Genomic DNA, 71,775 nt, shown 5'->3' with positions numbered 1-71,775 from the left:
GGGGGCGGGAGCCCTCTCCACTGTGCAAGCAGTGGGCTGCTGATTAACGCAGGGAATAAATAACAGCAAGCTAATTATCTCCTGATTGCAGTTTGCCTCACTAACAAGGCCAGGCTGGAGCGGTGATGCAGAGGTTGATACTATTCCAAGCATGCTTCTGGGTTCAGGGAAATTTCCATGCCTTTCCAGTCTGGAGACACTTTCCCTTCCCAGACGCTCTGGAGTTCTAAGTGGAGATGTTCCCACTCCTGCTTCACCTTGCAATTGAGCGACTCACCCCAGACAGATTGTGACAGACCCTGGTGGGTGATGGGAGCTGGCATCTCATAGAAGCAGGGAAAGGCTTTCAGGGAGGCTTGGGGGTTGGCCAAGGTCATGGAGAGATGTGTCCTCAGAGACCACACTCTCGAGCACTTAGTATCCTAATTAAATCTGCTTCTCCAACTGCTTGAACTGAGTGGTTCCCATCAGACCTGCAAACATAGTAGAAAAGTGCTAAGAGCACTGTTCTGGGGTCTAGTCCTAGCCCTGACTACCTCTGTGACCTTGGATATGCTCAGGTCCTCAATTTCCTCTCTATGAAATGACAGTCAGGCATTTCTCTATGAAATGAAGGCTAGGCAAACCTTGGGGCTTTGCCCAACTCTAGAAATATGACTGTGACTTTACTCAGAAATTTAGACCGAGATATTGAGAAAGCTCCCAAGGCTTCTCATGTCCACATCTCCAGCCTGAGGTTTCCTTTCCCCCATATTATTGCATTGTTCCCCACTTTCCCCACCTTCTTGATCTGATTTCTCTAACTCTCTTGGTCTTAAAAAATTGTCTTGCCTGGAGGGAGGAAGGTGAGGAACGTCCTCTTCAGGAAGATGTAAGTTTCTAAAAGCCTGGACTGCGCTGACAAGCTGAACAGCTATTCATAGCTGTCAGCCTATGAATAGCCAGGATGTAGAGGTGACCAGGAACTGCTGCTGGCCTCCTGTATCAGGGGAAGAAATCAACTTGTCCCCAAGCCTTTCGGACCATCCCCAGACTTCGGGCCTTGTCACCACTGCCACACCAACCAGAGTCCACTTGTGGGAAATTGAAGGGCTGTCCCCTTTCACCGGGGAGACTCACCTCTACAGGGTGGGCAAGTCTCCTGCCAGAGGCCAGGTGTTAGGCAAACCAGGTGTTTTCATCTGATGAAGATGCATCCATGAAACAGCAAATGTGGGCCACAGTCCCCTTGGGAAAGGGGAAGGGATGAAATGTTGGTCTAGAGTCATGCTTGCGCTAAAGAGGAAAATGTTATTTAACTTGGTCTGATCTGATGGGAAGAACCCTCAGGTAGGGATCAGAAGGTCGTATTCAACATGATGCTTCATCACTTCTAAAGGGTAAACTTTGGCAATTAATTTACTTTCTGTATTAGTTAGAGTGAGCTAACTGACGTGACTAATAACCTCCAAGTCTCAGTTTCTTATCACAATACAAGTCAACATCACATTCACATAAGAGTTTAATGCAGATGTTCAGCTGATGGCCTTGCACAGGGTGATACAGGGACCTAGAACTGTCCATCTGTGGCTCAGCCAACTGCTACAGGCTTTGGAATCCTCTAATGGATCCTCTGTATTCAGTCAGCAGATGGGGAAGAGACTTGGAGCCTGTTGTGTGGAAGGTGTTATGGGTGTAGAAGTGGCATTCATCACTTCTGCCCACATTCCACTGGCCAGAACTCTCATATGACCACACCTGATTGCAGGGGAGGCTGGGAAATGTAGTCAAGCTTGCACCCAGGAGGTAAAAACAAATGGTTTGGTAAACAGCTAGTCTGACATAACTTCTTTGAAATTTTTTTCCTGAATTTATCAGTAGGGCAAAGGATCTCTACTTTGTCATCTTTACAAAGTTAGAATGAATATAAAATAAGAAAACAGATTATGAGAGAGCTTTAAAAATGCAGAATGGGGACTTCCCTCGTGGCTCAGTGGTTAAGAATCCGCCTGCCAATGCAGGGGACACAGGTTTGATCCCTGGTCTGGGAAGATCCCACATGCCGTGGAGCAACTAAACCTGTGCGCCACAACTACTGAGCCTGCGCTCTAGAGCCCACGAGCCATAACTACTGAGCCCGCGTGCCTAGAGCCCGTGCTCCACAACAAAAGAAGCCCGTGCACCACAACGAAGAGCAGTTCCTGCTCACTGCAACTAGAGAAAGCCTGCACGCAGCAACGAAGACCCAATGCAGCCAATAAGTAAGTAAGTAAATAGAAAGTAACTTTTTAAAAAATGCAGAATGAAGAACACACATGTTATAATCTGTTTTTCAGATTAATCTAGAAATAACTTCATAAATACTGGCTATATTACTCTATTAGAAACATTAAAGATGCTCTGTTATTGGAACAGATATCTTTAGGTTATAGGGTGTGTCTGAATGACTGTGTAATTGATTTCAATATGTGATGAAGACACTTAAATAAATGCAATCCTTCAAAAAATTATAGAATGTGCCCTTCCTCTCCTCTTTCCCTTTGATATAGATGAAGGATTCAGTCAGCATAGCTAGTGTGGTCAGTGAGACTGGGGTCAAAATTTGGCCAGTGCAACCAGTATGTTTGGTGAGCCTGGGGCAGAGAAGATATCTCATATGATTAGGAGATTGATTGCAAGTAGAGGACTTGAGAAAATAGGTAATATATTGAGGATAATGGGAGCTATATTTCTCACGGTTAGTGAAAGGAATTACATTTATGGAAAGGAAATAAACCATCAGAATTAGGGTAATTAGTTTGAACCCATGTTTTAAACATAGATAAATAGATGTAAGGGTGTGTGTGTGTGTGTGTGTGTGTGGTGTGTGTGTACATATGTATTTCTAGTTCTGTCTATTTAAAGGTCCTATAAGCAATGATACCTGAATAGCAGTGAACACACCGATCACTCTGATCTTTGTTTCTAAATTTTCCACTAAAAAGAACCAGGACTGACCAGCCTAAAAATTACTAGATGAACCTAGAGCATCTTGTTGTGCTAGAAAGTAAGGAATTGCTCAAAGAATGATGGGAACAAAAGGATACATAATCCAGGGCTTCCCTGGTGGCACAGTGGTTGAGAGTCCGCCTGCCGATGCAGGGGGCGCGGGTTCGTGCCCCGGTCCGGGAGGATCCCACGTGCCGCGGAGCAGCTGGGCCCGTGAGCCATGGCCGCTGGGCCTGCGCTTCCGGAGCCTGTGCTCCGTGGCGGAAGAGGCCGAGGCAGTGAGAGGCCCGCGTACCGCAAAAAAAAAAAAAAAAAAAAAAAAACATAATCCAGATGGAAGGGATACCCACAGGCCAAGTCTGGAACAATTTAGGCATCAAAGTAAATAATTTTAGCATTAGTATTCAGTATAGTAACCCATTGCATAAAATAGGAATGGTTGAGTTAATACAGATATGAATAAATACGTGGTGAGAAGGGAAGGCACTCCCTTATATTAGAATGCCAATTGATAAATACAGAAAAGAGATAAAATTAGAAAATTACCATTTAGCAACCATCATAGTAATAAATGATTTAGGCAAGAATCATCAATGAGTGCTAAATCCTGTGGGTGAAAATTTGATGAGGAACCCAGTGTTTACATGGTTTCAATGTATCTCCCCACAAATGCTTATTAACTGATAAGTACACAATACTTATAATTGAATTTACAGTGGAGAAACTTGGCTGACATGATCCTAACCAACTGCTAACAGTTAACATCCTTGAAACAGGATGAATCAGCATTTTTTGTCTCTTTGGAGATGAACCGAGAACACAGCATCATTTCTGTAGCATTCCTGACAAAAATGCATAACCTGAATCCACTCATAAGGCACCATCAGCCAAACCCAAATTGAGGGACATTCTACGAAACAACTGGACTATATTCTTCAAAAATATCAAGATCACGAAATACGAAGACAAGGAAAGGCCCTTCACCTCTCTGAGCCTCAGATAATAAATAGTATGTGTTTCCTAAGAGTGCCATGTGGCTTAAATAGTAATGAATGTGACAGTCTTTTGTAAGTTATAAAATATGATACCAAATATAAATCATTAGTAGTATCTTTCTCCCAGAAAACTACAACTAATGAATGCAAAATTGTCCCTTCAGTCCAGACATTTCTCTTAGTTCTTCAACCAGTTACCATCGCAACGTTGTTATCCTCAGAGATATTACTCCCTTAATGGACTGAGAACTGAGGAGGCCCAGCACCTGGGAAGGGGGACAGTTGATGGCGAATCCATGGATTGCCATGGTGCGTCTGCCTGGGTCCTTGTGCGCTCACGCTTGTGCGTGCACTCGTATCCTGGATGCTTCGATGTTAGGCGCCTTCTCCGTGAGCAGAGGGACCCTGTGGGGACTAATGGATGCTGTTATAGATTCATAAACATCTGCTGGTGGGGCCTGGGTAATCCCTTCTAGAAGGCAACGCCCTTTGCTTCTGTCATTCCCCACAAAACTTGTGTACACAACGCTGTGATACAATCCACCCTCTGGCAACTTAGGAATCAGGGTCCTAATGCCACCCACTGTAGAGGTGCCGACAGACAGCAGTGCGGGGTAATGAAAATCATCATTCCTGTTTTGTACATTTTCAGAAGCCTCTCACAGACGTTCCCCCTGTGAGCCTTAAAGCTGCAGCAACCTGTGAAGCAAATATGGCTCTCGGCATCTTGTCACAGATCAGGAAAGTGTAATGATCGGAGAGACCAGGCCTTGCCCCAGTCTACAAGGCTAGTAAATGGCACCCACGTGACACCCAGCCAAGACTCTCCTCATCATGGACACTCTGACAGGAGATGGTTCAGCGTTGGTGCCTCTCTAGCTCCCTTTCCAGCCTCGGGGGGCTGATTCCTGTGCCCTTGGCTTCTCAGAGCTCTTCTGCCACAAGATCCCCACCTGAAGCACCCTATGCTAGGGTTCTCTCTCCAGGCTGTCTTGCCACCACATCTGGCTAGAACCACAGGGGTTCAGCATCTTAGCCCCTGCTGCTTAAGGCTGTCACTCCCTGTTCTGGAGTCAAAGGAGGAGACAAGGAGCATGAGGCCATCCTGACAGTGGCCCCGGGGAAGCTGGCCCCAGGAGCTCATTTGTGTGCCCTTTCGATTCTGGGGCCAGGTGCTGTGTCATCTTCAAGTCCATGTAGACATTTCTTTCCTCACAATGCCAGCAGAAGGAGCAATACTTAATTTCTTCCAGTTCGCTCTATCCCTGTGAGTCAGGCTGGAGGAAGTTCAGCAAGGCCAGGTTATCACCGGACGCCCTCTGCCCTCAGCACCTCTTGGACCCAGACAGACAGATGGATCAACATCAGACACAGCAGAGCCCAGCCGGTCTGCGCTTGATCAGATCCCTTGGTAGCAGTTGCTCCCGACCTGTTGGAGGCTCACGGGAGAAGGGGCTGCTTCTGGCAGCAGTGGTGACCAACCTGCATTCTGATTGGTTCTGAGAGGCCTGAGAAAGAGGGTGCACTCTGGGTTTGCTAGGGGTGGATTTGTTGGGATGTGCTGGATGGGTCAAGGGTGATCCACTAGACACTGATCAGTGGCTTTTGGAACTTACAGCCAAGGCCCCGTGGTGGAGTAGAACCAACACTGATCACCTGGGAGTCGGCAAACCCAGTCTCAGATCTGCTCTCACCAGCTGGGCGTCCTTGAGCAAATCACTTCTGCTCATTGAGACACAGTTTCCTCATCCATGACGCGAGGAGTACATTTTAGGGGCCCTCTGTCCTTTGTGCCCTTCTAGTTAAACCAGTCTGCCGGCCTCTTCAAGCCTAGCAGGAACTCAAGTCTGGAGTTCAGGCCTCTGACTCCCAGGCTCAGTTCACTGCTGATTCTGGAAACAGAGGCTAGGGCAAGATGTTTGGGGAGCAGAGGGCACGGCACATCCTGGCCTCTGTTCAGCGGGGTAGGGGAACTGCCCAGGAAACCAGCAGCTGGACCCATGGTGGTGCTGGGGGTGGAGTGGCGTAGAGGCAGGATGGAGGGGAGCCTGGTGGTTCCCACAACTCTACTGGTGGCCTGAGGACGTATGACTGAGAGTCCCCGGGGCTGCATTAGAACTCATACAGAACAAACAGGAAAGGAACAGAGAGAACTAAAGTGAAGCCCTGATAGTAGTCGGCCAGGCAGAGGGAGCTTAAGGCAGGTTAGAGTTTGCTTTCATTTCTGTAAACTGAGAAGTGTGGCTTGGGATATTCTGGGGGTCTTGACACTTCCTAACTCCACAGGTAAAAAGCCAGCTCATTAAATAAAGCTGAACTCCCCTCTGACAGTGGGCCTCCTGGGGTCAGGCCATGTGGGCACTTTTCCTCCTGTCTTAGGTCCCGCCCAGCTGACCTGCTTCCCTCCCTCCTTTTACCACCTGCCGTTCCCCAAGTTTTGGAGCATCCCCTCCCATCTCCCCACCCCGCAGGAAACCGAACCCGGCTAAGCCCAGGGGCACAGACAGGTGGGCCCCAGGCCAGCAGAAACAGCTGCTTTAGGTGTCAACTTGCTGCGGGGGTGGGAGGAGCTGGACTTTTAAGGTCTCCTCGGAGACCAGCGTGGGTAACCTGAACCTCTTTCTTGTCCTTCTAATCCCCTGAGAGAGAAGACTCAGAGGGTCCCCGCAGGCCAGATCAGGGTCAGGTCAGAGTCTGTTTCTCCAGCCTCCAGGCTGGAAGGAGCTGAGCTTTGTGTATGAATTCCAAGGAGCTCGGCTCACAGGCAGGCAGCCCCGGAGAGAAGCACAGCCTGGAGCACGGAAGGAGGCAGCCACTAGGCACTTCCCCCACAGACAGACGGGGTATTGATCCTGCTGGCATGCCCCCTCCCTGTCTCCACTTCATGGTGCAGCTAATGGCCTGGAAAAAACTGGCCAGCTGTTCCCCAGCTGTGACATAATGAGCTCAGGGCCGATCAATGCCCGTTCCAGTCTCTAATTAGGCCAGGGAGCTGGCTGGGGTGAGAGTGTGGCCTGTTTCCTGAGGGTACCACTTCCACTCCAGTCCTCAGCTGCTGTCTGCTGGCAGCCACCTGTGCCCGCGCATCTGTGCCCTGGAGGAGGGGGCAGGGCCATCGAGTGGCCCTGGGGAGTCTTCTGACCCAGAGCTCCTTCTCTAGCTGCAGAAGTAGGGACTCCATAACCAGTAGGGGTGGATAGGCTGGTGGGGAGGACCTGGCCTACACGTGAGGCTCCAGACCCCCAGCTTCCTGTCACATCCTCTCTGTCTGGATCTGCCACTCTGTACAGTGGCCTTCAATCCCAACTCTCTAATTCCCTGCCCCGGAGACCCTGCCCAGGACCCTCCCCACTACTGGTCCTGGTTGCCTAAGCCTGTGGCTGCAAGGAAGAGGCTGGTAGCAAGTTTGGCTCCCAGCCCAGCCTCCCTCTGCTATTTATACCCTCAGTCCAGAGAGGGATGGATCAGATTCTCAATGTACTCACTGCAGAGGAGGAAGTGAGGGTGTAGAGAGAGATGGGAAAGGAAAGGTGTACACTGAGGCAAAGAAACAGAGAGGCGGGGGAGCAGAGGCCCAGGGCAAAGAGGCTCTGAGACTTGGAGAGTTCTGAGAACAGGCTAGGGAGAGCAGATGAGAGAGATAAAACGAGGGAAGCCAAATAAGAGACAGAAAAGGTAGAAATGGGGCCATCAGGGAAGAAAGAGAAGCTGGGATACAAGTAGCAGGACACACCCTGTGCTGAGTGGGGTCAGGCCCCAGGTGCCCGATCAGATGCCCCATCAGGAAGCTGAGGTGCTTGGGGAGAGTGTGTCCAGGGGCCTGGTGTGAAATGACAGGAGTCAGGAGACACTGCCTGGGGACAAAGAGGCACAGGGAACAGAGCTGGTCTGGAGGGATAGGGGGTGGGCCGGGAGTCCAGAGACGGGAAGGTCAGGCAGGGACCCTCTCCTAGATTCAAACCTTGAGCTCTGCTTTTGGGGATGAGGGTATGGGCTGGAAGCAGGAGTCAGAGCAATGTGGGGAGAAGGGCAGAAGGTGACTGTTGGGGTGTTTGAAGTGAAAAGGCCAAGGTTAGGGGTCTAGGCTTTCTGCAGCCTCCACTTTGGGGCTGTCCAATCTGGCCCCGTGGTTTTTGGGTAGCCTGGGTGTGGGAGGGGACACTGTTCAGCCAGCCTCCAGCCCTCCTACCATTCACACAGTCACACACAAACCATTCAGATGGAGCCCTTTAGAGGGGTCTTTCTGGGGCCCAGCTGATGCTGGTTATCCCTTCTTGGGTCCCTTCCCAGTCCTAGGACTGAATCTCTTTCTGCCTGTAATTCCCATAGGAATGACCTGGTTTGTGGAGAGCAGATGTGCCCACTGCTATTTCCTGCACCCAGCCCCTTACCCCCAGGGCCTGAATCTCTCAAGCTGCCAGGGCCCTGGAGAGAGAAGCCACTTGAGGACAGCAGCTGTGACTCAGACTCAAAATCGAGAGCTGCAAAGGACCTTAGAGAGCATATACACGTCTAGTCCAATCCTCATTTGGAGCTTGGGCTCAGAGAAGTGAGGAGAGTAGCCCCAAGTGCACTGCTCACTTACGCAGGTGCAACCTCTGGACTCTTGAGTTCACTGCTCCTTCCAGGATGTCAGCCTGCTCATCTCTTCCTACCCAACTCCTAGGAGTAGGAGGGATTTTCTCTTGGGAGCCTTGGCCCTCTTGCCTGGTCCTCCAAGCCAAGATTGTGGGAGGTCAGAAAGGTGAAAATTCGGGGCCCACAGGACAGCAAGTGCCCCAGGAGGGATAAAGCCGGTGAGGTTTGGAGGTGAGAAGCCTCTACCTGGAAACCGCAATCAACTGTTTGCAGCTCTGTGGCCAACACTGCCCTCTTGTGGTTTCTGACTGTCAGGGCGGCCTAGAGGCCCTGAAATGTAGCAGTTGGTGTCTTCTCTCCAGCCCAGGGTCCCCCGCCCCCAGGGCTGATTTTGACCCTCCAGGCCTACCCTTCCAGGCTAGGGCATCTGAAAGACTAAGCTTTCACACACCATTCTGCAACAGAGTCCTCAGGTAGGTGATCGAGGGCTGACCATCGGCCCCACCCCCACCCCAAGGGGCCACTCACAGTCCATCTCTCCATCCTTAAGGAGCACTGGGTCTGGGAGTCTGGACCTTCCTTGGCTGTGGGGGCATGAGAGTTGGATGGGGTGGGGGGGGTCCTGTGGGTCACGAATGCAGGGAGAGGACTTTGGAGGAAAGAACACTGTCTGGCAAAGAGGCCATAGGGCCCGTATCCCTGTGCTCAGCTGTGCCCAGCCTGGAGAAGGAAGGGTCAGGTTACCCTAGGGCTCAGTTGGGCGGGCGGGGCTGAGTACACGTTGCTTAGGGGGACTGTCCCAGAGATGTAGAGCAGGGGCGCCCCCTAGAGTCAGAGACCAGGCACTGCTGGGAGTGCTTTGTGGACCCCAGGTTGGGAAACCCAGCTCAACTCTTTGGTCTTAGGTCAGAGCCCAGGACCTGACAATGAGCTGGGCAGCTGGGCAGCCCGCTTCGGAATGAGCAGCTGGGTGGTCCAGGGTGCCCTGTCCCTGCAGATCAGGCTGGGCAGCTTCTTATGACACCATGAATCTAGAAGGGAGAATTTCCAGGCACTCAAGTTACCGCTCCATCCTTCACCTCCCCCACAGAATGGACATGCAGGTCACGAGGGAGAGCCCCACCTGGGACTCATGGGTATCATTTGGTCTCTACATCACTTCATCTCTGATGGCCCTGAGTTCACTCTGTCATATGGTCACAGGCACTATCTCCTTGATGACCTATGTGTTTTTTCTCCTCTCTCTAGGCCTGAATGATAAGGAAAATTCCCAGCCTTGAGTTCATCCCCTCACTCTGGAACTTGTGGATTCAGTAAATACTTGTCAACTGACTCACTAAAAGACCAGAGATGGGCACATCTGTGGCCCTATGTTTCCCTGATTATTTTTCAGTCAAACTGGACAACTTATCGTGCCCTGTCTCCATAAACCTGCCTGTCTCCACGTTTTTGCTAGACCTGCTCCTTCCACCTGAACTGCTCTCCTCCTCTCCTCTTTCAACTACTCACAGTTTAAATCCTACCCCTTCTTTAAGATCCATGCCACTTCCTTCAGGAAGCCTTCCCATATTTCCTGAGGGAGTGGGTTCACTTTTTCCTTTGAATCTCCATGGCACTTTGACTCTCCTTTGAAGGTTATAACCTGCTTCATCTCCATTCTAGATTGTAAGCACCAAGAGGGCAATGTTTATATTTGTTTCACCTTCGTACCATTTCTCTTACCCCCTAAACAGAGCTTTGCATATAGAAAGTGCTCAGTAAACATTCTTGAATCGAGTGACATGAAGCCTGCAGTTTGAGCTGCTGGGAGCTGCAGGAGGTGGGAATGGGATGCTCTGAGGCTTCAGGCGATGACGGGAGTGTGCTCAGGACAGGGAGGCAAGGACTGTACAGGGAGGTGAGTGGGGTGTCTGGGCCTCCTTGGACCCTTGCCTGGGGAGGAGGAACACTTTAGTGAAGAGAACAGGCAGGTGGGGGGGGCCTTGGAGATGTGGTAGGTTGAGGAAGGGAGCCTGGTATTGGGGAAAGTTCAGGTTTGCCCCAGCGCCAGGTATGACAGACCTCCAGCTATCCTGAGTGACAAGCAAAAAAAAAGGGGGGGATAGAAATCTGGAGACTTAGATTCTGGTCATTTCTCCTTCACCCTCTAGCTGTGTAGCCTGGGGCAACTTACTTCCTGTCCCTGGGTCTAATCATCTGTAAAATAGTTACCTGACCTCCTATGACCCTTGCAGCTCTGCTCTTCTGACTCCAGCTGGGGGTTCTGAAGTAGAGGGGTAATGATTAGTGGGAATTTGTACATGACCCCCCTCAGGCCTAAGCACCATCTAGGTCCTGGACCAGAGAAGGTGACAGAGTGCAAAGCCATGAAGAAGAAGGCATGTGGGCTGAGTCAGCTGTGGCCTGACTCAGAGGATGTGGAGGAGGGCAGCAGGGAGAGAAAACACTCCCGACTCAGGGTAAGTAAAATGTCCGGTTATCAGGCTCCAGGGAAGGGTTTTCAGGGACCCTCACTTTCCTTTGCTGTGCTTCCCTGTCTTCTTCCTTTTCCTAACCCCAGACTCAGTAAATAGAGATCTGAGATTTAAATCCCAGCTGCCCAGCTGTGTGGCTCTGAGAAAGTCACTTAACCTCTCTGAGCCTCAGTTTCCACGTGTATAAGTGGAGTTATTAAAACTAACGCAGAAAATTGTTGTGAAATTTCTTCTGTGAAAGTGCCTTGTTCTAGGGCTACTGCTAGATCTCCCTCCCTCCCCAAGTCTGGAAAAGGGCAACTGGTACAGATCGGCCCTCAAGCCACAGGGCAAACCGTTAATGGCGCTTTTTAGGTACACCGGGGGTGGGGTGGGGCATGTGGAGGAGCAGGCTGATGCTGAGGAGGTTGGATGGTAAGAACAGGCAGAGGGCTATTGCCCAAGCAGCCCCTGATGCTAGTGAGGAAGGGCCACTCTCCCTGGAGACCTATTTATTGTGCAATTATCAAAGGCCCAGCAGCTCTCTGGGAACTTTTCTTTGGGGATCCAGCATTGAGCCCCAGCTGATGGATGGGGGTGTGTGGGCAGCATAGGGAAGACTCCCCCGTCTCATAGCAGGCCTGGCCTGCACATGCACTGTGGGTGTTCCTGTCACTCTTTTGAGCCTGGTTCATCCAAGGCCCCCAGTTTCTAATCTGGTTGGGAAAGATTTATTTTTGGGTCCCTGTAACCTAGCAATGGGCTCACATGACCAGTGGCAGCTGCAGGCTGAATATACTGTTGGATCTTGGCTCCTGGCAGGGGGTGTAGGCCAGACTGTGGGGGAATAAAGGGAATGGAAAGGCTTTCACCTCTGCTTTCCTCTGACTCCCTCCTCAGCCCCTCAGCTTGGTCACAGATGGTGGGCAGGGGGGTGGCTGCCTGGGGAGCAGGCGTGGCTGGAGCTGGCACAGGGGGCTCTGGACGGCTGGGTGCGGAGCTGCGGTGGGGAGGTCCCAGCTGTGAGCCTGCTCTCCACGTGGGGAGGGTTGGGTGTCCATGTGGATGGCGGTGGGTGCAGGGAGGGCGCCATGCTGGCGTCCTGGGGGGTGAGGCCAGTCTTTGTTGTGGGATCTCAGGGACACCCCTGGTCATGCTGGAATCCCAACATCCGGCTTCTTTCCTTTGTTCCCTGTTAAATTGTTAATATTCCTGGGAGAGAGAACACATTAAGCTGCTATCAGTGTGAATGGATTTGTCAGCCTCTTTCCTGAGAGCAGCCTTTGACAGATGCAGAGAGAGCAGAGGAGGGCAGTGCGTGCTACTGAGCAGGCGAGGGGCTGCAGGGAGAAGGCTGTGGGCACATAAAGACCGTTCAAGAGACTATTGAATACATGGATGGGCGAATGAAAGATAAACTTGGTCCCCTTCAAGGTCTCATCTTGAGGAGGCAGGAAAGAGTGGGAGGGGACATAGCCCTGTCAAGAGGTGGGCAAGGGTAGGGCAGGGCTGCACGAAGGAGAAAGTTTGGGATGGAGAAATCAGACCTCAGCACCAAGGGCTCCACCATGATCCTGAGGAGAGGGGTACCCCTGTCCCCAACCTGTAACAGGAGCCCACTCCTGGGTATGCATGCAGTACGGTGGGCCATGGACCTCTGATGTGGCTTGTGGGACCACCTCCAGTTTCTCCACCTTGGCCTTCCCACCTCCTCCACTGTGCTAAGTTCTAGAAGGAGGGATTGGCAGGGTGGGGTGGGAGGATGTAATGTCAATAGCTACTCCAAACCCTGAGTTCATTTAATGAGATATTGCATAAAAAGTCCTCCCCAGATTGGGCCCTCAAGAACTAGTATCATCATCATCTTTGTTATTCTTGTTATTATTGTTACCAGCTGCCTCCAAGCCAGGATAGACAGTTTTTCCTCTCCTTCTGCCTCTTCTGAGCCAAGATGACCTCCAGCAACTGAGAAGATGCTCTAGGATCCACTGCCTCTTTGCAACCACCTTTCCCAAAGGCTCTCTGGGAGGGGCCTCAGGACCTGGAGACTGCCCGCTGGCCACCACACCAGTTGTTTGACCAGCCAGGGTACTAACTCCCCCAAGCCGGAGAAGCAGGCTAAGTATTATAGGCTTCCTATCCCTATTAGGTAAGCTAGGAAGTGAAGAATGTTTGTCCATTTTATAGATAGAAAGATTAAGGCACAGATGGCCAACTCACAGGCTAAGGTCTTACTATAAACCAATAGAGTAGAGCCCAATTAGAACCAAGGATTCCTGACCAATCCAGTGCTTTTTCTTTTTCTTTTTTTCCTTTGGCCACGCTGCGCAGCTTGCGGGATCTTATTTCCCCGACCAGGGATCAAACCCAGGCCCCAGCCATGAGAGTGCTGAGTCTTAACCACTGGACTGCCTGGGAATTCCCTCCAGTGCTCTTTCTATAATCCTGTTCTGATGAGCCCGAATTCTCTCTGGTTCTTTGCGGATCTTTGGAAGGGGGCCATGTCAGTCTGAGCTGGGCTTCTGCAGGAATGATGTGGGTGCTGATCAGGGATAGACTTTACCTGATCACAGAGGGTTTGACTGATGCCAAGATGATCTTGCCGACATGATAGCACAAGGTTTGATAAAAATCACTTTGCTGTCTTCAGGTTCTCATTTGACATTTTAATTAGATTTCCCTGTATTCAGGTATATCTAATTTTGTTTTAGGCTGTTTCCTAGAAGGTAGTGGCCATTTCTATGGAATTGGCTTTAGGGCCTCAGCCCAGAGTCTCATGTCAGGCCTCCAGGGAAGCCATGGGGGCAGGGGGGAAGGAGTAAACGCTTTGGCTTCAAACAAACCTGGGTTCAAATATTGGCTCTGGTATTTACTAGCTATGTGACCTGGGCAAAGTCACTTCACCCGGGGTACCCATTTCCTCATCTGTAAAATAAGGTGAGTAATGGCTGCTATAGAACTGGATTGAAGGTCTCGTATGTAAAGGGGCTGGCACTCCTAAGAGCTCAGGAAAGGGTGGCTGGGATATTGGAGATCACAGGGTCGGGTCTGGGCTGGTCAGTGGCCTCTTTGTTGTTGACCTGGGGCAGCCACCTTGCCCCCTCTGAGTTTCCTGGGTGATTCATTGTTCTTATGGCTCTTTGGGTTGGGTCTGGTAAACAATTCCAGAATTCCCTTTCTTCCCTTTTAGAGACAGAGGGAGTTCCCGTATAGGTGAGTCTCAGGGAAGAGGGCTCTGGAGTAGATATTATGCCTGAATTCCTTGTCTAGGCTCATGGCTCTGCCATGTGTGGCTTTGGGCAATCTCTTGACCTCTCTGGGCCTCACAAATATGGGTGCCTTGGCCTGTAGGATGTCTTACAGCTCTACAATGTTAGGATCCTATCCTTGGGTGTCAGTCCTAATCCTGGGGGAGCTGTTTTCTTTAAGATTTTTTTTTTTTGCGATACGTGGCCCTCTCACCGTTGTGGCCTCTCCCGTTGCGGAGCACAGGCTCCGGACGCGCAGGCTCAGCGGGCCAGCCGCTCCACGGAATGTGGGATCCTCCCAGACCGGGCACGAACCCGTGTCCCCTGCATCGCAGGCGGATTCTCAACCACTGCGCCACCAGGGAAGCCCGGAGCTGTTTTCTTCATAGTTGGTGGGAAGCCATGCCCCTTCATTTCACCTCCAAAGACTCATCACCTGGCCTTGGACCTTCTGCCGATAATGTTCCCCAGCTCTGCTCAGTCCCGCAGATCCCACAGATCCAGACCAATCAGAGCCTTCCTGAGTACCTGCCTCCCACTCTGCCTTCAGGGAGCAGTGCAGTGCTGGTACCACAAGGTGGCTTATGAGGATGTTGGATTCCCCCATCTCCACCAGCTCTCTCAGCCCCACACCACATAAACATACAATCTAAGAAGACAATAGGAAGGCACTTTTTGAGGGGCAAGTGCAGGGTTAGGACAAGGCCCTTAGCTCCTCTTCAAACCCGACAGCCACTCCTGAACCTGTCCTCTCTATACATGCGGCAGCTTCCGAAGGAGCCAAACCTTGGGCCACACCCTCGAGCCACGGCCCCTGCCAGACCTGACCCTAGTGCCCTGTGCCTGTACTGACTGGCCTGCTACAAAAGCACCTTGGTTCTGATGTCACAGAACCATGCAATGTCAGGGCTGTCAGGAACCTTTAGGGATCATCTGTCCTATATTCTTTTTGAACAGATAAGAAACTAAGATCAGAGATGGCAAGTGACTTGCCCAAGGTCACACAGTTAGTAACTGCCAGAGCCAGGCCTTAAACCTGAGTTTTCTGACTCTGAGTGCTCTTTTTATGTCATCAGGCTGGCCAGGAGGGTCTCCCCCACCTGCCATCACCTGACCCCAACAGGTTTTTGAGTTACCACTCCAGAAGCCTGAGAGGAGGGGGAGGGGCTGGGCCCACTCCTGGGCGCCTTGCCTGGGGGCACTGGTGCCTGGCTCCTGGCTGCAGAAGTGGCTCCAAGGGGCTGGGTGGGAAGCAGGAGGCCATTAGGACCCAGAAGCTCTCAGCGCATCCTGCTCTGCCGGCTGCCTCTCACTGATCACTGCAGTGGTTCAGGCTTCAGCAGCCTTGGAGAAGCATCAGCTGAGAGGAGCTATCACATGGGAGCCGGGAGCTGCTCAGCAAAGGTAGGAGTTGCCGACTAGGCCAGGAATGGGGGCCAGACCCAGGCCTGGTGGTGAATGCTGAGGTACTGTACAGAAGGGTACAGCCCATCCTACCTTACAGTGGGCAGTTTTGTCAGGGGATGGGCCCCCAGGTATCCCGAAGGCAATATTGGGGTGTGGGTATCTCTGAAGCCTAGAGATGGGGATTGATCTGCTGCCAGCAGGAGTACCCACATCCTGCAGGCAGACAGGGTTCCTCATCTATCTTGCTCTATGTCATAGAAATGGGTCCCCTTCATCCTAGGAATGAATCCTTTGGCATCCAGGCTGACGGGCAACTCTGTGTCCTGGGCGTCGGCAACTCTCCTAGGGAGAGGTGCTGTAGCCCCCTGAAAATCTTTCCTGGCTTAGGAGGGGCACGCTCTTCTCTGAAGGGAGGCCAGTCTCGGGTCCTTGGGATGGAGGCTCTGCATCTAAGAAACAGGTGTATGTGAATCCCAACACCTCTGTGGCCTTGGGCTGGGCACTTATGTACATCTTGCATCCTGAGACACGGCTGTTTGTAACTTGACCATACCCCTGCTAGAGGCCCAGACCCCAGATCCTCGGGTGGCAAAGCCTTCCAGGTACTGAGAAGTCCTAGAGGTGAGGGAAGGGGTGCTGGAAGGGAGCAGAGGGAGGACAAGAGTGTCCGAGAAGGCATGATGATATGAGCTAGGAATGGAGAGAGGTTCCCTGGGCTTCCCCTGTGAAACCGTTACCCACAGCCCTCTCAGGCTTCACCCTGGTCCATCAGTGAGGAAGTGCTGGGGAGCAGGTATATTGGCTATTCTGTTAGGAGGTAAATGGGAATACTGGAATTTAGGGGTCAGTGCAGAGATACTGGCAAGGCTGAGGGGGTGAAAAGGAGAAATGTCTGATGCCTTCTTGCCTAGGGCTCCATCATGGCTGCACAGCACCCCTCCATCTCCACGTGGAAACCATGTCTGCTTCCCGCAGTCTGGGACCCTGGGTAAGCCCTGCTGGCAGACACTTGATGTCCATGCAGACATGGTGGGCCTTGACTCCTTTAGCTTCCAGGGCCTTAGAGTCACGTCTTCTGGGCCCCACTCCCAGGTAGAAGGAATGCGGGAGTCATGGCATAGAGAGTAAGGGGCAATGTTGCCTCCCCTGGTGTTTCGTTCCACATTTTTTTCTGGCAGATTGTCTTATGAGAAGGGTCTGCATTTCTGGGCCCTGTCTTCACCTTCTCTGCAGACCCAGTGGCTATGTGACATGTGCTGTCTCTTATCCCCGGGGAGAGGCACGTCTCTAGGTAGTTGTTCAAAGTTAGGGCTGCTTCAAGTCCAGGAGCCCAAGTTACTCGTTCCAGAAGACAGGCCCCTGGCTGGCACACAACTGATGGACTGAGTGTTCTTGGAGTATGTCCTAGGGGGCAGAGATTCAACTGATCAATTTGAGTTTGATTCAGGTCACAAAATTGTACTGAGCACCTATCGTATGCATGGCATGCTGGAAGTTAAATTAGTGCAAGGTTGGTGGTAACGCCAAAAACCAAGGTGATTGTAAGGCTGTAGCAATGGAGGGGCAAGAGGACCCATCTGCCCCAAGTGGGCCCCTTTACTGCAGTCAGAGAAATGATGCGTTTTTAACTGAGCAGCCACCAGGCCCTCCATAGCCCGGGAACTCACTGAGCCATCAAATGTTGTCATATATGGGAACCTTAGAGGTTGTCCAGTTCAAACCTCCCATTTTACAGATTAGGAAACTGACCCAGGAAACTTCTGGCTTGTCTGCAGAAAGCCCATCGGACTTGGCATGTCCACAGTTTGCCTCTAATTTTGATACCTTAGTACATTATGTATAGGGAATCTGGACTTCAAGAATGGCATATGGAAATAAAAAAAAATTAAAATTATATCTGACCCTTGAACAATGTGGGGGTTAGTGGCGCTGAGCCGTTGAGCAGTGGAAAATCCAGGTATAATCTATAGTTGGCCTTCCGTCTTGCAATTCTTCTGATTCTGCAGTTCCACATCTGCAGATTCAACCTACTGCTGATGGGCTCCTGTAGTACTGCAGTATTTACTACTGAAAAAAATCTGCATGTAAATGGACTCCTACAATTCAAACTCATGTTGTTCAAGGGTCAACTGTACATTGAGCAACTTATTTCAATTCTGTGCAAACTCAGCATGGATAATGAGACACGTAAAACAGCTTTGAGCAGGAGAAATGAGAGACACTGAACACTCAAGACTCCGCCCCTTGCCAGTTTCTTCCAGTTTTCCTCTCTGCTTTATGCTCACCCACCTCCACCCCTCCATACCTCTTACACAGATGCCTACTCCTCCCTCCTTGTTCTGGGACTGTGGTAACAGTCCAGGAATAGGAGGGTTTTGGCCAGGGGTCCTGTGATGATCTGCTCCAATGACCCAAGATCCAGGGCCCTGGGAAGTGGGAGGTTAGGAGCAGCTCCTCTCCCACCTGTGGGGGAACAGTGACCTTGGGAAGTTAATGAGTGGGTGGAGAAGGGCAGCTTTCCTATGACTTACGCCCTTCTGGCTTTGGGAGCAGTGGAGTCCGGATGAGCTGAGCTCCCAGTTTCCCTCTACCTGGGATGTTTTGTTTTCACTGGTCCTTCTCAACACTCCCAAAGTGGCAGCTCTTTGTCTTGGGGATGGTGATGTCCAAGCACACCAATGCACAGTCCTTCCCCCTTTCAGGTAATCTCTGTCTAGTGGTGAGAGACATTTTTAGAGACGGTTCAAATTCAACAACTATTTACTGAATGTCTGTTATGTTGCAGCCACTGTGGAGGGCACCATCAAACACAGTATGGCACAGTGGGCTGGAGTACTGGCTCGGGAGCCAGGCCTCCTGGGTGCGTACCTGGACCTTGCTACTTACTAGCTGTGTGACCTTTGGTAAGTTACTTTATCTCTGCAAGCCCCAGTTTTATCGATTGCAAAATGGGGATAAGAATAACATCTACCTCATAGGGTTGCATAAGGATTAAAATGAGTTAATAGGGGCTTCCCTGTGGCGCAGTGGTTGAGAGTCCGCCTGCCGATGCAGGGGACACGGGTTCGTGCCCTGGTCCAGGAAGATCCCACGTGCCGCCGAGTGGCTAGGCCCGTGAGCCATGGCCTCTGAGCCTGCGCGTCCGGAGCCTGTGCTCCGCAACGGGAGAGGCCACAACAGTCAGAGGCCCGTGTACCACAAAAAAAAAAGAAAAAAGAGTTAATATACGTAGAGTGCTTAGAACGGGGCCTGGTATGTGGAAAGCACCATAGACATGTTACTACTTATTATTAGCATTTTTATTAATAAATCCTGCAGCATCTTCCAAACAGTTGTGAAGTAGGTATTATTCCCTTCATTTTACAGATGCCTTTATGAGGAAACTGAAGTTCAGAAGAGTTAGTAGCTCCCAGACCTAGGACTGGAAACCTGATCTCGTGCTCCTTCTCCTCTACAGCTGCTGCCATTCTGAGGAGACAAGAAATCAGGAAATTTACATAAGCAACCTTAAAACTGGGCACTATCCCAGAGCTCAGCAGGACCCTGGGAAAGGGAGACAGAGGATTTAGAGTCCCTGGATAACAGTTCTTGAAAGGGGAGAAGGGTGTGGAGAAGAGAGGAAAGGAGCAGGAGACCACTCAGAAGACGGAGTGTTAAGTGGGTGAGGCTCCTGCATCTCTCACGCTCCTGCTTTCTTGCAGTCACCAAGGTGGACCCGGAGCTGCCTCCCGAGCCCTCAGTCCCCGGCCTTGAGGGCTGGCAACAAGAGCCTGCCCGAGAGGCTCCAGCAGGAGGCGCTCTCTCCCCACCCCAACCCGCACACACAAAATTGGGAAGCCTGGGCCTGGGCTCGCCATCCCAGGGTCACTGGACTAGGATGGGGGATGGGCCTGTGACAGGAGGTGCCCTGGGTGTCCTCTTTCGGCCCCATGGAGTCCTCCCCCATCCCCCCGTCATCAGGGAACTCTTCCACTCTGGGGCGGGTCCCTCAAACCCCAGGTCCCTCTACTGCCAGTGGGGTCCCGGAGGTAGGGCTGCGGGACGTGGCTTCAGAATCTGTGGCCCTCTTCTTCATGCTCCTGCTGGACTTGACCGCTGTGGCTGGCAATGCTGCTGTGATGGCTGTTATCGCCAAGACACCCGCCCTTCGAAAATTTGTCTTTGTCTTCCACCTCTGCCTGGTGGACCTGCTGGCTGCCCTGACCCTCATGCCCCTGGCCATGCTCTCCAGCTCCGCCCTCTTTGACCGTGACCTCTTTGGGGAGGTTGCCTGCCGCCTCTACTTGTTCCTGAGCGTATGCTTTGTTAGCCTGGCCATTCTCTCGGTGTCGGCCATCAACGTGGAGCGCTACTATTATGTGGTCCACCCCATGCGCTATGAGGTGCGCATGACGCTGGGGCTGGTGGCCTCTGTTCTGGTGGGTGTGTGGGTAAAGGCCTTGGCCATGGCTTCTGTGCCGGTGTTGGGAAGGGTCTCACTGGAGGAGGGAGCTCCCCGTGTTCCCCCAGGCTGCTCACTCCAATGGAGCCACAGTGCCTACTGCCAGCTTTTTGTGGTGGTCTTTGCTGTCCTTTACTTCTTGTTGCCCCTGCTCCTCATCCTAGTGGTCTACTGCAGCATGTTCCGAGTAGCCCGAGTGGCTGCCATGCAGCACGGACCGCTGCCCACGTGGATGGAGAACCCCCGGCAACGCTCCGAGTCTCTCAGCAGCCGCTCCACCATGGTCACCAGCTCGGGGCCCCCCCAGACCACCCCGCACCGGACGTTTGGGGGAGGGAAGGCAGCAGTGGTCCTCCTGGCTGTAGGGGGACAGTTCCTGCTCTGTTGGTTGCCCTACTTTTCTTTTCACCTCTACGTCGCCCTGAGTGCTCAGCCCATTTTGACCGGGCAGGTCGAGAATGTGGTGACCTGGATTGGCTACTTCTGCTTCACTTCCAACCCTTTCTTCTATGGATGTCTCAATCGGCAGATCCGGGGGGAGCTGAGCAAGCAGTTTGTCTGCTTCTTCAAGCAGGCGCCGGAGGAGGAGCTGAGGCTGCCTAGCCGGGAGGGCTCCATTGAGGAGAACTTCCTGCAGTTTCTTCAGGGCACTGGCTGTCCCACGGAGTCCTGGGTTTCCCGACCTGTACCCAGCCCCAAGCAGGAGCCGCCTGCTGTTGACTTTCGAATCCCCGGCCAGATAGCTGAGGAGACCTCTGAGTTCCTGGAGCAACAACTCACCAGCGACATCATCGTGTCGGACAGCTACCTCCGTCCTGCCCCCTCACCACGACTGGAGTCCTGATGGGCTGCTGGACACTTGGAGGGAGATGGGGCTGGGGGCCAGTTAGGACCGCAAGGAACTCCTTGTGGGATCACCTTTTCCCAGCTAGCTGGGGCTGGGGGTCTCTGCACACAGCTTTCGCTTAGTGTTTTCTGGGTCAGGGACAGAGCCAACTGGATGGATATGCGGCAAAAGTCTTGGACATGGCTGTGAGCCTTGACAACTGGGGGAGGGAACCTGGTGAGATGGTGACGAGAATAAAGGGTCAAGAAGGTGAGATGATGCCTCTCAACCAATGAACTTTCCATGACTCAGGAAGCAGGGAAACTATAAGGGTAGGAGTTGGAAGATATAGGGCAGCAGACCAGGCTTGGAGTTATTCTGGGGACCCTTTAGGACCTTTCATTGTTCAGTGTAATTTTCCAGGGAAGAAATTGCACTCAAGCAAGGTAAGAAAATGACCCATGTCTTCTCATTTCCTTGCTAGGTTTAAAAACAACTAAATTACAGCCAAGTGTTTCCTTTGAGTTAATAGATTTTTTTTTCTAGTTTTAAACCTGAGATTTCCTTAAAGCGAGAGGACCACCTGGGTATATTCCTTTCTTGAGTTTGGCCAAGCAAGGGGAAATAGCAATCAGGGCACACAGAGTAGAATAGAGGAAAGCTGACTGCAGCTCTCTCTCTCCCACCCTCCAGGAACAGCCGTTCTGTTGTATTTTTCAGTTTCTCTTTTGGACATGGGAGATCAAGTTTGGAGCTTGATCTTAGCAGAGGCAAGAATAAAGCAGGATGGTTTTTCTCTTTGTCTTTTAGGATGAAGAAGTGGAAAGATTGGGGGTTGGATGGCTGAAGGTGGGGGTTAGCATTTGAATCACTAAGGTGGTTGGATACAGAGAGACCTGTAGTAACCCAGACCAATAATACTGTAAATCTTTTTTTTCCAGAGCTGGCCTCCCTGATCTCTCTCCTCATGGCAGTGACCCATCGCCAGCCCTCTGGACAATCGGGTACAAGAGACTAAGGTTGGGAATGGGAAAGGTGGGGTTTCCATGGTTCATTAAATGCCTCCCTACTCCCATCCATCGCTCTCAAAATTAGCTTCAGTGACAAAGACTTAAATCTCTCTCCTATCTGCAGCCCTGGGTTGGAGAGGGGGCACGGGAGTTGGGCTCAGCTGTTCACTGATTGAGACTGTAGGAACTGTGTTGGGTGGTCTTGGTGGTGGTATATTCAAGGCAGGGGGAATAATCGCAAACTGGACAGGACACCCATCTAGGACTACCCGTCCGTCCACTTCCCTCAATTCAATCAGGTCACATTAGAGAGTTGAGGCAGGACCACATGGTGGTGTGATCTGTATTTGAACAAATTCCTGGCTTGACTGAGCATCAAAGAGGAAGATGGCTTGGTGGGAGTGGGACAGTTTCCCCTCTGAACAGTTAATAAATAATTTTTATTATAAAAAGTTATGCTGATATCAACATTGACTCCTTCAGTTCAACTCAGTGCATGATAGTTGAATACCCTATTCTCTGGGACTCACACAGAGGATTTGGAGTCACTGCCTTCAAGGAGTTCACAGCCTAATTTGATCAGGTACCTTGTATTTTGACAGAGCATTTACATATGGTAAAGCACTATGGAATGTGTTAAGAGAAATATATTGAGGAATATGTTCATGGTTCTAACTTCTGAGAGTTCAGCCTATTGCAGCAAGATGCCTATATGGAGGCTTCCTGCAGATTGAAAAGTCTGGGGGCTGTAGATGAAACTCTAGTTGAAGAAAATAATTTATTACATGAAATTGGGCAGCTTCTCCTCCTCAGATCTAGGAAATTTTCCAGGTTTCTGTCTTCCTACCACTAGACTTACTCTAGTCCAGTGCTTATTACATTGAGGAAATCCCTTAGATGATATATACATCGAGGAGAGTCTTTTGCGATTGAAATGCATGTTCTCCTCCTCTCTCTCCTCCTTCTAAAGATAAATTCATAAGGGAGGACTCTCATTCCTAGATAGGGGGAAAACTTCTTCCGAACACCACTGATGAGCTAGCCGACCCTAAACATTGCCAGCAGGTGGCAGTGTGAGTCCAGTGGAGCTAGGAAAGATGAGTGCAGGTGGGGAGGGGGAGGGGGGGACACTAAACACTGCCTGGCAGCCATTTTGTTAACTTATTTTGCCTTTTGTTTGACTTTGCCCTCCAACTCTTCCTTCACATACATCAAAGGAGAAAATCTTAAGTACAAGAATATGACAAATTCAGGCTGAAGTTTCCTGACACTGTGATCTCACTGGTGTTTATTACAGAATTTGACATATGCTGGTTCATTTGCCATTTATTTTTCCCAGAGTGGATCATGAAGGAAATAAAATTTTCTCTTCTATTATGCTGAGAACTTTCCCAACAATTTGTCATGACCACCTTCCAGGGGTTTTCTAATCACCAGGATCACTTGGTAAAGTTCCATATGTAATTCTTAGCTGTGAAAGCCATTCCTGGACAAAATTTGACCTCTAAATCCACTGAAGAAATCAACAGGTTGAGAAAACCGTGCTCTCAAGTTATTTTTTGCCTGCACCCTGGTGGTGTTGGGGTAACTTTCAATCCTAGATGAAAACCTTCTGTTGTCAGGTCGCCCAGGTAACATCTTATGGTAGCATGGTAGAAAAGGAGTGAATTTGGAGTCAGATCTACTTACTCACTGTGTGAACTTGGGAAAGATGCTTAATTTCTCTGAGCCTATCTCCTCATCTGTAAAAATGGGGATAATATTAACCTACCTCACAGGGTTGTTGTGAGGAATAAAAGAGATGACACATGGAAGCACCTAGCCATACCTGGCAAATAGGTACTCAATAAATATTGGTTTTTCTTCCCTTTCCTCTTGCCCTTTTTCCCCGTAAGTATTGATTATGGGAAAGCAGTCCCTTCTATTCTAACGGTCACTTGGAAAAGAGTAGGAGACTTCGAACCTTAAAGAACTGGCAATAATAAATTATGGTGGATGAGGCTTGTTTAAGGTGGCTCTCAAGAAATTCCTCTAATGATCATCAATCACCATATAGACCTTTCTGTTTGGACCGTGTATTCTAAGGTTTAGGTTCTATTGGGGAGATAATATTTAATCGTAGGGAAGGGTTTTGGGGGCTACAAGAGTTCCTCTCCCTAGAATATATGGTGAGAGTATTTGTGGGGCTATTTGAAAGTAAAGGTAATTTAGGGCTACTTTCACCCTAGTATCCAGGATTATGAGTAAAAAGGCTATCAGTCTGGGGCTTTTATAGGTGATTTATCAACTTTCAGGTGATGCTATGGCTGAGAGGCAAATTTTACCAGAACTTTCCTTTTCATGTGGTACAACAGGTAATTTTAATAGGAGATTCACAGGATGCACTGGTTTGTTCTAGGGTGTGGAACTTTGGTTGACTAAACCTGGTAGAAGTCCCAAGCCCTTAACGCAGGACGATATGTGAGCGCTAAAACTGGCTTATGTTGGGGAAAGACAGCATGGAAATTTTATGGAGAAACTACACTCTTACCTTTCAAGTAAAGTAAGATCCGTTAGCGATTTCAAGTGACCCTTTACCAACGTAGTGGCTGGGCAACTCTCTAGTTCACTGGGTACATTTTGAGAGCAGAAAGGGATAGATAAAGTCCCAGGCATGGTCGGTCTTACTAATTTCGGATGTAGAGCGTGGCCAGGGCCCAGACTCTGTAATTCTCATCCTATAGATCTGGCTGAGACAACTCCGGCCGAGAAAGTGCCCCGGATCTCCACAGCCAGAGTCCAACTGGGTTTTCTGGCCAGTGAGAAATTCCCAGCAGAGATTTCCGTGTGGGCTGCGGCCTTTTATTTGGGAATTCCTATCCCCCACGTCAATCTGAAGCCGCCTGTGTGACCTCGGGAGGGTGTCTTGAGCCGGAGAAGCCAGTCCCTGGTTTTTCCACACTTATCCAAATAAGGCAGCCGAAAAGGTGAAAGGGGACTAAAGTCGAGCGGCGCCCGGCGAGCTCGACAGGGCAGCCCTACACCACGGAACGACCGCTTGACCTGCTCGTTCCTCTCTTCGTTCTCCCGTTCCCGGTTGTTCCTCCTTTACCCTAGCCAGACAGGGCCGAGAACTAACGGCCGCGGGCGTTGCCGGAAGTGTCGTAAAACGCCGGATATCCGGTTTCTCTGGGCGCTCAGGGAGCTGACGGAGAGGGCCGCCGCCCAACAGTAGACGCTGTCTCCGCCGGCCCAGCTGCTGTCTCCGGTGTGTGAGTGAGCCCGGGCCTGGTCCCCTCTCCCTCCGCCGCCATGGGCTGCACTTTGAGCGCCGAAGACAAGGCGGCGGTGGAGCGAAGCAAGATGATCGACCGCAACTTGCGGGAGGACGGGGAGAAAGCGGCCAAAGAAGTGAAGCTGCTGCTACTCGGTGAGGGGCTGGGGGCGGGGCTGGCGGGGTGTTCCCGAGGGCCCAGGCACTTGGGAGTCCTGGGCGGGGGGTCAGGCCGGGCCGGAGGAGAGGACCCCAAAGGATCTGGAGGGCGTGACGGACGTGGGGCGGGGTGTGGGGGGTTGGTGGCTGAGGCCGGAGGGCGTGGGGTTTTGGGGTGGTAGGAATTAGGCTGGAGAGAGGGTGTGCCTCCATGCTGGAATTGGGTTCAGCGAAGAGAGCTTGGAAGTGTGGTCCAGTAGGACATTGAGACTGTATTAGGAATATGGGAAGAGCTCATAAAGGAAGAGCTGATGTTAGGGAAGGTTTTGCAAGGGAGGGGTTGGAGTGAGTTGGTAGCGAGGACGGGAGAGTGTGTTGGGCTTGTATAATGGCTTGTGAGTTTGGAGCGTGGTGGTATTTTATGACAGGTTAGAGTTAGGAGGCTTGAATAATTAATATAAATAGAGAAGGGGGCAGGGACAGAGTGGTCATATAGGACCTTGTCATTTATTAGAGAGTGGGCATTTTGAAATATCGGTAAGGTGGAGGAACTCTGGGTTATCCAGGAGCAGGAAGATGTGTGGTTGAGATAAATGACAAGTTCTCAGGTGTAAAGGAAAAGAGTTTGGGTGCAGAAGCTGTGTGTACTTATCCACCTTTTTCTATTATTTTTATTCTCGTAAGGTTTTATAACTCCTTTCCTTGTTTTTATAAAGTGGGAGGTTGTGTGAGCTGAGGAGATTTAAGGACTTGCTGGTTTGAGGTTTGTGGCATAAGATGTGATGATAATAGATTACACAGTGGGAGTTGCTGAATAGTTGCTAGGGATGATGTGCAGTGGGACTGCAGTTATCTTAGGATAAGATAAATATTGGACATATTTACTGTAAAAGGTGTGACAGTGACAGATTTCTGGTGAGCTGTTCTTTTTTTTTTTTTTAATATTGGCTTTAGGAATTACTTTTATTTTACCTGACATTTGTTTTAAGTAGCTTTTATGTACAGTCAGATGCATTTTACTCAGCATGGTTAGTTTTAGAATTTTTGAGAGACTGGTTTCTAGAGGCTCAGTAAATCACATAAAGTACCCTGGTATCAGCTTACCAAAAGATCAAGCCACATTTCTTCACCTTTAGTATTTTCTAGGGATCTGTCAGGGAAGACTAAATAAGAGTAATGGTTTCTGTAAGCAATAGAACTTTACTTTTTAAAACAAGTGATTTTTGGGAAAAAGAAGTTGCTTTAGGAGAAGTGCCAAATTTTTATGGTGTAAAGCTCCAGAGGACACAATGCACCACCATAACCCAGGGTTTATTTTGTACTCCAGGGTGTTCTGGGTGGCCATGCTAGTCTTTTCATATTAACATGTTTGATGGTTTGTAGATTGCAGAAGCCCTGGTAACAGCTTTTTGGATAAAGAGGGAAAGTTTTGCATTGGAGCTTGAGCTTTCAGTTTGAATACCCGATCTTACAGAACATATGAAATAAAATTGAAATTCCAGACTGCCACTCTCCGTATAACAGTATCATTTGTGAATGAGCGTGGTCCCTGGTACATAGTAGGTGCTTCTTAAATATATACTGTTAACCAGCATGTGCCAGCTAATGTTGGACATTGCTCCTTGGGGCCTTTCAGATGTTTGATATAAACCATAATACTCAAGGCATTAGCATTGTCTCGATTGATTAGTTATGAAAGTAAAGGTGTATTTTCATCTTCTGTGGTTATTTTGATTTACATTCGTCATTAGAGATCCCCTCAGGACATTAGCCTATTGTGATACAGGACTTTATAAATAGTGCATTTAATTAAAAACAAAATTAAACACATGATCACTTAGGGAACTTCAAAAGCAGTAAGTAAAAACATTTGCTTTTACTTTTCATCAATTTCATTGTTTTAAGTAAGATTTTTTTATATTCTTGAGCAAGTTAAATCAACAAATTCAAATAGGTGGCAGAGAGAGATGTTCTTGCTTGAACCATAACATAACACACTTATGAAATTAAAGTTATTTTCCTTGCTATTTCTGTAAGCAAAATACACCCATCACTGTATACAAATAATTTTCTTTTTGCTGTCGAATACCTCCTTTGATGTACATGCAAGTCATTTTTACCTCATCACTGTAAAACTATCAAACTTGGTCTAAGTTGAGATCTATTTACTTACTTTTGGGTTTCCTGGCACATAATAGGTGTTCTTTAAATATTACTGTATTTCCTTCCTTGCGGGGATGTAATTTAGCATAGTGATTAACAACATGGGCTCTGAAGTCAGACAGTTTCAAATTCTAATTTCCAATTACCAACTATAACCTTGGAAAGTTGTTTACTCAATTTCTCTCTGCCTCAGTTTCCTCATCTTTAAAATGGAGAAAACAGAGGTACTTCATAGGATTGCTCTGAGGATTAAATATGATTATAATGTGAAGTAGAACACAGTCTGGCACAAAATATTAGTGTAATGAATATTAGCCACCATTGTTATTATTATATCAAAATGAATGTTACAGATTAAAGGTACTATAGAAATTCAGATTAGTTAAGGAAGAATGCAGTATTATAATTCTTTGGTTACCTTTGGTTTAAATTTCTTTTAGATGTGTTATTGAGAAGCTCTTGATATACCAAATTAGTGTTTAATCATAATATTCTACAGAAAAACAAAATTATGTTATGCAGGGCTTCCTAACCAGAGTGTAGTGCATAGGAAGGCATACAGTGTGCTGTTTGCAAATGTTTTATGGTTTTGAAATTTTAAATCATTTTTATGATTTTTAAATCATTTTATGATTAACTTTTCAAAATTTTACAGCAGTTGGAATGATATTTGAACATTTTTGATATGATTCCATCAGTAAAGTCTGAATTTGGCAATTGAAAATATTTGATTTGGAAGGTTTATACCAATTAGTATTTAATATCATCTGTAATATTTTGTATTTTATTTTTCATGTCATAATTTTATGATATTAAGAAAATATGTATTATTTTCACCAAGTCCCTCCAGCTTACCTCAGTAAGCTTTACAAGTATTACCATTTTCAGCATGCGACATTATGTGACCAAAGTTGGGAATCACTGGGATAATGCATAAGAGTACTGCTTTTGGAGTCTCATAAAACTGAATTCAATTCCCACCTCCATTTACTAGCTGTGACACCCAGAGCATGTAACTTAAACATATGAGTCTTAATTTTCACATATATAAAGTGGGGATGTGATGCTTATTTCAGAAGATCAAATGAGATAATGTATGTAAAATACTTAGCAGATAAATATTCACTAAGTGGTGACTTCTGTCATTACAGTGATGTTTGGAAAACTTATCATTTTAGCTACTTTTTTCAAGGGTGTTTCAGACAGATATTTGATTATTTTTCAAATATTAATGTACCCTTTTCAAAGATCTTCAAGGAATTTTAATATAACTGTTTTGTGGTAAAAGGAATTAAACATTATCATTTAGTTTTGTAAGTTTTTGAATGATCTACTCCTATGCTATCTCTGTCTATCCATTTCTTGATAGTTCTCCTTAGCAGATCTTGAGAAAACATTGTTATACAAAATGAAGTTAATGCTTTGTTCTTTAGGATTTTGCTGGTAGTGGTATGGCAAAGATTAAGTTGCGGGCTTCCCTGGTGGCACAGTGGTTGAGAGTCCGCCTGCCGATGCAGGGGACACGGGTTCGTGCCCCGGTCTGGGAGGATCCCACGTGCTGCGGAGCAGCTGGGTCCATGAACCATGGCTGCTGAGCCTGCGCGTCCAGAGCCTGTGCTCCGCAGCGGGAGAGGCCACATTAGTGAGAGGCCTGCATACCGCAAAAAAAAAAAAAAAATTAAGTTGCATGCAGAGAATTGGAATCATCTAATTCACTTAAACCCTATATTTTATATTTGATTATTTACATTTAAATATCTGCATGTTACTGGCTGAATATGCTTGTTATTGAAAATCAGACTGTCCTTTGATAAATATGCTATTATATTGTCATAAGATGATATCCTTTCTTTATAATGTTTGGTATTTATTTGGCTTGAGATTCCTGGATAGTTATTAGATTTCTTGTGGGGATGCATGTCGTGCCTGGGCAAAAGAAACTGGCATAAAAAACAAATTCACAGTGCAAAAATAGGTTTGTTTCTTATAAGCACTTATTATTCTTTGTGTCTTTTATTTGCATTCATCACTTCTGCAGTCTGAAAGTGTGGTATCCTTTTCAGGAATTATAGTATTGTAATCTTGCCTGAGTATGCTAATTATGTAGTAAGTACAGGGATGACCATAGAGTTGGGTGCTTAGTACTTAGTAGATTTGACAGGACATGTAACTTTTTAATCAGGGCTGCAACTGTGTTTCTTTAAAAATTTTAGCCTATTGAATGTATTTGCACTATTACAAAAAGTCTTTTAGTTTTGGAGCAGTGGTCTCTGATAAAAGTAGTTTGTTCTTTTAGAGAAGTTAGGTAGAACCTCAACTTTATCCCTCCCCCGTGGTGCTGAGCTGCTTCATCCTCTAGTTGCTTGGAAATGAAAAGGGAGTGGTTGAGTCTCTACAGATATTTCCTCTTTTTTTCTGAACCCTGTCTCTTCTTTCACAGTTTCTTCCACATCATGCCTTTAAAAAAAAACAACCTGGGGTGTGTGTACCCCTTAGGACTTCAGAAGATCCATGAACTTTCTAAAATTTTTAGCGAAATTTGTGGTTACATGTGTTTTTCTGGAGAGAAGAGCCATATTTTTCATCAAGTTCTTCTTCCATGGTACTGCCTAACCTCCTTAAAGTCCTTCATCTTTGGACCAGGAAAATCAGTAGCTGGGCAAAAATGGAACATTCAGAATGAAAAAGAAAAAACCTAGCACATAATAGGTACTGGCACATAATAGGTGTTCTTTAAATATTACTGTATTTCCCTTGTGAAAAGTCTTTTACGTCTTTTCTCTAAAAGTTTTTTCCTTGGAATTTTTGAGAAAACTGTTTTCTGTACTTGAGATGGCTCCTCTTTCTCCAGTTCCCCCAGTGACGCTTGCCTCAAGTCAATATATCCAGTACAGAACTTGCCTCCCCTCCTCACTTCTCTCCCCCAAATCCACCTGTTGTGAACTTTTCTGTTCCGGCATTGTCATTCTCAAAATCATCTACACTGAAAACTGAACTCGTTTTTTTAACTCCTGGCTTGCTCTCATCCATATAACCAGTCAGTTGCCAAGTGCTATGACTCAATTGTTACCAGATTTTTGTATTTCATGGGCCAGTAAAATTAATTTTTTTGTTATTGACTGACTTAGGATTCTGACATTTTATTTTTCTTAGTAAATACATTTAAAAAATATCCCAAGGTCCATCTATTATTTCTATTTTAGTTCCCTTTCCTCCATGAAACCTTTTTGATGTTCTGAATTGGATATGATCTGTCCCTCTTTTTGAAACCTCATAGTACTGTTTATGCTTGCTGTTTACCATATATTATGGTTATTTGTATACTTAGCAGCTCCTCACTATATATGGTCCTTGAGGGCCAGGAGAACTAGGTATTTCTTTCTTTTTTTTTTTTTTTTTTTGCGGTACGCGGGCCTCTCACTGTTGTGGCCTCTCCCGTTGCGGAGCACAGGCACCGGACGTGCAGGCTCAGTGGCCATGGCTTACGGGCCCAGCCGCTCCGCGGCATGTGGTGTCTTCCCGGACCAAGCACGAATCCGTGTCCCCTGCATCGGCAGGCGGACTCTCAACCACTGCGCCACCAGGGAAGCCCAGAAGTAGGTATTTCTTATCTTTATATCTGCTGCAGCACCTAAGATAATGCTAAGGTGTTTTGCCTGAAAGGAATAGAAATTCATACTTCTTCCAGTCAAGGAAGGCTTTGTTGAAAGGACACAGTAGGCACCTTCATAGGCATCAGACAAGGATAGATAAGAAATGCAATACAACCAGGTTGCATGCACATGGAATGTAATACATGTCCCCTCCCCCCATTTCTCCTAGAGTAGACTGGTCACTTGCTCTGCTTTGTTGGTAAGTCACCTCTTCAGAACAGCTTTCTCTGTTCACAGGACTTCTTTGCCCCTACTCCCCTTCCCCCAGTCTTCAACTTTGACTTACTCTCATACCTCTGGCTCTCACACTGCCTAACCTGGTAGTTCAGGCATTTCATGTCATCTGACTCAGGTTCCCAGGATTCGCATTCCAGGTTCCTGGGAAAGAATATCAGATTGGCCCATCCTTGTCAGGTGCCTACCGCAGTCTAGTCTTCTGTGGTGGGAATATGGCGGGGCTGTGGGGTATCATGAGTTTCATAAGGCTGACCCTTTCAGGGACTAGGTGGGTCAAGTTCTCAATTTAAAAGGCATGGCTAGAAAGTTAGTGTTTAATAGATGACAGTGCCTACCACCTAGTAGACACTCACTGAATATAAGTTGAAAATAATGGAATGAGATGGAAATATTGAAGAACTAAACATATCATTGCTTTAGTTTTTCTTTAATTCACAAGAGCATGCCTGCTAATTCTCAACATTAAGTTGTCATTTTGTATGGTTGGGAGATGTAATTAAATTCAACTTGAGGTAGGTGCAGGATTTTAAACTCCCATTATCAATGCATCCAACTCAGAATAGTTAATGTTACCTGATTTTAATTACCTTCGATTTTAATTCAGGAATTAATTTTCTTAAATGCATATAATCAGTTCAGGGTCTATGTTTCATTGTCCCTGCTTTTTTCCGGTTAATTTTCCCCCCTATTATTTTTATGAGCACCAGAAAATTGTCCAGAGCTAAGGGAAGAGGTAAAATGGACCATTTTGCTCCTTGTTAATAACGTTGTTTAGAGGTTTTTGTTAGGGAGTAGGTAAAAACATTTGGCAAAGAGATTGCTCATAGCTTTTAGTTATCCATGCTGTGTCTTCTCCTGTTTAGTTTAGTTTTGTTTTATTGCGGGGTGGGGCTTGTCGGGGGAAATGGGGAGGAAGAGATGTTTTAAGTATTCAAGAGCTAGAATATTAGCAGTAAAGACCAAAAAATTTAAACGTGGGTCTCATAAGAATTGTCTAGAGCAGTGGACACTAAATTTGTTCAGATTACTGAAATTTGTTTTAAAATTTGTTTTGTAGTCAACAGAATACAGTAGACTAGCACTAATAAAATCCATCTATTTGAACTAGTAACTCAATTCAGAAATAGGAGATACCATGTAATGTAGGGCAAAGAGCAGAGACTGAAAACTGGGAGAGCAGTCCTAATTTCTGAGCTTCATTTTCCTTTTTCTGTACAATGAGGTCTGACCTCAGGGGTCCCTTGTCTGTGAAGTTAATATTATCAACTAGATGGAATATTTTAGCAAGTTATAAAGCGGGCTATTTTTGTGTTATTTCTCTTGTTCTTGAGTTTGATTGAAAGTAGTTTAACTTAATAAACCTGTTTAGGAAGATAGTTAAAAACTGAAGTTAAAAACCTGAAAGACATAAATTCACAAAGTACCCTTATGTAAATGTTCAAGAGAATATAAAGAAGTTCTTCTAGTATTTGATTTCTCCACCAATTTTAATGATCTTCACTTTGGTACAATTCTTTATCAGTGCTGAGCAAGTTAGAGTTATCTTTAGGCCTTTATCTATCCAGGCTATCCTTTTACCTCCTTGGTAATCATGTATATCGTTTCTGTAATTCAGGCTGCTTGAACTGAATAACATTGTGTTAGGATCACTGTTTAATTGTTCTAGTTTTGGTGCAATGCTGTATGTAAATGAAATATACTATTTTCGATGTTTTGCTATTAGGTGGTAACAGAAATGAACATATCTGGTAAGAACCAAGCAAACAAAAGATACCAAAAAGACCAAATTTGTTTGACTTGTACCTGAATAATGGCCTAGGTGATCTTAGAAACAATTTTCAGGAGGGTATAGTCTTTTTTTTTTCTTCTTCTTCTTTTTTCTTTTTGGCTGCGCCGCATGGCTTGCAGGATCTTAGTTCCCCAACCAGGGATTGAACCCAGGCCCTCGGCAGTGAAAGCACGGAGTCCTAACCACTGGACCACCAGGGAATTCCCGGTTATAGTCTTTAGACATGAATTTCCTTTGATTTCTAAGTTAGACTTGGAAGATACTTAAAATTTAAGACTGTTAAGGATTAGCTGAGATGTTATTGTATGCATTGTTCCATTACTATTTTGCTGCTATAGTCATCAGTCTAATTTTCGAATGGGTAAATGTTTTAACATTCCTACAAAAGTCTTAGTTTTTTGGATAATGTTAGTATTTTACATCTCAAAAAGTTTTTGTCGCTTAACTTAAAAGTAGATGGTATTCTAAATTTTTTCTAGCTGCTCATGTAAATCTACAGCTGGCATGTCAGGCATCTCTCACCAGGATTAAAATATGCACTATTTGTATATTTAAATTGTTCTTGTATCTCCTGCTTTTATTCATGTGGCCTGGTGTTAACACTTATTACACTGGTGATTTAGGGACCATTTAAATCAGACCTCTTTAAAATTGGCAAGGTAGCTGGATTCTTGTCATCTTGTAATTAATCTTCCTGTAGTGGTTGATTGTGCAACCTATTTACACTGGGTCAGATACTCAAAATTTCCTTTATTCTTTCAAGTTGGATTTGAAAACTAAAATAGTATTCCATTGAATTCTAAGAACTAACGAAAAGGTTACATTGTATTTGGATTTCTGTTTTAGCCATGTATTGATATCCCTAGTTTTTATGTTTTTATTTAATGGATAGTGTTGTATATTATGATATGATCTTGGAACTTACCAGTATGATTTTAGAATCATTAAGTTTAAAATATTTTAAAATCAGTTGAGAAACAGCAAAACTCCTCTTTAGTCACTGCTCTTGAGCTAATGTGGAAATGAATTTTGCCCACGACTTTGGAAGTTATATTTTACAAATTACTATAAATTATGGAAGGATTGTTTTAGAATGAGATACCTTTAATAGAACATTTCCCCCGCTATCTCCTGCAGTTAGAACATGGGAATCATTAACTTCAAAACAGGGCTCTGTTTGAAGTAATGATATAAATACTATAATGATTTATGTAGATAATGTAGTTCTGATGTATGGGATATGATAGCACAGTCTTAACTTTTCTATGCAGGTTATTTCAATATTGAGTTATTTATTTCTGAAAATAAAAATTGAACTACTTCAATTTAATGATGTAAATCTTTTCACTATTTTGCAATATTAATAAATCCTGACATGTTTTGGTTCATTTCAGATTATTAAAAATAATTTCCTTCCTTTCTCTACTTCTAAGAAGAGAAGTATATTTCTTATTCTTTTATTTTTGTTATTATGGTTGCAATTAAAATCCACATTCATGTTCTCATTGGTATTTGTAGTTCTTTCAACTTTTTCTAGACTACTTAAAAGTTTTTTAGTAAGCTTTTTGTTTTGGAATAATTTTAGATTTGTAGGAAAGCCGCACAAATAATGCATGGAGTTCCTGTATACTGTTCACCTGATTTCCCTTAGTGTTGATGTGTTACATAGCTGTGGTGTATTTGTCAGTACTAAGAGATTAATATTGGTGCATTAATGTTAACTAAATTTCACACTTTATTTGAATTTCAGCAGTTTTTCCATTAATGTTCTTTTTCTGCTCCGGGATCTAATCCAGGACACTGCATTGCATTTAGTCAAAGCCACTTTTTATTAAGCTTTTTGGTTTTCAGTGTTCAGAAGGAGGCTCATTTATTGACTTATTTATGATTAGGTATCTCTGGTTGTCTTATATGTACACAGGTACTTTCCTAGCCTGGAAGTATAAATGAGAAATAGACAAAACTTTTAAGCAGTTCAATTGTGGAGATATACAAGTAAACAATGGTAATGGAATGTGGTTACAGAAAGAGTAGCTAGTTTTGGAAGGAGGAAGAGAAGGAAGAGACATATCAGGGAAGTCCTCCCAGAGGAGGTGACATTTGAGATGGACCTCGAGGGATAAATAGGAACTCTTAAGGCAGAGACTGGAGAGAAGCACATCCTGACAGAGGGAATAGTATGTACAAAGACTCAGAACTATGAGTGAGCAAATAGATTTGCCCTGGAATAAAGGGTTGGCACGGGAGGAGTGTAGGAGGTAAGGCTGGAAAGGTTTGCAGTGGATTTGGAGAGTATTGATTTGAATTTTTAGTAGCTGTATTTTTAAAAAGCCACATTTTATTATAGATAGATAAAGATAAATATAGATATAATGTGGGGAAGCCATCTAGAGACTTTGCTTTCTCCTCCCTCTTATTACCTGCCTTTTTTGCCATTCCACTACCATTTGCCATTCCAAATTCCGTTTGGGTTTTGACTTACAACATTGGTGAGCATTTATATGGTAAAGGAAATTGAAATTGTAGGCATCCTTGGGAATATGGAACTGAATTTGAATTGAAACTGAGTTGAAATTGTAGGCAACTGAATTTATAATATTTTGTTATTGGTGAATTTTTAAAGTTGGTATTAATTTGCATTCAATTAAATAGGCATGTAGAAAAGTGCTGTATGCTGCTGTCAATGTTTGAGACTTAGATGGGAATATGATTTTAATATTTTTAAATGTAAAAATTTGATGAATGGATTTAACATTGCAGTTAACTTTGTAGGACATCTCCACTACATATGAATTATTTGTGTGGGTTAAATGTATATTTTACATTTTTATCTCACAAAATTTCGAGGCAGAGCTAGTAAGAAATGTACCTATTCAAAAATAGTTTTCAGTCAGGTCATATGTACATCCCATAATTTAGCATTAGCACCATAGTGACATTTTGTTGCTCTGCTTTCAAAGAAGTAAAGGGAAAGTTACCAGAAGCCAAAATTAGAACATTGCGGGAGCCAGAGAGTGATCCCGCTTCTTGCTCGCAAGTGATTGATCCCTTAAGCATTCTTTCTGTATTCCACAAAAGTGAGGAAGAAACCCCTCTTCTCCCTCTAAATTGGCCAGTTGCCCAAAGAGAACACATGATCCTTAGCAACACTCGAGTTACCTTGTTCATATTCTCAAGTGAAAAGATTTTGAGGAGAGCTACTTGGCTGAGTGAGCTGCCTCTTTTTTTTTTTCCTGTTTAATCAAACCAACATTTTCCTTAGGTGATTTATGAATGTTAAAATGGCTATTAGCTTTCTACTTTATGGTTTATAAGGCTTGTAAAATGATAGGATCATGTCCATGAAAGATGTGAAACTGAATAAATGACGCACTACTGTGTAAGCCGGACATATTTTGGTTGTTAGGGAGTTAAAAAAATTTCTCCCCCTCCCTTATTGCATATTCACCCTCTGGAAATACTTAATGAAAAAGTAATTGATATTGGGGAGGAACACATAGGTGACTTCAGAGATAACTGGTAATGTTTAATTTTTTATATTGGGTGATAGGTACATAGATGTTTGTTTTGTCACACACATGTCATAAATATCCCTTTTTGTATTCAGTATTTAATTGAAACAACTTAAAAAGTTTTAAAGGCTGAAAAAGGGGTAATTGATTCTAATTAACTTAAAGCCAGTTCCATTCAAGGTGGTTTTCCTTTTTGTTTTGTTTGGTTACACGGAATAGAAAACTCACTCAAACTAGCTCAAAGACTTGGAGAGGGGAATTATTGTTAGAATAGAGATAGGTTTTATGAGAATGAAGGAAGACCTGAAGAATCAGGCCGCAGAAACTGAGGCAGCTCTGGCGTTGGCCAGGCTATTTTCTCTGCCTTTCTTCTGTTTCTTTCTCATTGTCTTCATTATTCACTATTTCTGCCTCTTTTTACTTTCTTGTCTTTACTTGTTCTCCTTGGTCTCTTCCTCTCTTTTTTGTCTTCTTGGTCTCTTTCCTCACTCATTTTCTATCTCTTCTTTTGTATGGATTCTCTTCTCTCATGACATCTCTAAGTCTCTCTGTGCCTTTGTCTATTCTGTTTTCTCTCCAGATCAACTTCCTCTGAATTCTTTCCTTTATGGTGTTGATGTGCATGAAGCCCTATAATGGTAACCTAGGTTTTCACACATTGTGACTTTGTAGTTTAGGATGACTTTTTCTGTATCTTCCAGTACAGATTCCTCAGAAAATCTGGCTGGTCTTCCTCATCTTTAGGAGCTAGATCACACAGGGTGTAGGCCCTCTGTCCGCCTGTACTGGGTGACTCCTGTGTCAGGTATTTACTCATTATCCAGCCACAGAGAGGGGCATGGCCCAGATCCTGTAGGCCACCCACCCTGCAAATGAAATAGGGATTTCTCCAGAAGGGGTTATGGGCAGGCAGATACTCTAATATATCAATTAAGTTTTATCAAAAATTTCTTAATGCATTTTAAGCCTCTTTGGTGATTGGTATGTGATTGCTTCCTAGAAAAATCTTTTTCAGAGAAGAGACCCATTATCTTTGTCCCAGTCACAACTCATTGCTATCTTTTATTAAGATATTCATTCATTCACTGAACAAATATTTAATGAGCACTCACAATGTTTCTTGCACTCCTTCAGGTATTAGGATACAGAGTGGGCAGGACAGATTCATAGCAGTTAATTTCACTGAAACGGATGGTGGGCACAAGGGAGCTGGGACTGGGTTTTGAGAGTAAGGTTTAGAGGGGAATAGGGAGAACAGGAGGCTTGTGAATGAGTCCAAATTTATTGTCAAGTATAGTTGTGAGATGAGAGTTGAAGGCATAACCAGGAATGGGTGTGGGGCTGACTAAAGATAGCAGATTCATGGAAATCTTCTGTTTCTGTTAACTGCCTATATCAAAAATTCCATCTCTTGCAACTGGCATTTGCGAAATGTAATTAGGCAACCACTGGATCTCATAGAAACTCAAGCCATTCATTCCACAGTTATTAATGTGTCTACTCTGTCCTAGACTGTGCTCTAGATTGGGGGTAGAGGCACAAAAAGAAGGCACTATTTTGTGCTTTCGAGGAGTGTGCTTTTGAGCTTAGGACTAGTGGAATACTAAACAGGCACCAACCCAAATAATTAAAATAATTTGACCAAGTATTAGTGTTGTGGTGTTTGATATTAACCTGTAGGATCAGGTTGAATCTGGTCAGAGTCACCTTGAGGGGGAATTACATAGATGTGGAAGGGTTTTCAGGTTGTACCAAAAAGAGTTTCGTTACCATTTTAATCAAAATCAAGAAAACCCATTAGCAGTTTATGAGATTAGGAGCTGGAAAGAGAGACAAAAAAAAAAAGTTTATTTTTGAGTAGCCAGAGCTGGCTAGAGATAAAATGAGGTAAGGTGACTGGGAAGGACAGTTTGGGACTTGATTTTGGAAATTAACCTCTGGGACTGATGCTGAAAGGGAATAATCTGTGCCAGCCAACAGAGCGGGAGTATTAATTGTGTTCAGAGGGAATGGGGAGGCTTCAGCAAAGATTGAAGTTCGAGTTGAATAGCATTTTCAAAAATGTTTAAATGCAGAGGCTTGGCATGCTTAGAGGGACAGTGGGCTGGGTGAAAAAATTATTCTGTTATTTTAGGTTAAGGAAACTTGCTAATTTCAAAAGAAAAATATATCTAACTTCTCCCATGAGACCATAAATTCCTAAACTTATTTGTATTTGAAGTCTCATTGTCTAGCAATGCCAGGCAATGCAGGATGTGTGTGTGTCTGTGTGTGTGTGTGTTTTTTAAAGGCTGAATAACAATTTTTGTTTGCTCTGTGACATTTTTCCCATCTGTAATTTTGCTAACCATTTCTTTTACTGAATTAGGAAGCTGGAAACTGGTTTTTGTGTTGTGTGGTACCTTGAAAAGCATTTTGGATGAAATGTCATTTTTTACCTTAATCTGAGTTTTTATTATCTTAGCTACTTATACCTCAATAGAAAGGAATCAGTGGGAACAATAGATAATCTTATTTTTGGAAATAGCAGGAACTGTGCTCCTGTGATCTTTAGTTATAGATATTCACATATTTTTTTTAAGAATAGCAATCTAACTTGAATGTTCTGCTAGTTTAAGACTGTACATAGAATATCCTTGAGCATGAATATAGGAGCTTGGCTGCCAGACAACTCTTACTTCCTTACTGTTGCTACACTCTTAATTCTTTCTGCTCTTTGTCCCTTCTTGATCAGTAGTGCGTAATTGAAGAACATGCTGATCACTGTACTATGGTAGTATTGTGGATTGTTGGGTTAATAGGAAGATGTGGATCCATGATTTGATTTGAAGCCTCTGTGTGTCAGAATTAGAGATTTAGTCTGCCTTTAGCATTATAATAATTATAATCATCGAATATTAGAATGCAGCCATAAAGCACATCTAAGCCAAACTCCTTCACATTTTATGTGTAAGGAGACTGGTATTAAATTAGGTGACTTGCCCAGGGTCACAAGCTAGTCATGGCAGAGCTAGGACCAAAGTTTCCTCTTCCATAGAGTTTGTTCCTACATGGTATCCCTAACTAAAAAATCTTTTTAAGTGCCTGAGTTGTAAATGAAAGGTGAAAATAAGTTAGAAAGAAAAATCAAAGTTACTGACTAAGCTTTCAATCTGCTGTGGGAGAGAGGCTGATCTGTGCCTATTGCAGTCATATGTTCCCATATATCTGATTTTGCAGGCCTGTAGAGAGACCATGAGCATGTGTTTGTCTAGCACTGGCTAGAGGGTTATCCAAAAATAGTGGCATATTGGGGCTGTGAGACTTCTAGAAAAGGGGGTGTGCTGTAGTTATAATCCTGGTCTTTTAGAAGTTTCATGACTTCTCTACAGAAACAAGTATTTAAAAGGAAAAGGAGGTGTTTCAGGTGCCACTGGAATAACTACTAGTACATGAGGTAGTGGTGCAGAGACCTGTGGGCAAACTTAAAGGAAAAGCTGCAGAGGTGCAGATGGGTGAGAAGTATGGGAGAAGAGGTAGCAGACAGGAGTATCTAGGGCTGAAAATAGATTTAAGGAAGAAAGTGTTTTTGTTCTTCAGGGTGGGGCAGAGAAAATGACTAATGCTTTGATGTAGTTTGCTGTAGCTTTTAGGTTATAAGTTGATGACTAAGTATGTGAATCCAGGTTCTATCCACGGTATTGTTATTGTGAGACAGCAGCTAAGTAGTTATACCATTTCTACTCAGGTTTTGAACCAACATCAGTATCCAAGCAGTTTTTATTAAATTAAACGCTTTGGGCCTTAACATTACTTGGTGGCACTTGGAACAGAGAAAACAGCATTCACAAATAATGGCTGGTTAACATTTACTGAATGCCTAGTATGTGCTAGGCACTGTTCTAAGAATCTTCTATTGACCCCTGTTTTACAGATGAGGAAATTCATTATGCCTGATGGCACAGAAGTATGAAAGAGTGTAATATACTCATGTACCTTCTTTGGGCTGGCTTTAAGTTTTCTTTAGTCAAAATGAGAGAGAAAAAAGAGGAGGCATCAGGTGATACTGTGGTTTTGAGTGTCAGCCATCTTTCAGGATACATTTTTAAAATCAGTGTGTATGTGAGCTGAATGTGTTTACTCATATATAATAATTTATACTAGCAATTCACTGGCCTTAAAAAAATCTTGCAAAGAAATCATCACCATTTCTTGTTTTTCACATTCATAATGTAGTATATGTTATGGGAAGAAATAGGTGGGCCTGTGATATGGTACCTGCTCTCAAGGAGCTCCTTAAAAATAAAATTTAGAGTATATTTAGGTAAATACAGTGGTTCTACAGTAGAATATAAACTGGTAAATTGTTTTTTGTCTAACAGTATTGGTGATTCTGTGTGCTAACCTGTACACACATTTCTTTCTTGTTCTGTTTGACTGTTTATAACATGATTTTCTAAATTAATTCCATTCCTTTGTTCTCTGCAGATTGCCTTGTTTCTTTTGTTGAGAACAAGACCATCTAACTTAGCTACTTGTCTTCCTTTTCTCTCAAAAATCTCTGTAGCTTTAGCTCTCATCCTTTTTTCCTATTTATATTGGATATCCTTTAGATACATATCGTTTTAAGGATAAATTAAGTCGAACTGATCCCATTCCCTCCTGTCTCTGGAGCCTTTCAGACTATTCTTCCCTATATGTCCTACCGCCTGCCCAGTTCCACCCCTTCTCCCTACAAAATCATCTTCAGTTCCTTCCTCTTCAAGCCATAGAGTCTGTCTTTGCAATTCCTTTATGTCTATTCCATTCTTTATATCCTTATTATTGAAGATTGAAGATGGGCAAATGAATCTCTCCTTAAACTTGTGATGAATTTTGAAGGAAGTTACATAAAAAGATGTACGTAAAATTAGGAAGTTTCAAACACCACATGTGTATTGGGGAAGGAAGGTGAGACAAGGGTAGCAGTTTGGGGAAAACCTAAGAGTGAGAAGTTATTAGAGAGAGAACATACTACTGAAGCAGTGGAGCACAGAGGACTGAGGTAAAAAAAAAGAGTTCAGACCTAATAAGAAAGGGTTATAGAACATGTTGGAAGAATTTGGAGAATTATTAGGTAAACTGATGGTTTTTTTAAAAAATTTATTATTTTTGGCTGCATTGGGTCTTCTTTGCTGCGCGGGGGCTTTCTCTAGTGTGGCGAGCGGGGGCTACTCTTTGTTGCGATGCGTGGGCTTCTCATGGCGGTGGCTTCTCTTGTTGCGGAGCACGGGCTCTTGGCGTGTGGGCTTCAGTGGTTGTGGCACATGGGCTCAGTAGTTGTGGCTCGCGGGCTCTAGAGCACAGCTCAGTAGTTGTGGCACATGGGCGCAGTTGCTCCGTGGCATGTGGGATCTTCCCGGACCAGGGCTCAAACCTGTGTCCCCTGCATTGACAGGCAGACTCCCAACCACTGCGCCACCAGGGAAGCCCTGATGTTTTTTTTAATAGTGCCATTTGGAGATGATGAGAGGGAAGAGGGGCTTTGAGCTAGAAGTTTGAGAAAATTGCAGCAGTAACATCCAGTAGATATACGTCAGGCTCAGATGTGTGAGTAGTAGAAAGAATTAATTTGAGAAATGCATAAGAAGAAGATTTTGTCACAGCTTGATGTAAGGAGAGAAGAGTGAGTGGGTTCCAGATGACTCTTAGATTTCGTACCTGGAAGGAAGGTAAGATGGTGGCACTTTTCATGGTGATTTAGAAGCTGAATGGGTCAAAGGCTTGGTATAAAGCAATTCATTCTTTATTTGTATGAAATGCTATGGTACACCCACTGAAACAAATCCTGTATTTAGTTCTGTGGTCAGTAAGAGGTGCTTTCTTTTAAGAGATAGAATTGGATGCCTAATAAAAACTTGGGTGAATATATGTTGTGTGATAATAAAGAGAAGGACAAACTGACATTTTATCAGGGAGCCTTGGAAAAACATGAGAGAGAGAGAGAGCAACATTTTTTTTTTTAAATCAGCACCTTCATAGGGTAGAACTTAATGAGATGGGTAAAAATTGATTCTGAGATTAATAAACTTATTATTTCACTCAAAATAATCCAACATCAATGGTAGAAATGCTGTTTTCAATATATTAAAGAAGGTGCACATTACTTCATTAATCTCTACTTTTTGTAGTTAATTTTGTAGTTGCTGCTAACATGGGATAATCTGGGAATTGTGTGTTATAGACTATTTTAAATGTAAGTGGTATGCTTTCGTATTCTCTTCCTCAAAATTGAATCATTAGGGGTTTTTTTTTAGATATGCATGGGAGAAATCACTTCTTTCTCACACTGTCATTAGGAAGTTCTTTGTGTGCTACTTGAATATTAACTGTTTTAGTGCTACCCCGATTATCAATTAAGTGATAATTGATAGAATCTCTGTTCTTAAGTTTACAAGAACAGAGATAAAATCATATATAAATGTCCTTTTTGATTCTCTAAAAATGTAGATGTTTGAAATTATAAAATTATTATTATTATTATTTTTTTGAAATTATAAAATTATTTGAACTTTATTTTAACTAACGTTTTTGGTTGATAGAGTTGAGAAATATTAGTAAAGGATCATTCTTATTGAACGATAGTCATTCATCTGTTCAGCAATATTTACGTAACCAGTTTATGTCAGGCACAGTTCTAGGCCCTGGGAATACGAGGTTAAATAAATGTTCATGGAGCTTATATTTTGTGGAGAAGACAGGAGATGAAATCTTTAATGTGAAGAAGTGATATGTGCTTTTAAAAATATAACAGAGTAAGGGGAGAGAATGTGATTGGGTGGGGGCTGTTTAGATAGATTAGTTAGGGAAGGCTGTTCTGAGGGAAGCAGAAACCTGGGTGAAGAAGATCTTGTAAAAACTTATTCCAGGCAGAGAGAATGGTAAATGTGAAGATCATGAGACAGGATCTAGCTCATTGAGAACCAGTTTGGAGGAAAAACAAGAAAGCTGGTCTGACAAGTGCAAGATAACGAAGTGGAGAATAATAGGAGTTGAGGGTAAAGGGGTAGACAGGGGCCAGAGCATATTGGGCCTTATTGCCCATGAATTTTATTTTGAGTGTAATTGGACACCATAGGAGAGTTTTGGGACAGGGTTGTGACACGATCTGATTTACATTTTACAAAATTCATTCCAGCTACTGAGTGGAAAACTGACCATAGGAAAGGTGAGGTCTAAAGCATTGGACCATTTAGGAAGCTTTTGCAATGATCTAGGTCTATGGTTTCCAGTATGCTCATGATCATTGTGGTGCAAGAAGAAACTGTTAGAGCTATATTTAATTCTATTTTTAAAAATTAAGCTCTACTAATTCAGTATACATATTGGTCCCGGCACCCACATTCCATCTGTATGTTAGCTACATGTCACTTACCAGTTTTGGCCTGAGCAACTGAGTGAATGTTGAAGTCATTTACTGAGATGAGATACATGGTGGAGCAGGGTTTGTTTGAGGGTAAGGGTGGGGAAGCAGTAACTTAGTTTGGGCATTTTAAGTTTGAGTTGTCTACTAGAAATATAAGATTTATCAGGTAAGTAATTTAGATATATGCGTCTGGAGCCAAGGTTAGAAGCCAGGGTATAGATTAGAGATCTAAATTTGGGAATCATTAGCACAGAGGCAGTGTACAAGAGCTTTGGAGCCAACCTGTGTGAATTCAAATTTCAGCTTTGCCACTTACTGACTATGTAGTGGTGGACAAATGAATTTGTCATCTGTCTATAAAATGGGGATAGTAATAATATCTACCTCACTGGGTTATTGTGAGGATTAAATGAGTTAACACAAGTACAGTGTTTAGAATAGTGTCTGGCATGTAGTACTCACTAGCTGTTAACTCTTATCAGTTTATGAGTGGTGTTTAAAACCATGAGGTTAGATGAGATGACCTAGAGAATGAATTTAGATAGAGAAAAGGTCCAATGAGGGAGCTCTGAAGCAATACAACCTTTAGAATTCAGAGACAGGAGGGAGGGCACTGAGAAGGAGTGGGGTAGGAGTCAAACCAGTAGGATGTTGGATCTAGAAGCTTGCCTAATGAAGAAAATATTTCAAGAGAAGTCATCAACTTGGACCAGTTCTGCTTGAGAGTTTGAGTAAGATGAGGACTGAGAATTGACCATTGGATTTGTTAAGATGGAAGTTGTTGGAGACTTTGAGAAATGGGTAGAGTAGTGCGTATGAACACCTGATTGGAGTGGGTTAAGGAGAGAATTGGGGGAAAGAATTGAAGAACATGTATATAGACAACTCATAGGGGTTTTGCTATGAAGAGGAAGAGAGAAAATGGAGTGGTAGCTAGAGGAAGATTTGTGGAGTCAAGGAAAGGTAGGAAATGGGGTGTGTTTGTGTTGATTTTAAGATGGATAGTATAGCAAGTTTGTATAACGAAGAGAGTGACCCAGTGGGTAGAGAAAACTTGATGATATTTGAGTGACAGGAGACAATTGTAGCAGCCAAGACCTTGAATAGGTAAAATGAGGTGGGTGAGTGCACAGCCTCCAATTGTGAACTCTCTCCAGCGTTAGTCTTAGACACTGGCAGAGATAGTTAGTTCATCCACTGATAAAGGTAGAGATTAATGGAGGTGCAGATAGATTGGTGGGTTTGGTTATGGGAAAATGAGATAATTTTTTCAGAGTGCTTTACTTTTTCCAGGAAGAGGGTGGCAGGATCATTAGCTGAGAGTCAGAGTGGGTAGGGGTTTGTAAGGTTTGAGAGAGAGGAGGTGGTGTCAGATAGGCATCTTGGAAGGTGGGAGAATGAGTTGACTAAGGAAGTGCAGGTGGAATGTCAAGGAGTTCAGGGGGCCCATCTGACATTTGTGGTTGTTAAAGTGATTCCAGCTGGCTGAGGAGGGAAATGTGGTCTTGAGTGTGTATACAGTGGAAAAGTGATAGGGACATTGCCTCCTCTGTTGTGAACTCTTTAGTCTCATGGCTGAGAGGATTGCTGCTTCTTAGGTCCATAGATGTCGACAGAGGAATTAATAAAAGTGAATAAGCCAAAAAAAATCATTTCATTTTTGCCTGTGTTCAGTGTCTATGTCATTCATGATGTTTCATGTAGAGCAGTGGTCCCCAACCTTTTTGGCACCAGAGACCCGTTTCATGGAAGACAGTTTTTCCACGGGAGGCAGAGGGGAGGCAGGGGGATGGTTCAGGTGGTAATGCGAGCAAGGGGGAGGGGCAGATGAAGCTTCACTTGCTCGCCACTCACCTCCTGCTGTGCGGCCTGGTTTCTAACAGGCTGAGGACTGCTGTCAGTCCACCGCCCAGGGCTTGGGGACCCTGGATGTAGAGGATGAGTTCCTAGAGGTGTTTATGTTGCCGTATCTCCTTTAGAGTGCCTACGTTACACAGGTGATAATCAAGATGGCCCTGGAACACTTTCAGTGAATTATATTTGGTTGCTGTGTTATATAAAGAAAGTAAAATCTCTACTGGAGAAGCTTTGTAGTTTTTCCTGATAGATAGAAAACCTCACCAAAGTTTTCCCTAGGACCTGTGGTTTCTGTTAATCTAGAATTATCACTTATGTTGATTTCATACTTTTGAGCTGGATTACAGATGAATTCAAAGTCTGGTTTTCTTCTGTTTCAGGTGCTGGAGAATCTGGTAAAAGCACCATTGTGAAACAGATGAAGTAAGTTGGAACGTGGTCTTTTGTAAAACATTTACTCATAATGCATAAAAGTCCATAGTGTCTTTTCATTTTAGGTCCACGGTAATGATTTGTGGTTTTCTTCTTTTTAAAGAATCATTCATGAGGATGGCTATTCAGAGGAAGAATGTAAGCAATATAAAGTAGTTGTCTACAGCAATACTATACAGTCCATCATTGCAATCATAAGAGCCATGGGACGGCTAAAGATTGACTTTGGGGAAGCTGCCAGAGCAGTAAGTGTATCTCATTTCCTCTTTACTTGCTCTTTTTCAGTAGATGCAGTTAAGCCCAATTTGCTTCATGTGTTAGGGAAACAAATTTAGGCAACAAGCTAAGTTGTAGTAAAGTACTGTCTGCTCATTTGAGACATGTTAGCAATCTACTTTAAGAGATATTAGATTACTACCACAAAGGTAAGTCTAGGAAATGGGATTCTGTGGATATACTGTAGGTTTTTGTGGTAACTGTTTTATTCACTTGCTTCTTTTACAGCACTGTTGACTTTTATAGTAGTAAATTGAAATAATCTAAGAGAGGTTGTCATGATATGGAGCTCTGCTTTCTGAGGTGTAGAGATTAAAGGCAAATATCAGTGTCGCAGAATAAACTTGGTAAGGACATGAACACTAAGTCTCAATTTTAGAGGCAAATTTCCAGTATTCAAGAATAACTATATCCCTATACTATGTTGTACTGTAGGCTATAGAATTGGATTATACCATGTCCTAGTATAATTTTTGCACCTGTCAGATATTCAAAAGTTGTATTGATTGATTATAATACTTAGTGGGCCCTGAAGGTCTAGTTTATAAATTAGGATGTTTGATGCAGTGGGGAGAGAGCCAAAATGAAAGTGGGTGATTTTTTTTTTTTTTTTGCGGTACGCGGGCCCCTCACTGTTGTGGCCTCTCCCGTTGCGGAGCACAGGCTCCGGACGCGCAGGCTCAGCGGCCATGGCTCACGGGCCCAGCTGCTCCGCGGCACGTGGGATCTTCCCGGACCGGGGCACGAACCCGTGTCCCCTGCATCGGCAGGCGGACTCTCAACCACTGCGCCACCAGGGAAGCCCAGTGGGTGATTTTTTATATCATCATCAGCTAAATTCCAGGAGAAGGCTGGGAATGTATAGAACGCTTTCCTAGAACTAAGAGAGTCATCAGCTGTGTTCAGTGTCATACTTAGGTGCTATGGGCAATAAAAGGAAGTGACTTGGAGAGACTGCCTGGAAAAGCAAAGCCTATATGTCTGTGAAGTAGCTTAGGAACTCTTCTAAGCAACTCTCAATTTCTCAGATGTAAATTAACATTCAGTAAATAAGTGAGGAAATTCTTGGAGGGAAAAATAATAGAAGGCTGGTTCTAATTGGATAGTATTAGATTAGGAAGACTAGAGGTGCCATAAAGGAAGGGCAGCTAGAGTATGGGTTCTAAAATGATTGGCGAGAAGAGGAGCAAAAGAAGAAATGAAGAGGAATGTGTGGGGCATGACTTCTATGTTTTTGTAAAAGGGTTCCATATCACAAAAAATCAGAGACTATTTTTCTAAGCCTCTGAGCAGGAAAAATGTGATAGCTAAGGCAAGAATAAACAAACTCTTGTTTTTGTCTTACTCCTTCTATCCCCTCTCGCAGCTGCCTTTCTTCTTGCTTTTGCCTCCCTCTTTCTACCAGCTCTTTCTTGTGTTCTTACTTTTTTCCTCCCTTTTCTCATTCCTTCCTATCACCCAACTCTTTCTCTGTTGTATTTGCTGTATCCAATAATTGGTTAGTAATACTGTATTTATTCTCTTCCTTCTCTTTGTTGGCTTTTTCTCCATCTCAGTTATTTACTTATTTTCTTAGTTTCTTCCTTTTTGACTTCTCACCCTCTGTCTGACTGCCTTTCTGCCTTTTGGCCATCCCTCCTCCTTTCCTTTCTTTCCACTATCAAATTAGTTGTTATTAATTGTTGGGTCCTATCATTCCTTTGTCACCAGATGTAGTTGTCATATTCTGCCTTAGTCTGTTCAGGCTGCTGTAATAAAGTACCGCAGATTTGGTAGCTTATAAACAACAGAAATTTATTCCTCACACTTTTGAAGGTTGGAAGCTGAGGTCTGGGTGCCAGCATGGTTTGGTTAGGGCCCTCTTCCAGGTTGCAGACTTCTCACTGTGTCCTCACTTGGCAGGAGGGGAAGGGATCTCTCTGGGGTCTCTTTTATAAGGGCACTAATCCCACTCATGAGAGCACCACCCTAATGACCTAATTATCTCCCAGAGGCCCTATTTCCTAAAACCATCACTTGGACATTAGGATTTCAACATAAGAATTTGGGGAGGACACAAACATTCACACCATAGTATCCTTCCTCCTTTCATTTCTCTTTTATCAAATCAGTATCATTAATCTCTGGGTCCTAACACTCCCATGTCACCAGATGCAGTTGACATTATTAATTCCTCTCAGGCCTCCTGAATCACCTAGCCTAGCCCTCCAGCATTCACTCATCCTAATCTACAACCCTGTTTTTGAAGTTTCTCTTTTCCTTTTTCATATGTAAGGATTTATATTTATAGCTCCTCTTTTATCCTCCTCTAGATTTTTACAGTTGTCTGGAGAGTGAATAGAAAAGCATAAAGCTGGGTGTGGGATAGGTTGCTTTTTCATATCTGCTTAAGGTGGAGGTATGAAGTTCACTGTAAAGAGGGGCCTCTTTATCGACCTATAAAAGAGGGTTTATTATGGGCAAGCAGGAGTAGGTCTGTAGAAGGGGTTAAGTGGTAAGGGAAAAATGTTTTGTCCTAAAACTTTACAAAGTCAGGACAGCAAAAATACGTAGCAGTAGCTCTCTCTCTGTTTAAAAATTTCTAAAATTAGAATCATGGTATTAAAAAAAACAAAGCAATACTTATTGAGGTTTTGAATACCTGCATGTGTATAGATCAAATTTCAGAACCAAGGGACTGTAAAGTCATTAAATGTTAAATAAAGTACTATTCCATATGTGTAGAAGGACATGCCCACTGTTGAGTACATTGCCAGTTTGTGTAATTTTTCAGCTTTTCTCATTTGTTCCTTTATCAAAAATTTTTATCTCTAAAAAGAGACGAGGGGAATATAGATATTAGATGAAGTTTCTTAGAGACGATTGGGTCTAAAGTATTCCTAGGAAGAATACTGGAAAGGATCTCAAAGGAAGAGAGTATTACTCAGCAAAATCTATTAAGGCTGAAGATCCTGGGTCCGGCAAAATTAATTGGAGTGTGCTATGGTTAGTTTTGGTTTCTTTTGCTTAGGTGGATGCACGAGTTTTGGGAATACACAAGTCTTAGGAATTTTTGTTTGCAATTTCACCTGTGGTCTGAAATGCTTTTTGCGTGCTAGTTTATTGTCCTAATGACTATTTATAATACAATTGATTGCTCCCCTTCCCCCTTTACTTCTTCTTTACCCAGTATATGTTTTTCTTTAGTAGTTGCATTTTTATGGTTATTTGGAAATCTCCTGAGGCAAATAAATATTAGATTTGAGGTGGGAAAATCATCCCATGAGACCTATGTTTATTTTTATAAACTATCTGACAAGTAGTGGTGGGTAGAATAAAGCAAAGCAATCACAATTCTCAGCCCTTTCTGTCCTCTTTACCTCTCACATATCTTAGTTTTAAAAAGTTTTAAAAACAAGGGCTTCCCTGGTGGCGCAGTTGTTGAGAGTCCACCTGCCAATGCATGGGACACGGGTTCGTGTCCCGGTCCAGGAAGATCCCACATGCCGCAGAGCGACTGGGCTCGTGAGCCATGGCCGCTGAGCCTGCGCGTCCGGAGCCTGTGCTCCGCAACGTGAGAGGCCACAGCAGTGAGAGGCCCGCGTACTGCAAAAAAAAAAAAAAAACTAACCACTTATAAAGCTATGTCTGTGACTCACGAAGTTTTGATCAGATCTCTGTGTTACTTTCTTCTTCTCCTTCTGCCTTTCTTTCTCTCTCATTTAGAGGATTATTATACCTTTGGGGAGCGTAGAGACTGAATTATTCCCTTAGGGGTTTATTTCCCCTACTAGATTTCCAGACTTCTTAAATGCTTCAGTCTCTTCTTCTTCCTGTTCCTCTGAGATTAAGAAGGAAAAAGAGAACAGTTTCCTTAAATTTGATTAATGTTTTACTCCCTTTGACATGTTTAGACTTTACCTCTTATGTGCTAGTCTTTTCATTTCTATTTTTATTGTAGGCTTCCTTTTTTTTTTTTTTTTTTTTTTTTGCTGTACGCAGGCCTCTCACTGTTGTGGCCTCTCCCATTGTGGAGCACAGGCTCCGGACGTGCAGACCCAGTGGCCATGGCTCACGGGCCCAGCTGCTCTGCGGCATGTGGGATCTTCCCGGACCGGGGCACGGACCTGCGTCCTCTGCATTGGCAGACGGACTCCCAACCACTGCGCCACCAGGGAAGCCCTGTAGGCTTCCTTTAACAGAATGGGGATGTGTTACATGTGCCTGTCTCACAGACAGATCAGTTTTTTTTCTGTCAAAAAAAAAAATCATGGGCTTCCCTGGTGGTGCAGTGGTTGAGAATCCACCTGCCAATACAGCAGACACGGGTTCGAGCCCTGGTCCGTGAATATTCCACATGCCGCGGAGCAGCTGGGCCTGTGCACCACAGCTACTGAGCATGCGCTCTAGAGCCCGCGCTCTAGAGCCCGCAAGCCACAACTACTGAAGCCCGTGCGCCTAGAGGCCGTGCTCCACAATAAGAGAAGCCACCACAGTGAGAAGCCTGCACATCGCAACGAAGAGTAGCCCCTGCTCACCACAACTAGAGAAAAGCCCGTGCGCAGCAACGAAAACCCAATGCAGCCAAAAATAAATAAATAAATAAATTTATTTTTTTTAAAAATCATGAGTAACCAGGATGGGGATTTGTAGGACAGTCAGAAGAGATCTTTTCAGGGGATGGTGGTATGTGAAGAAGTGGTAGTGGGAGTGAAATCATTCCTCAACTCTGCTCTGCACTTCTAACTGTAGTGGAGAGAGAAGGGGGACAGACTTCATTGTAAATTCTCTCAGACTGCACTGCCAGGAAAGGCCTCTTTCATACCTAAGTAATATAACATATAATGTATATCTGTGTGTGTGTGTTAAAGAGACTCTTGTCAATTCTGTAAGAAATGGAGAATCATCTGTCTCTCTCCTTTAACTGCTTTCTTCAGGATGATGCCCGGCAATTATTTGTTTTAGCTGGCAGTGCGGAAGAAGGAGTCATGACTCCAGAATTAGCAGGAGTGATTAAACGGTTATGGCGAGACGGTGGGGTGCAGGCTTGCTTCAGCAGATCCAGGGAATATCAGCTCAATGATTCTGCTTCATAGTAAGTAATTTTTCTCTGTGAAATGAAAACAGAAAATAACTTGGTGACCCTAGTGAAAGTTCAGTGCCCATTCTTAAGGAAATATTTAAGGAAGAGACACTTAGAATTCTGTAGGATCCCTTTATAAAGGTTGTTTCAGTTTAGGGTTATAGAGCCCTTGGTCATTTTATATGATTTGGAGAAAAGTATTTCCTCTTGGAGTGTAAATGGGAGACTTTGCATCATGAAAGTAGCTCCGTGGTCATTTATAGTAAACAAGTGAAAGAGGAGAGAAATCTATTGCATCTGAGTCCTGGATCTCTTCCAACTCAGTAGGTTCCCTCTGCATAAGGGCTTTGCATTGATTGCCAGCTAGCAAGGGAAATTAAAATTGTGATATCCCTTTTATGCACAACTCTCTGTGGCTGGGCTGCATTATGGATTTCTCTGGTACTAGTCACCACTTATAAATCTTTTGCCAGATCACGATAGTAGACTTTGTATAGAAAGAGAATGTTGAGTCTTGGAACGAAGTTGAAGCATCTATTTGTTAAGGAAATTCTCTAGGGTTACATAGTTTTAGAGAATTTGTATTGATAATTAATACTTCTGTGAAGCTATTACATGTTGTCCTATATTGCTTCTTTTACAGTGTGTTTATTTATAAGACCTATATTCAGAATGTGTGGGGTTTTTTTCTTAACGTGCTTTTGGGGGGCTTGGTAAGTTCTTTTTACTTGTATCCATCTCCGTACTAAATGAAGGCAGTTCTAAGCGTTAAGGTATTTTCTCCAATATTATATTTTCCTGCTTTTCCTATTATTCTAGCTCAAATTATTATAAAAAGATTAAATGATATTTGAAAAACTTAGCTTACTTTTTAAATGAAAACTTGACTTTAGAAACATTTCAGGATTCTTGCCCATCTCAATAATATTTTTCAGTTGCAGATGTTGGTAGTTTAAATAATTCTCCCAGTAGTCATCAAGCTAGATTGTAATTTCTTTTAACATACACTCAGTAAGCTCTGAATCCTCTAACTACACCTGAAGACACATGATTTATAGAGTTTTTTTCCATAATTGTTGATCTGAGGTTGACTGATTCCTTAACATTAATGATGGTACTTAGTTTTATAGAAGATCATTAAAAATTCAATTATTATGGTATCACCTATTAAAAAAAAATCTTTGGGAGCCCTGAAATTGTGAAGAATTTAATTTAGCTTTGAAGCAGTTTTTAAATTATTCCACTAAACAGATGAAGTTTCTTTGTAGGTATTAGTTTTTGGCTTAGATTTAAAAAAAAAACAAACCTGTAACTTTTCTGTTTCATGAATGAAAACAGGAAATACTCATTCTTATTGAGCTAAGTAGTTCTTGTTAATTTTAGTAATTCAAACAGCATTTTCTAATGTCCTAGCAAATGTTTAAACATACAGATGACCATTAAATGTCTGAGGGCTTTTGTTTTGGTTAGGTTTTTGTACTGTGCAGTGCACAGTTGATTTAGTATTAAATTTCAGGAATCTTTATTAAGAATAGCATTTCTATGTTTGTTTGTTTTTAATTGGCTTTCACAGTTTAATTTTGGTAGAATTAAAACCACCTTTTTTTTTTTTTTTTTTTTTTTTGCGGTACGAGGGTCTCTCACTGCTGTGGCCTCTCCCGTTGTGGAGTATAGGCTCTGGACGCGCAGGCCCAGCAGCCATGGCTCACGGGCCCAGCCGCTCCGCGGCACGTGGGATCTTCCCGGACCAGGGCACAAACCCGTGTCCCCTGCATCGGCAGGTGGACTCTCAACCACTGTGCCACCAGGGAAGCCCAAAACCACTTTTGTGTAGTGTATATAAAACCTACTTTAATTGTCCTATGCTAGGTTCATTTTTTTCTCATTATCTTCTGTGATACTGAAGATCTGATTTGTTCTGCTACTTTAGTGACAGGTTCAGAACCTGCTTTTGGCAAGGAACTAGTTTAGTCTGTTGACTTGCTGTGCACATGGTTGGCTTCATTAAGTAAAAATAAATGTGTATTTTACTTACTTAGTTACCTAAATGATTTGGATAGAATATCCCAAACCAACTACATTCCAACTCAGCAAGATGTTTTGCGGACAAGAGTGAAGACCACAGGCATTGTGGAAACACATTTCACTTTCAAAGACCTGTACTTCAAGTAAGTCATTAGCCTTTTTCTAGATATGCCAAACACAAATATCTTTCCTTTAGTTAGTATCTCTTAATCAGGGTAAAATTTCTGTAGACAATATTCTTTGATTTAGAAACTTATAATTATATTCATTAGCCAGTATTTGTTTAAACTGAATGGGGGCCCAAACGTTTCTTCTTTCTCCAAATAGCATCAAGTATATTTTCCATTTGGAGGAACTTAAATTCAAAATTAAATTGTAACTTACATATCAATAAAAGTAATCATATGGTTACCAATTTATTTTATTTTATTTTCAGCTGCTTTTTTATTGGAATCGCCAAAACGTGTTGAATGTTTGTTGTTTAGAAGGGTAACAACAATACTAAAAGGATAGAAAACTAGTGTTTTGGTTTAGTTTATATGGCTTTGTTCTGGCATTTTGATATTAAAATAGAAATGCTTTTCTCACCAGTGTCAATCCTTTCTTACTGGATCGCACTTCTCTCTCAGTTTACTGGAATGAAGCTAATACTGTCATGGCCTTTGACCGGTTTGTGCACAATATCATGCACAACTTAGTTCTTAATACAGTACAGAATGGAATATCGATCTAGGGATAGAGGTATTTTGTGGAGGTATGATATAATATAAACAATTATTGTTTTAGAGAGAGAAGATTCTAGTATTCTAATACAGAGGATTTTCTCATCAGCACTAGTAATTCTAGAATACGCTTCAGCTTGTCTCTGTGTTAATGGTCTTTTGTAAATAATAGAACTATCTTTTTGGTTCTTGTTTTCTGCTTTTATGACCTTTGAGATTAGGAGTAAACTTTCCCCCTTCAGTATATGATGTCCTTTTTAGCTACTTCATTATGCTTGTATGTAAAATGTGATATTCAGCATTGTTGCATGCAAATGTAACTTCTAGTTCAGATTCTCTCAATTTTTTTTTCTCTGAAAAAAATTGCTTCTTAGGTTTCGCAAAACCCACACAGCATTTAGGTATTACTACATACTAGTTGAGGTCTTGAAATCTTAATACACCAAAACAGATTTGAAACCTGATGCAGGAAAATAGCAGTTCAGCTGAATATTTTTAGAATAGACGAGCTGCTTATCATAGTACTGATGAATTTATTTAACAAGAATAGCAGAGTCTCCATGGATTATCACCCATGAAACCGTAGGAGTGAGATGTCTCTTGGTGTGCTATAAGATTAGTAATCCATTCATAATTATATGTCATGACTTTTATTTATTTAGTGTGGGAAACTTTTTTGTTGATGTCATAGATTGATCTTTAGTTAGGTGATTCCTATTGGTCATTTTATGTCAGGATCAATAGCCAGATATAATTAAGGTGCTGCACCCACTTTATTGTTGGCATGTAGATATCTTGTTATGAAGTACTATCACTTCTTCCTTTTCCTCTTCTCTCTAGGCAAAACCACTATCCATTTATTCAAACATTTATTGAGCATCTCCTATATGCAAGGCATTGTGTAATTGCTTACTTGCCTCTCAGTTATGAGGTAATGTCTATAAAATGTTGATCTGTTAGTGAATGATACTGTAAATGTTAATATGTGTGAAAAGCCCACTTTGGGAACTTCACAGTGTTCTGCCAGTTTTATGGACTTTATAGAAAGAAATGGTGGAGCAAATTCAAATTATGGTGTACCAGTGTGTTTCTGCTCTTGAAAGGTCCATGGTGAAATATGTGATGTTAGCTTTCTTAAAACCTATAATATGACCTTGTATTAGAGCCAACTTGTGATTGCCTCATTCCAGGTGTCAGGACTAAAGGTTGAAAAGAACTGGGGAAGATCAAAAGACCAAAAGAAAAAGTTGGGTGATGAAGAGATGAGACGACTGTTCTCTTTCAAACATACATTGAGAAATTACTCAACTGTGTCTTATCTCTCTCAATCTCTAGGGGGAAAATTCTCTGGAAATAGATCCCTAGTCACTGTAGATCTGACACACTGAACCAGCTTGGCAGAGTTTAACCCTAAAACATTTTATCATTGTCATCAAACATATATCTTAAGAGTAGCTAACCATTTGTATGCATACCTCCTCAGACCCTAGTACCAGTTAAAAAATAAAGCCGTGCAGGTCCTCCTTTTACTATAGGTGGTAGATGAGGACACTGCTGACAGAAGTTCAGCAGTTGACTCAGGATATCAAGTAAGCACCCCAGAAGGGAGTAGTGGTCTAAAACTGATCTGAAGTGGAACATAAAATGTGTGAACCATTGAGGCTTTGTTGTTTTTAATTGGGTTAAATAAGACTTGGAGTTGGCAAATATTGGTTAAATTTTGTGTTTAGGTATTGGGTTCTTAGAGTCCTACCATAAAGTATAATTTACTTTTTTCTGTAATTAATCTCTAAAATGTTTTCCTTAAAGAAAAATGTATCTCAATTATACCTCAATTTAAAAAAAAAGAAACAAACAAAAAGTAAGGAAAACAAAGTTTTGAGTCAGTAGAGTTATGGAAGTAGAATGCAAGTTGGGGATTTATTGTTCTTTTTTTTAGCTAGAGAGATAAACCCTTTTGAGAGGTAGAGTAGTGTTGTGGGTACCAGGTTGGGTGCTGGAGTTAGAGTTCCAGTCCCCATTTGTTAGTAGTGTTCCCTTGGGCAAATTTTTTAACATATCTGTGCCTCAACTTCTTCATCTGTAAAATGGGGATAATAATAGTACTGACAGGAGTGTTATGAGGGTTAAATTAGTTAATGTACTTTAAGATGTTTAGTGTCTGGTAAATGTTAGTTATTATTGTTACTATCTTAAGTTGTATTGTTCAGCTCTTCATTTTTCCTGTCTTTTTTCCCTCCTTCCTTTAATCCATTTCAGTGCTTACTCTGCTGACTTTTGGCACATCTGACACAAGCTTTGATAGTGAAGAGGCTCAACTGTTTATCTAAAATGAGAATTTTAATTGTTCCTAAATTTTATTTTCTCATATTGTTCTCTTTTACATTTAACCACAGATAATTATTTTGACTACATTTTATCTGCTCCTTGTTTGTCTTTTCTATTATAAATGGGGTTTTGAATATGCAATAGTGGGAAGTTCCCTAACCAGTTCAGTTTAGGGAGATGTGTGTGTGCATGACCTTGCTGAAATTGTGCTTTCTTTCCCCTTACTCAGGATGTTTGATGTAGGTGGCCAAAGATCAGAACGAAAAAAGTGGATTCACTGTTTTGAGGGAGTGACAGCAATTATCTTCTGCGTGGCCCTCAGTGATTATGACCTCGTTCTGGCTGAGGATGAGGAGATGGTATGTTGGAGCTTCTGGTAAATAAAAGGCCTGTCTAATGCAGGCAGGAAACGGAAAATAGCTCTTAGGAAGACTTTGTTCATCCATTTACTCATTGAACCAAAACTTAAAATCCTTAATTTTTCTCCTTGTCAGTGTGATTAGATTTTTCAAAATATTGATCCATGCCCTCTTAAACTTACGAGATAGGACAGCACATTGAGTATGTGGGCAGGATTAAGTCCTCTTGTTAGCCAGTCCTTATTCCCACCTCTCAACCTCTAAGAATTATAAAAATGAGGACTGACTCAGCTTTTGTGTTATCAGTGTCTGACTTCTTTTCATGATTGCCCATCAGCACTTTTAAAACTTCTTGGTCTGGGACTTCCCTAGCGGTCCAGTGGTTAGGACTCTGTGCTTCCACTGCAGGGGGCATAGGTTCAATCCCTGGTCGGGGAACCAAGATCCTGTATGCCTTGTAGCACGCCCCCCCCAAAAAAAAACCTTTTTGGTCTGTTGTTCATTAACAGTTAATCTACTTTTACTTTTTTGCTACTGACCTATCATCCTTTGTTTCTTTTTTAGAACCGAATGCATGAAAGCATGAAACTGTTTGACAGCATTTGTAACAACAAATGGTTTACAGACACTTCGATCATTCTGTTCCTCAACAAGAAAGATCTTTTTGAGGAAAAAATAAAGAGGAGTCCATTAACTATCTGTTATCCAGAATACACAGGTAAGGGATCATGAAAGATTTTGTCGGAGGTATACATCTTGAGTCAAAACTTTAGTGACCTTCCTACAGCTGTCTTTTGTTTTGAACATTGTGTGTATCTCCTTATGGAGAGTGTTCACTGGTAGTGGTATCAACATTAAGCATGTGATTAAGACCCCTTAAGTCTAAAGTGTTATTCTAGACATAATTGAGTTTACTGTGTTTATTTTATATTTCTGTCCTCCTCATTTTTTTTTTACATCTTTATTAGAGTATAATTGCTTTACAATGGTGTGTTACTTTCTGCTTTATAACAAAGTGAATCAGTTATACATATACATATGTTCCCATATCTCTTCCCTCTTGCGTCTCCCTCCCTCCCACCCTCCCTATCCCACCCCTCTAGGTGGTCACAAACCACCGAGCTGATCTCCCTGTGCTATGCGGCTGCTTTCCACTAGCTATCTATTTTACGTTTGGTAGTGTATATATGTCCATGCCTCTTTCTCGCTTTGTCACAGCTTACCCTTCCCCCTCCCCATATCCTCAAGTCCATTCTCTAGTAGGTCTGTGTCTTTATTCCTGTCTTACCCCTAGGTTCTTCATGACATTTTTTTTTTCTTAAATTCCACATATATGTGTTAGCATATGGTATTTGTCTTTCTCTTTCTGACTTACTTCACTCTGTATGACAGATCTAAGTCTATCCACCTCATTACAAATAGCTCAATTTTGTTTCTTTATATGGCTGAGTAATATTCCATTGTATATATGTGCCACATCTTCTTTATCCATTCATCCGATGATGGACACTTAGGTTGTTTCCATGTCCGGGCTATTGTAAATAGAGCTGCAATGAACATTTTGGTACATGACTCTTTTTGAATTATGGTTTTCTCAGGGTATATGCCCAGTAGTGGGATTGCTGGGTCATATGGTAGTTCTATTTGTAGTTTTTTAAGGAACCTCCATACTGTTCTCCATAGTGGCTGTACCAATTCACATTCCCACCAGCAGTGCAAGAGTGTTCCCTTTTCTCCACACCCTCTCCAGCATTTATTGTTTCTAGATTTTTTGATGATGGCCATTCTGACTGGTGTGAGATGATATCTCATTGTAGTTTTGATTTGCATTTCTCTAATGATTAATGATGTTGAGCATTCTTTCATGTGTTTGTTGGCCATCTGTATATCTTCTTTGGAGAAATGTCTGTTTAGGTCTTCTGCCCTTTTGTGGACTGGGTTGTTTGTTTTTTTGTTATTGAGCTGCATGAACTGCTTGTAAATTTTGGAGATTAATCCTTGTCTTCTTCATTTTCTGAGGCAAATAAAGAATGATAAAAATCAAAATTTTGTATAAATATATTCACAAAATACAAGAATAAGGTGCAGTTACTACACTCAAGAAACTGACATTGGTTGTAGAAAGAGACACGCTTGAAGAATTTCATTTTAGTGTAAAATGTTCACTAATAGAAAAGCAGAAGAAGGGGTTACCTCAGTGGGATCAGTGTAGTCTTTTTCTAGAGGAAATGACACTTGGAGTAAGATAGTAAGAGGATGAACTGTAAATCATCAGGCAGACGGGGGAATAAAAACATTTTAGGAAGAGGAAACAGCATATATGAAAATATGGAGTTAAAAAGGACATGATTTGTTCTGAAACCTAGGAGGAATTTGGTATTGATGGAGCTTAAAGTGGTGGGGAAGAGTGGTTGAAGAAGTGGGCAAGGATGCTCGTGGAGGGCATTGTATCCCATGCTGAGACAGTGGGGAGCTATTGAAGGATATTCATTGGGGTACATGATGTAGTAGAAACTGATTTAGAAAGATAATGTGATAGATGTCAATAAAGATAGATAGTAGGGGAGTTGAATTAGTGAGGACTCTCTTAGGATGCAAATAGAAACTTTTGATGAAGATACAAGGATATATCATAGAAGTCAAGGACAAGAATGCAGACAGTTCTCAAGAATGCAGTTAGAATTAGGAACCCTGCAAGCACTGTCAAGAACCCTGGGAGCACTTCTTTCCCCATCTCTGTTCTCTGTTCTCTGTGTCTCTCTATTCTTCTCTCTTTCCTTACCAACTTTCTCTGCTGCTCAGTTTATGTGATAAAAGATGGCCCTGCCACAGTTTCTATATCTCCTCCATTTAAAAGACCAGGCTAGACTGGGATTGTTTGGCCCAAGGTTCAAATTCCTAAAAGAGAGAGATTCTGGCCAGGGTTAAGTCAGGCAGAAACCCTTAGTTCAATCAGATGAGGTTAGGGACACAAACATGAGTGCCAGAGCTGTATCACTATGACCTTTAGATCAGAATTGAGTATTTCTAGGAAAGGGGACCTCTTGTTAGCTGAGCAGACATGTAAATGCTTTATATAGTAAGGTGAAAGGGTGTAGCTAGGGTAAGGAAGTGGGACAAGTCAAAGGTACTCTCAGAGTTCTGTATTAATTGGGTGTCAGTACTGTGATCTGAATTCATATTTAGGAATGTTGGTTTTGAAGTATCTATGGAACATCCTGATGCAGATATCTAACAGATAGTTATATATGTGGCCTTGAGCCTGGGGAGAGGTTACAGGTTAGTAACAGATACTGATTTGGGATCATGTGTAAATACAACATGGAAATGGATGAGATGACCTAGAGTGATGATATAGAATGAGGAGAGAATAGAATGAGAGTGAATACTAGGCTCTATTGGCAGGAGAAAAAGAAAGGTTTGTATAGGTTACAAAGAGAAGAATCTGGAAAGCCAAAGTATCAAAAACTAAGAGGAGAGTTTAAATAGTGAGGAGTGGTCAACAATGTCATATGCAGGTACGTAAATACATTTTGAAAAAAATGGCCTCTGGAGTTAGCAGTCAGGAGATCATTGACTGTTATGGAGAGCATTATCAGTGGAATGATGAGAGCAGAGCCAGGATCAGTGAGTTACTGAGTGGGAAGTGAAGAAATGAAGACAGGTGTAGCCTCCTCTTGAGCAGCTTAGATTACAGGGGAAGGAGAGATCTTTAAATGTTTATGAGCTTAGAGGTAAGATCCTACAGCAAAAGAGAAGTTACAAAAAGTGGATGTAATTGATGGAGCAACATGTGTAAGCAGGTGGGAAAAGAAGGAAGCAAAAGTCTAGGTAGGATGAATGGATAAACAAATTGGTATATCTGTACAATGGAGTATTATTTAGCTATAAAAAGGAACAAAGTACTGATAATGCCACAACTTTGATGAACCCTATAAACTTTATACTAAATGGAAGAAGTCAAACAGAATAGGTTACGTTTGTGTGATTCCTTTTATATGATGTATCCCAAATAGGCAAATCCATAGAGACAAAGCAGTTTGGTTGTTGGTTATTAGGAAATTGGCACAAGGGGAATGAGGAATGATTACTTAATGCGAATGGGGTGTTTTTCTGGGGTGGTGGAAAAGTTTGAAACTAGAGAGAGGTGGTGATTGTATAGCATGTGACTGCACTAAATGCCACTGTATTGTAAACTTATTGCATGTTATGTGAATTTCACTTCAACTTAAAAAAAAAAAATATAGATAGAGCAGTTGAATTTTGAATCAAAAGGAAGACATCTCTAAGACCAAAGATACAAATAAGTGCAGATATAGATAACTTTTTAAGTGAGGTGGTGGGCTAAAAAGTTGAGATGTAGTTTAAAGCCCCGTGGCCTCTGTTTTCTTAGGGAATTTGGAAATGTCGTCATCTGTTCAGAGGGAGGAGGGAGGTGAGAGTTGGGTAAGTTGATGGAAAGTATCCAAGTTTTAGAATGGGAGAACAATCTTACTTAAGACAAGTAAAGGATTGACATTAATGTTTCAGCTGGAAATCTTAACACATAGCAAAGAGTCCTCAATATCATGTCCATTTTTGGGTGGCGGGGGGTAGGGTGAACTTCCAAGCCTATCTTCCATTGACTTCATTCTTAAGGATTCTCACAGTCCTGATTTCCCAAGTATCAATATCTGTTCCTACCAGACAAAAATCTGATGTTACGTGTTTCAAACATCTGTCTCCTTTAATTTACAGAGGTTCTGCACATCTCAGTAAATCTATTTCAAGCACCTACCAAGCTATCTTCCTTCTGTTCTTTAAACAGTCTGTTTACATAATAGTCATTTCTTTAAGCTTTTCTTTGTTAGTCATCTTTATATACTTATTTGTTGATATATTTTTGTCGTGCTTAATGTCACTGAAAATAGCCCCTAGTTCACAGGAATAACTGTGTATGCTGTCTTTGTTGAGTTTCCCTGGCTCTGCAGACAGTTTCTAAGGCTGTTCTAAAGAGTCACAAGTAGACAAGATTGTGTAGGAAGCAGGCGATTAAGAGTGTTAATTACCAATGTTGTTGAAATAGGGTTTAACTTTCGGGTCCCCCTCTTTGAAGAAATAACAGATTTATTAGGGTATAATTCACATACCATAAAATTCACCATTTAAACATATACAGTTCAGGCCCCTTTCGCTTTTGCATCTACTGGTTTACCTTTGGTTATTTAAACTATTTCCCTAAGGCTCTGAGGCTAAGCTCCGTTAAAATTGCAATGATTTTGAAAAGAAGCATGACTTCCCCTTTTGAATTGTTTATTTCAGCACCACTCCAAGGAGCACAAGCTCTCTGACCTTTTAAACAGTTATGTTCTTCTAGAAATGCATCTTCCTACCTCCCTAGTTTCCTTTTATTCTTTCTAGATTTTTTAGCTAAAAAGTCTAAATAAAAGGGAAAGAAACTTAAAGTTTTGTTTTCCTGGATCTTTGTGATAATTTTATTTTACTTATAATGAGATTCTGCACTCAAGAAACATGTAATGATTATAGAAAAATAGAAATCTGTTTATTTCAGTTGTGTTATATTTCCTCTCTCCGTAAGTAAATTGTGATGGCCTGACTTAGTTGAGTCCAAGCAGCTGTTTTAATTTGAACTGAGAATATTGGGTGTCTGCCTCAGGTTCCAATACATATGAAGAAGCAGCTGCTTACATTCAGTGCCAGTTTGAAGATCTGAACAGAAGAAAAGATACCAAGGAGATCTACACCCACTTCACCTGTGCCACAGACACCAAGAATGTGCAGTTTGTTTTTGATGCTGTTACAGATGTCATCATTAAAAACAACTTAAAGGAATGTGGACTTTATTGAAGAGTGTGGATGTTAAATAGAAGGTAAAACTTTGAACAGTTTAATTATAGTGCTGTACTGATGTCTCTTGACTTTGTAAACTTTTTCTAATTACAAATGTTCTTCTTTCCTAGTTATTACAGTGTGGAGTGTTGAGACCAGACTTCTTTTGCTGTCTCATTGGGCAGCTGCAAGCATGAACGGGACCAGGGAATGGCAGCGGCATGCAGAATCTTAGTACTCTTTAGCACAATCTTCTGTATTAGGGAACTCTTAATTGACATGAGATGCTAAAGTCAGACATTGGAATTGGAACAACTGTAAAGTATGATTTGATCATGAAGACATCACTTGGATTTCACAATCTCAAATGTTTAGGGCAGATGTCAAGTTGAGGTGCTGCATTCCAGAACTTCAATATGTAGCTTACTCTTTTTTTTTCCTTCTTGACAAACCACCAGTAGTTCATTTTTTAAGTTGTTTTTTGTTGTTTATTTTTTTTTATCAAGGGAAGAATAACTTCACTAAATTTTATTTCTTTGTAAAAGAATCTTTATTAAAACACAAACAGTCTTAACTATGCACATGATGTGACCAGATCATCTTGAAAATTTTCCTTTTAGTAGGAACTCTTTGTTTTTAACTCTTGGTATGGTCAGAATATAATATTTCCATAATTGCTTAATTCTTTACAATTATTGGGGCTCTAATTATAGCTTTTTTGGATGAAATTTATGTTACTATTCCTGTTCAAAGTACCATTATGGTTTCTAAATGGTAATTACATTGAAGAATTCTGTAGTAAGATTCCAGCTCTTTTTTTAAGCTTATGGTTGAAGGTTAACCTGGTTTATGCTGATTACCAAATTACTAGATAAATGCTGATGTAGTATGATAAAGTCAGCTTCTTGGATACAGACGCACCCAGGGCAGCTGCCGGTTAGAAATGCAAATTGCTAAATTCCAAACAGAACCAGTGTGACTTTGCTGCTACACATCTGCTAAATTGACCACTTCAATTCTTGCTTGTCCGTCTCAGTCATAGGGAGTTCTGTAAAAGATGCCCCTTGTTTTCCATCTTCCATTGGCTTTTTCTGTTGGGAAACATCTAAAGTGTATTAACAGTGCATGCCTTTACTTTGTAAACATGGTGCCAAATCCCTGTTTGCCATTGTTTTTATTGTAGCAATGTTCATTGTAGTAATCCTTAGTCAGTACCTTCTTTTGCTGAAACTATTGATTTGGGGACTTTTTTTCCACTTTGTTGTGTGTACAGATTTTAATCTGTTATAGTTGGCAGCAGTATTAAAATGGTGAGTAAAGAGTCCAGGTTTGTTCCTGTTTGTAACTAGTCCTTTCTGGAAGTATTTTCTTCTGTTGCTTTTTGCCCCTGCTGTGTGCTTAGGCCTTTGTCTGAGAATGGGTTAGGTAGAAGGGTTCCCTGAAGGTGTTAGTCTTTTGGTGTAATAGTATTGTTGAATCTTGGCCTGACTGAGCGTGTTATGTCATATCTGTGTTAGTGATATGCAGTCAAAACTCATTTTCCAGATTTACATTTTGGTTGTGTGGAGAGCTCTATTTACCTCAGCCTGCAGGTCCTTTTGTACAATGTACAGCAAATGTCATTAAATACTGAATGGTCCATTAGGGGAAGGCAAATGAAGAGAATGCATTTTGAGCATTCCAAATCAGTAGTTTGAGTAGTGCCTTTTGGGGTCCGATCTTTTTCGATTGGATTCTATTTCATCTTTTGATGTGACCTTTCACTAGTTTTAAAAAAAAAAGGTTGGTGGTCATCAAAGCTGGTTCAGAAAGCAAGCCACAGCACTTCAGTGCCTTTATTGGTAGTTTTTTTTTTTTTTCTTTCGTGGGAAAAATACAACTATACAGATGGTATAACCGTATTATCTAACAGTTTTTTTTTTTTTAGGATTGGCAAAACTGGATCTAAAAGAAAGAAAATTATCAGCTTCAATTGGTGATTGACTTGTGCCCACAATGTAAATAGGGATATTTCTTGTTCATTTTGAATATATCTTTTCCTTATTGTATTGTGTGATATAGGATCATCTGGAAATGAGAACTGGTAGAATGTTGGTTTAACTGTAGTCTTTCTATAGTCTGGGCTAATGGGAATGCGTTGATAACACAAAATAAGGGATAATCCAAAAAAATTAATACTTTGAAATGCATTTTGTATTTTCATTTGAATACGTCTGTCTGATATGTTAATTTTTTAGCCCTTCTGCCAATGAAAAACAGTAGTTCTCCACAATTTTGCCTCTATACCATTTACATTTGTCCTGCGTTTACATGAGGATCACCTCCTACCCCCCCCCATGCCAAATAATTTATCAAAATGCACATTCCTTAAGGACACAGGGACACAGTTTCAGTCAGTGGTTTTCAAATATGCCTTAAGTCAAAATCACCTGGAACCATCTCGGAGATTGACTCTTGGCTGGTGGGCTGGCATTCTGTAATTTTAAGAAGGTGATTCTGATCATCAGCCTTACAAATCACTATTGTATCAATATTTTGAATTAAAAGGTCTTTTCTTACAGCAGAGCCAGAATGTGGGAATGAAACCTCATATCTATTAGCCTGGAGAAAAAGGATTGATGTTTGTAATCAAAGAAGTGAAAAATTGCCTGTGTCTTTTTGGTGGAGAATACTGGAGATTTGTGACGGATCATGTTTCAGAATTTAGGTGCCCAGTCTTTGGACCACTTAAGAAATCAGCACATCTAAGAAAATTAAATTTTAACAAATAACGAACAGTAAACAGACACTAGCAGGAAGGATTGTAACAGTACCTTTATTTTGTTGACAGTCACATCTTCCCCACCTGATTAAAACTCTGGGCTGTAGAATTGCCATCCGTTAGGCTCTATGTAGAGAGGAAGTATTCTGCTCCTTAATGGCCAGTCTTCCCTAACCTTATAATTCCAGCCTTGCAATAGGTTTCACCTCCTGGCATGAAAATTCCAAGAATTTTTACAGTTATTCATAAGTGGATCTTGAAATGTCTTTTTCACCGTGGACAGTTTGAATTCTAAACCTCTAGTTCAGTGTATCATACTGATGGGTTGTTATTTTTCACAAGGTGCTACATTCTAAGAATAGATGGACCAAATTTTTAAAAGCTGTTTTCTTCCCTCGTTTATGTTTTATTCTCTTATGTATTATATTTGTGTTTTATTATATGCACATTATGGAGTATTTAGGAATAACTGCTGGTTCTTCTAATTTATTTGCCCACCTGTTATTCTTATATCCTGGCCACTGTTCTCTGATTTGTAGCTGTGGCTTTCTTTCGGCATTGCTTGCCTAACCTGACTAGTTACTTTTTTTATTTATCCATTTGCTTAGCATAGTTCTGGAGTTTCCTGTTGCAGAGCTCCTTGCTGTATTGGCAGTTACATATAAGGGAAAGTTAGTCTCTTATCCAATTAAAAACCTGTCTTGATTTTTTCCCCTTCTAGATATTCAAAAAACAATAGCCCTCTACTCACTGATATTACCTGTGAAATCTTTCATGTGTGACACTGACTTTAAAAACAAAATTATCTCAGTTTCCAAGTACTGCCAGGTAATTTTTGTGTTCCAGTTTAGACTTCAAAGTACAAATCAGAGATCTGACCTGGACCAGCCACAGCTCTCCGTATAACTTTATGGCCACCAAACACAAGAGAAAACCAGGCTGCTTAGAGGCCTGGAACTGAAAGTTGCTCTTACTATGAACTATTAGAAAGTAAAAGATTTAAGTGAGGCGTACTGGAGAACTAATTTCCAGGATGGTCAAGATCCTTGTTCCTTTGTTTAGGTTTTAAATCCCCATTCCCACCCCCAGTTTTCTCATAACCTTTTATGAGTTACTTCTGCTGAGGAAAGCGTATTTCAGAACAAATCAGGGCAGGATGGTTATTTTCTGATACTATGTCAGGCCTACACCTGGCTTTACTCAAGTCTCTCAGGAATAAGAGATAATATGGAATATTATGCAGCAGTAGATACCTGAGGTGCAAGATTAACATACAGATTCTCTGGCTAAACTCTACTCAATTAAAATGTCTGAGCCAGGTCCTGGGAATATGTATTTTTAAAATAAATTCCTCAGGTGGTTCTGATGCAGCTAACCTGGGCCAATATTTGGGGACAACTGAATAGACCTTATATTAAAGATCAACCCAAATAGTAGACAACATCAAAATCACTAGTGAATGACTAAGTTATTTTTTATTTGCCATTAAGTATAAAGCACCTACATGACTTAAAGTGCCTTTCACCCAGAAAATTAGTATGAGGACTGTTTGGTCAAAGAACATTCCTACATTTTAGACAGAGTATTTCGTTTTTATAGAAAATTAAGGCAAAACAAGAAACTTGGGGTTTCCAAACTTTTATTTCACTCCATTTATTTATTCAGTGAAAATTGAAAGATATACCAAAGTAAAGATAAAATCCTATGACAAAGGTAACTATGTGTAATAACATGAATATTCATTTACAGTTGGTAGATAAAAGAGCAAAGCTAGCTATAGAATGAAAGTCTTCTTGAGAGGGTTTGGGAAGGGGTAGGTAAGGGGAATGATTGAGGAGTCAAATATAATATAAAATCTTTGTATGCCCAGTGGTATATGTTCTCCCTTCCTGAAATCTAGTGGGAATCAACATGGTAGTAGAAATAATCAAATATTAGTAAACATACTTCTGAGGTACACCATCTCAGTGTGTTAGTGTTCACTAAGCTGTGAGATCTTTGACAGCTGGCATATTAAGTTCTGTACAACCTGGTTTATCCTGTCTTCTTACCCTCCACCCCCACCCCCCAGCCATATTCCTTTGGGTTATCCAAACAGTTTTACCGAGAGGCTTGTTTATATGTAAGAGAAAATCCCAGTAGACATAACAAATCATAAGAAAGTACCTGTTTTTTCTTGCTTATGTAAGATGAAGGTCCGCAGCCTCTTATGAAGTTGGAGAGTTGCTTGATGTGCTGGGTTCTGGTCTTTTCCCTGCTTCCAGCTAGCTATGAAGTCTTTCAGTCTTATATCCCTCATCTAAAGACAGACTAAATTATTTCTTCTAGCTGTGATAGTCTATGGTTCTGATCAAATAGAAATAACACATCTAAAAGTGTTTTGTACATACTTTTTGTGATACTCAAGATTGTACTCCACTGCAAAAAAGGTAACCTAAGACAATACCAACAAATGTATTCATTGTAGCTGGTTGTCTTTTCTCAGCATCACTTTTCCCATATTCATTTCGAAAACTTGAAGTCAAGTTCAACTACAAATTACCCTATATTTTGCGAAGCAGGGTGAAAAGGTCTTTGTTTTGCATTTAAATCCAGTTCTTTATTTTCTATTCAAACTGGTGCTTACTTTTCCATGACCAAAGGAAAGAAAAGTTCCTGCAGTCTGCAGTATATCTGTTTGACCTCACAGAGATGTCTTCACGCGTTTATCTAGCAGGATCACCAGAGGCTCTGGCACACTTGCAGTCCCTGGCCCAACACTGAAGTCCTGCTGGAATCTGTGCTCCGGGGGCTGTGCCGGGTAGAGAGGGAAGTGGGAGGTAAGAGCTCTTCACCCTTCACCACCTTCTCCACCCAGCATGGCCGGCACACTTTGGTCTACGGCACATCTCCAAGTATAGAGTGGTTTTTGAATGCTGTTATTTTTCACCTTGGGGATGGGGCCACCCAGATTTGGACTATTTGGGGTACATGGTTTTTTTTATCAGAGTAAGAACTGTTACAAGTAGATATGTCTTTTATAGTTATACTGAATTTTTAGACTGAATTTTTGTGCTGCTTTTATTCCTCCTTTAATTGACAGAAACATAAAAGCACATTTCCAATTATATTTTTTCCATTTTTTTATTGTGTTAAAATATACATAACATAAAATTTGCCATTTTAATTATTTTTAAGTGTATAGTTCAGTAGTACTAAGTACATTCACATCATTATACATCACCACCATTCATCTCCAGAACTTTTCTCATCTTCCCAAACTGAAACCATACCTATTAAATAATAATTCCCCATTTCCATTCTACTTTCTGTCTTTATAAATTTGACTACTTTAGGTACTTCATATAAGTGGAATTATACTGTATGTGTCCTTTTGAGTCAATCATATTTTTATAAGAAAAAAGCAACTGTAATCAGATTTATATGAAATGGAACTTAATTTACATTTGGCTTACTTTCATCAGTGTCTAATCATGCAATGCAAGGGAAGTGTGTTACAGTCTCTGCCCTCTAAGAACAGAAAATTATACCTTAAACAAAGCTATTTATACTTTTACTGTTTTATGCTAATTTCACATTCTATTTTGAGACCAATTTGTATTTAGTGTGGAGATGATTTTGTTAAATATCTATGATTTAGAGATGGCATAATTTAAAAATGACCAAGGATTTGTTTGGGAATAGAAGGAGCTTAGGAGAATGAAAAAATTGACTTTGATGTCATAGTGTATGGTGGGCTGTTGGTATTACGGTGCATATAGAAAGACCACTGGCTTTGGATTCAGAAGACCTGTTTTGGAGTTCTAGTTCTGCTACTTCCTAGCAGTGTGATCTTGATGAAGACTCTCCACCTCCCTTGGCCTCAGTTACTTATCTGTAAATTGCTAGTGAACCTGGAATATTTTAAGTTTCTTCTAGCTTTATCGTTCTAAGAATTAAGATTGCAGTATGTGAAAATAGGGTTGAGTATTAGTTTCTGACCTATCTTGTTATGAAAAAACAATTTCTGATGATATAAAATTCAACAATATAGTGTAAATTTAAAATGAAACAAAAGAAGACAGATATAGACAGCAGAGTGAGTATATGGCATAATTTTGGTTTTAAGCTTTCTAACAGCTGTTTTATGCAAAGAGAACTTTTCATCCACACAATCAAAATGTCCATGAGATAAAAATAAGCCGGTTGGGTAGGAGAAGTACCAGTGGAGTTGTCTCTAATAGTATGAGGTTTGGGAACCATCTCTGGGCCTGACAAACAGTGAAGCTGCGGTAAGGATTAATGCCTTTTTTCGGAAGCTTATCCAGAACATTTGAAGTCCTCTTACCTTTACTCAGAGAACATCCCAGTGTTGGCTAAGAGCTTTAGGAAATTGTTTTGACTTTGTTCTAAGGAACAAGAGAACGGATGACCAAGGCCCACTGTTTTTATTCTGTGTAGACTCACCAGAAGAGTTTTAGCTTGAAAATATTGTAAGATGAATAACCAGATCCTAACTTCAGTAAAGCAGCTGTAGAAGTGTTGCTTTTAAGTACTGCTACTTCCCCATCCAGCCTCAAAGGTAACCTTTTTGCAAAGTGCATATAGGGTGGCTTGTGTGAATTTGTTTATAAACCAGTTAAAAGTTGGGATGTCTACCAGAGCAAAAGAAAACTAAAATGCAGCTGTGTTTTATTCTGCTAGAGATTGTTCTACCAGAAGACCTGTCCCACTGGCTTTGTTTTCATGCTAGTACTGTAGGGCAGGTTCTATATGAACATTAATAACCGAGGAGCCTGGGTTGGGCTTTTACAGTTTGGCCCATAGCCAATTCCTGCCTAGAGTCAAAGATCAAGGAAAAGTGAATAAAAGAAGCAAATAATCTGGCATGATTTGGGGGTAGGTGGGGCTACCCTACTTGAAGGTAGAATAAATGGGAAAAGTTACATCTGGGCCCTGAATAGATAAGATCATAGCTATAGCAAAGATTCTTAACCTGGGTCTTCAGAAGTCCAAAGATAAAACTGGGTTCAATATGTTGGTTTCCTTTGTAATTCTCTTGAGTTTTATTTTATGCATTTTTAAATACTCTGAGAAGAGGTCCATAGGTTTCATCAGACTGCCAGAGGGATCTATGATACCAAAAAAAACAAAAACTCAGAGCCCCTATATGTTGAGTTAAAGCAAAGAGGTTAATCTTTGGAGCGTGCCCTTTAGTATAGTCCCTGAACAGTGCTTGGATGCAAGAAGTCTTACCCAGATTTTTTTCTTCGGCTTAAGTTTTTTAATCGGCAGTGGGCAGAGTAGTTTTCCTTATTTTTCTGGTAATTCTCCCAAGTTGGTTTCTCTTCAAGGAATCAGAAAGACTATTAAATGAATCCAATTTTAACAGCTGCAAATGTATTCTTCAGTGTATTTCAAGCTCATATGGCTCTCTAGTATCAATATTGCTAGTAGTAGCCTAAGTGTGAATGTGTATTTTTGGCAAGGAGCAGATATTCATTTTAATTGACACTTTCTTTTATATACTAAATCTTGGATGCCCAGAGCTTTCCTCACTAGTAGTTGTAAATGCTAAATCTATACTTGACTTCACCACCTCCTGTCAAGATAAATACAAGCTTTGTTTCCCCCCAAAGGAGTTCAGGGAATAATTTAATTGTTGGCCTGTTTGGGGAGATGTTGTTTTCAGCCAGGCATCTCATGGACCCAGCTGCGAAGATTTTCGATGCCTAAAGCAAAATCAGCTGGCTTTTTTGTTCTCCTGAAACATGTAGTGGTTGAAACAAGGATTTTAGGATTGCTCACTTATTCTAAATTCTGTCATAGAGAAGTGGCAGCAATAAAATCATTAATACTCCAAGTGGGAGTGTGTTCTGTCCTCCAAGTTTATTCAGAACGTGTCTTGTATAGCTGATAAAGTTACTTACAGGGATAAGTATCCCTATACTTACAGAGATATAGGGAACACAGTTTTTTTGGCAGTTTGGGAGCAGAGGGATAATCTGTGCTTAATAAAAATCATTTTTGGGAATCCCCTGGAGGTCCAGTGGTTAGGACTCTGAGCTTT

At 42.3% G+C, this 71,775-nt stretch overlaps 2 protein-coding genes across 2 annotated transcripts; both read left to right on the top strand.

The window, feature by feature from the left end:
• Nucleotides 1–19,577: 19,577 nt before the first annotated feature.
• On the top strand, nucleotides 19,578–20,933 carry GPR61 (G protein-coupled receptor 61; the record flags this gene model as incomplete). The annotated part of the gene is made up of 1 exon (XM_082653367.1): nucleotides 19,578–20,933. One exon carries the CDS (start codon nucleotides 19,578–19,580, stop codon nucleotides 20,931–20,933), a length of 1,356 nt encoding a protein of 451 aa, XP_082509493.1.
• A 4,186-nt stretch (nucleotides 20,934–25,119) lies between these two features.
• GNAI3 (G protein subunit alpha i3) lies at nucleotides 25,120–65,815 on the top strand. The gene is made up of 9 exons (XM_082655297.1): nucleotides 25,120–25,334; nucleotides 46,313–46,355; nucleotides 46,468–46,609; nucleotides 51,557–51,714; nucleotides 53,742–53,870; nucleotides 57,007–57,136; nucleotides 57,701–57,854; nucleotides 62,793–63,006; nucleotides 63,097–65,815. Exons 1-8 carry the CDS (start codon nucleotides 25,217–25,219, stop codon nucleotides 62,981–62,983), a joined length of 1,065 nt encoding a protein of 354 aa, XP_082511423.1. The 5' UTR covers nucleotides 25,120–25,216; the 3' UTR covers nucleotides 62,984–63,006; nucleotides 63,097–65,815.
• Nucleotides 65,816–71,775: the final 5,960 nt, after the last annotated feature.

The sequence above is a fragment of the Grampus griseus genome (genome assembly GCF_964374135.1).
Source record: "Grampus griseus genome assembly, chromosome: 1".
Classification (NCBI taxonomy): domain Eukaryota; kingdom Metazoa; phylum Chordata; class Mammalia; order Artiodactyla; family Delphinidae; genus Grampus; species Grampus griseus.
This window is presented reverse-complemented; position numbering and strand designations above follow the sequence as displayed.

What these genes read in the sequence shown, in the direction of transcription:
- GNAI3 (XM_082655297.1), top strand. Translation starts at nt 25,217, where the DNA reads ATGGGCTGCACTTTGAGCGCCGAAGACAAGGCGGCGGTGGAGCGAAGC. An exon ending in CTCAATGATTCTGCTTCATA is followed by an intron (nt 51,715 to 53,741) that starts GTAAGTAATTTT and finishes TTACTTACTTAG; the next exon opens with TTACCTAAATGATTTGGATA. An exon ending in TTCAAAGACCTGTACTTCAA is followed by an intron (nt 53,871 to 57,006) that starts GTAAGTCATTAG and finishes CCCCTTACTCAG; the next exon opens with GATGTTTGATGTAGGTGGCC.